We start from the raw sequence: 72,089 nt of genomic DNA on the forward strand, positions 1-72,089 counted from the left end.
GCAGACATGGCACAAGAGACTGTCAGAGACTGTGGACATTGCACAAGAGACTGCATACATGTGGGGGGTGACAGAGAGAGACGGGGGAGTGACAGAGAGAGGGAGTGACAGAAAGAGACAGAAGGGTTGACAGAGAGAGACAGAGGGGGGTGACAGAGAGGGGGTGATGTAAAGAGACAGAGGGGGATGACAGAGAGAGAGGAGTGTGACAGAGAGAGACAGAGGGGGGTTGACAGAGAGAGGGGGTGAAAAAGACAGGGGTGACAGAGAGAGAGGGGGGGTGACAGAGAGGGGTGATGGGGGGTCAGAGAGAGGGACCCCCTATCCCTGTCTGCAGTCCCTCAAGTGCCCCTATGTCCCAGTGGTGTGTGTAATGCTTAGTATGGTACCTTGCATGCCAGTAGGATGTCCATGATGGCCAGAAGCTGGCAAGACCCGTTTCATTCTGGGTGAGGACAGGAGGTGCTCTGTTCCTTTCATCGGATCTATGTGACATGGAGCGGTCCCTGGCTGCTTGCATTTCCTGCCCGTCCTTGTTCTCTTAACCCCCGGTCAGTCTGTCCTCCAGGCCTAAGAGCAGTGAGGAGGTTTAAGGAGTCCAGGAGTTCCAGGCTCTGGGAGGCGCCGGGGACGTTGTGCCTGCTGTTCCTGGCATCTTGCTGCTCTCCTTTCCCGTGGCTTTCGTCTCCTGGGCCGCTCGCTCACACTATGTAGATGTGATGTCATCCTGCCCACCCCTTGAGGCCTTTGCTGTCCCGCTCCTCACACCAGCTGTCACCAGCCCTGCTAAACTGTGTAAGGGTGCGAGCAGGGCCGGCCACCGACGCTAGGATAAAGACCAAGTGGGGAACTCCTGATCCGATTCCGGGGAGGGCACTTGCCCCCCCCTTGCCCCTACCTGTGGATGTCTATGGTTATATCAGTTTTCAAATTAAAAGAAAGCTTTCCTTTTAAACTCGTTTGACCTAAACTTAATTGTAACTTGTGTTTAGTGGTCCCTCACAAACTGTTGTTATCAGCATGTTAAAAATGATATTTGTACAGTTGTTTTTATACATGTGTACAATGGATAGAAAATACTAGGTGTGTCAGACAGCTTTTCACACAATAAAAAAATGTATTCACGAAACATCTCTGTAAAATGTTCTAAGCATATAATCATACTTCTTTGCATAATTTGTAATTATTTGCATGCAAGAGATCTAACTTGAAAAGTCAAGAGAAAATGAAATACCATTCTGTAAACAGCAAGGAGGCTGATTTGCCCAGTGGGAGAATTATTATGAGTTTTTTTTTCTCTGTGATTGCTGGGAAATTTCTTAAAAGCAACCAACTTCACAAACATTACATTTGTGTGGCATTGTTAAAACCGAGGAAAAAAAAGACAAATTATATGTTTACAAGTACAGAAGTATATCAGTCATTCAATGTTCAGTATGAGAAAGCATAAAGAATACAATGGTTTCTTCAGAAATAGTTAAAGGCTAAGCTCACCTTTTTTTTCTTTCTAAAATTCAGCTCTACTATGTACCAAGTACCAATATACCATTATGTACCTCTGTTGCACAAAAAGTTTTCTTTGATTTTGAAGACAATGCCTTAACTCATACATGGCTTTAGTTTGCAGAACACTTCAGAGACTTCCTGGTATACAGACAGGACAGACAAGCCAGTAAGACACAGGAAGGAATTTACCAGCTGACCTCATTAGCACAACTTCACCCATCAACTAAGTTTTCACAGCAACCCCAGCATTCCTCTATGTGTGCATTTGCCTGGCTTCCCCAGCGTCCCTTCAGATGGGCTCAGGGTGCATGCTCAATTCCCTGTGGTTGCATGCAACCCACGGGACAACCCTGATGTAGTGCAAGAGCCTGCCCCATTGGATAAATAGTGTTTCCTCCTATTCCATAGTTTGGTAAAACCAATGGAGATTGTACAATCAGATTTGTATTGTGTATGGCCACCTTTATGCACCTAAAATAAACTATTGGTGCTTTCAAGGCCATTATTGTTAATGGAACAGCAGACACACATTTTGCCACATTAAAAAATGGGTGACAAATGCAGCAAAACACACAGTAAAAAAGTGAACTCACACCACGTCAAAATGTCCCATCAGCTACTTTGCCATGTGTAGGACAGCCCATTGAAATCAACGGGCTGCCCCAGATACGCCGGGACCATTCATGTAATTCCCTGTGTCCCAGCGAATCAAGGCTGAGTCTCCAAGCGGGGCTCTGCCATTTCTGGCTGCAGGGCTCTGTCGCTGTCGGCTGTGGTCCTCTGTTACTGCCCACTGAGGGGTGCTGTCACTGCCGGCTGTGGGGCTCTGTGATTGTCCTCTGCGGGGCTCTGTCACTGCCAGCTTTGGGGCTCTGTCACTGCTGGCTTTGGAGCTCTGTCACTGTCTGCTATGGGGTTCTGTCACTGCTGGCTGCGGGGTTCTGTCACTGCCGGCTGCGGAGCTCTGTCACTACCCACTGCGGGGCTCTGTCATTTCCGGCTTCGGGGCTCTGTCACTACCCACTGCGGGGCTCTGTCATTTCCGGCTGCGGGGCTCTGTCACTGATGGCTGCAGGGCTCTGTTACTTCTGGCTGCAGGGCTCTGTCACTTCTGGCTGCGGGGCTCTGTCACTTCAGGCTGCGGGGCTCTGTCACTTCTGGCTGTGGGGCTCTGTCACTTCTGGCTGTGGGGCTCTGTCACTTCTGGCTGTGGGGCTCTGTCACTTCTGGCTGCGGGGCTCTGTCACTTCTGGCTGCGGGGCTCTGTCACTTCTGGCTGCGGGGCTCTGTCACTTCTGGCTGCGGGGCTCTGTCACTTCTGGCTGTGGGGCTCTGTCACTTCTGGCTGTGGGGCTCTGTCACTTCTGGCTGTGGGGCTCTGTCACTACCCACTGCAGGTCTCTGTCACTTCCAGCTGCGGGGCTATGTCACTTCCGGCTGCGTGGCTCTGTCACTGCCAGCTTTGGGCTCTGTCACTGCCCGCTGCAGGGCTCTGCCACTGCCAGCGTCTGTCAATTCCAGCTGTGGGCTCTGTTACTGCCTGCTGCATGGCTCTGTCACTGCTGGCTTTGGGTCTCTGTCAGTGCCCATTGCCGGGCTCTGTCACTTCTGGCTTTGGGGCTCTGTCACTGCCAGCTGTGGGGCTCTGTCACTGCCGGCTGTGGGGCTCTGTCACTGCCGGCTGCGGGGCTCTGTCACTGCCGGCTGCGGGGCTCTGTCACTGCCCGCTGCGGGGCTCTGTCACTGCCGGCTGCGGGGCTCTGTCATTACCGGCTGTGGGGCTCTATCATTTCTGGCTTGCGGGGCTCTGTCACTGCCCGCTGCGGGGCTCTGTCACTTCCGGCCAGGGCTTTTGTTCAGCGGGAACGCGGGGAACGCAGTTCCGGCACCTCCAGCACTGAATGTATGTGTGGGTGTGCTGGAGGGTCTATTGATGTTGGCTGCGGGGGGATCTATTGTTGCTGATGGGGAAACTATTGTTGCTGGGGGGGTCTTATGTTCCTGGAAGGGATCTACTGTTGAGGGAGAGGTCTATTTTTACTGGTCGCTGGAGGATCTATTGATGCTGGCTGCTGGGAGATCTGTTGTTGCTGCTGGGGGGGGTTCTAATGTTGCTTGGGTGGATATTTTGTTACTGGGTGTGATATTTTGTTGTGGGTGGTTCACTGTTGCTGCAGGGAATCTATTGTTGTTGGGGTGGAGTCCATTGTTGCTGGGGGAGTCTATTGTTGTGTGGGGATCTATTGCTGGGATTCTATTGTTCCTGGCTGCAGGAGATCTATTTTACTGCTTTTTTTTTATCATTAACATGTTCCTGACAAATGATTTAGCACCTGAAAATGATACTTGGTTCTGTTTTCTCCAAAAGGGGCAGTACTGGTAGGTGGGTAGGGGTGGAATCAAGGGACGGTGGTCAGAGGTGGGTAGGGGCTGAGACAAGAGGTGACTCAGGCGGGGGGAGTTCCTGCACCTATTCTCCAAGAAAAAAAGCCCTGCTTCCGGCTGCAGGGCTCTGTCACTTCCGGCAGTGGGCTCTGTCACTGCCCGCTGCAGGGCTCTGCCACTGCCGGCCTCTGTCAATTCGGGCTTTGGGGCTCTGTCACTGCCCACTGCGGGGCTCTCTCACTGCCCGCTGCAGGGCTCTGTCACTGCCAGCTGTGGGGCTCTGTCACTGTCTGCTGCTAGGCTCTGTCTCTGCTGACTGTGGGACTCTGTCACTGCCGGCTGCAGGCTCTGTTACTGCCCGCTGCAAGGCTCTGTCACTGCCTGCTGAGGGGCTCCGCAACTGCCGGCCTCTGTCACTGCCAGCTTCAGGGCTCTGTCACTGCCTGCTGTGGGGTTCTGAAATTGATGGCTGCAGGGCTCTGTCACTTTCGGCTGTTGGCTCTGTCGCTGCCCGCTGCAGGGCTCTGCCACTGCCAGCCTCTGTCAATTCCGGCTTTGGGGCTCTGTCACTGTCCACTGCGGGGCTCTGTCACTGCCCGCTGTGGGGCTCTGTCACTGCCAGCTGCGGGGCTCTGTCACTGCCTGCTGCGGGGCTCTGTCACTGCCGGCTGCGGTCTCTGTCACTGCCTGCTGAGGGATTCTGTCACTGCCTGCTGAGGGATTCTGTCACTGCCTGCTGAGGGATTCTGTCACTGCCAGCTGTGGGGCTCTGTCACTGCCAGCTGTGGGGCTCTGTCACTGCCAGCTGTGGGGCTCTGTCACTGCCAGCTGTGGGGCTCTGTCACAGCCCGCTGCGGGGCTCTGTCACCCAGCTGCGGGGCTCTGTCACATTGGGTTTGAAATCCCCCACCCCACCTAGCACAAGTCATCTCCTCTCCCAAATCACCCACCTCAGTATGTATCTGACCCCTCCAGCACAATTCTGCACCTCCCCCAGTATGTATCTGACCCCCCAGAACAAGTCCACTCCCTTCTCAAAGTGCCCCCAAGCACATATCAGCCCCCCGCACATTCTAGCACAAGTCATCTACCCTCCCAAAGCACCCCCAGCACAACTCTGATTTTCTCTCAAAGCACCCCCAGTATGTATCTGACCCCCCAGCAAAGTCCTCTCCCCTCCTAAAGCACCCCCCAGTATACATCTGTCCCCCACTCTACTCTACATTTTAGCACAAGTCCTCCACCTCTCAAAGCTACCCCCCAGCACATGCCTAGAGCTTGGGTTTTGTTTAACCATGCCCCTTAAGTCAACTAAAAAGTTTGTCCACACCCATTTTTTTGCTGCAGTGCGCTTTGTGTGTTGCAGGCTGCTACCTCCCTCATTTGTCCCTCATTCTCAAGTTTGAAAGTTGGGAGGTATGCTATTATATAGTTTTGGTAAATTTAAAGGGGATTGTTGTCAGAAACCATGAATCAGACCGAGACAGAAGTACAGTTAAATCACACTTGTTTAATAATAAAAGTAATTAGAACAAACGTAGTCAAAACATAGCCAAAGTTTGGTAACCAGAATGGATAGTCAGACAAGTCAGAAAGTCAGGAAGCCAGAGATCAGTGTAGTGGAACAGCAAGCAGGATCTGGAGCCAGAAGGAAAGCAAGTCTTTAACAGGAACGCAGTCTCTGTGATGTTGACCAAGACGAAGGCAGAGATCATCTGGGCTGGACGGCTTAAGTAGGCAGGACTGACGAGCAGGATATCATCAACAGGTGAGTCACTGTGGAGAGATAGGAGCTGGCAGCTGAGCGGCCAGCTCAGAGAAGAAAGGGCTGAGCCTAGCCATGACAGTAGCCCCCCTCAACGACCCCTCCCCCTCGGAGGACCACCAGGCTTGAGGGGAAAACGTCTATGAAAATCACGGAGAAGGACAGGGGCATGTACGTCCGAGAATGAGAGCCAAGAGCGTTCCTCCAGACCGTACCCTTTCCAATGCACCAGGTACTGTATGCACCCACGGAACCTATGGGAGTCAACAATGGACTGTACTTCATACTCCTCGTGGTTCTCAGAGTATTGGTAACTGTAAGCGCAAACACACAAGTCCATATATAACAGGAGATATAAAGGGCTGAGCAACTTAGTCCATAGGGGACAGGCTGGAAGTTCAAGGGTTAAGTGGTAACTGGTAGGCTAGGTGGCTGCTGTCCTCAGAGAGCTGGCTCTGTGATGGATGAGAGGGTGGTAGAGAAGGAAGTGCCACCTGAGTGTAATATTAACAAATGATGTTTAATGACACCAGGTAAAAACACCCTAACAGGATAAAAACATATAAAAGGCTCATCTGTATAGGTATGTGGTCCTCGGTGTTCCCTCTGATCCTGTGGTGGTGATGCTGCAGGGATGCTGGGCTGCAGAAGGTGGATTACCAACCGGGAGCTCCTTCTGTGGCCATCAGGAAGAGACTAGGGGCCGGCGTGGAGCGCACGTGGTCCGTCACAGGTCCTTCGTCCGCTTCCGGGTTCGGTATCCAGGGGAGGGATCGTCCAGGGAGGAGGGCTAGCAGGGTGGTTGAGAGAAGGCTACGCTCTCGGAGCCACTGCTCCTTCAATAGGCCTATTGAAGGAGCAGTGGCTCCGTGCGCACGTGTTAGGGCATGCAGATAAGCAGATCTCAGTTTGCCGCTACGGACGAGGCTTGTCAAACAAGCCGCTGCTGCTTGCTACAATGTAATACAACACAGCCCATGTCCTAGGCTCCTCCCACGCGTTGCGTCAATGACACGTGACTTTCTCAAGGATAAACCTGAGATGCCAGCCTCTCCGTACTTAAGCATTCAGGTTACCATAGTGACGGTGCTATGATCATCGGATCATCACACTGCTTACTGCTTCTGATTGTATGTGTACATTTGTGTTAAAACCAATATTTAAACATTGCATCCTTAAAACAATTTATAATAACAGGATAAAATTAAAATTTATATGATAAAATTAGACATAAGAAGATCACAGAATGAGAGCCTATGTTCATATAATAATGGACTCCCTCAAGTGGTGGAGAATAGTATTGCATACTTCTAAATTTAAAAATGTGGTTGATTTCTTCAGATGCCGAAGCATGATGTTTTCAATCGTAGTGTTGCACCTTACTCGGTGATATGGATTGCATTCAATATTATAATCTCGCTCTATGTCCTTCATTTATGAATTATTCTGTGATATTTCTACATAGTATAAAAGCTTTATCTAAACACATGTTAATCCTACAAATGAAGTACGGTTTGTCAGGTAGAATGTTGCCGAGAGTGTTATCTGTTTTAAGAAGAGGCCAGTATTTATTGATAATTTTTTCCATTTTTTTATGTTGTGCACTGAAGTTCATTATCAGGGGTATATCATTATTAATTATTTTGTTATCTTTAATTTTATCTTGAATAAGTCCCTCTCTTGGAATTTGGTTAACTTCTTTTATTTTTTCCCAAATGAATTCTTTACTATATCCTTTATCTTCGAACTTCTTCCCCATCCATTGTGCTTGTGTTAAAAATTCTTTATTATTAGAACAGTTTCTTCTAAGACGTATAAATTGTCCTTTAGGGATATTGATTAGCCATGGTTGATAGTGGCAGCTGTCAGTGGGTATGTAGCTATTCCTTTCAACTGGTTTGAAGAACGTTTTGGTACTGATGGAATTGTTGGTAAGCTGTATCTCTAGGTCCAGAAAGTGGACTGCTTTATCACTTATCTCGTATTCGAGTTTGATATTTTTCTGATTAATGTTTAGTTGGTTGAAGAACTGGACTAGACTTGGTTCATCCCCTTTCCATATTACTAAAAAGTCATCAATAAATCTTTTGTAAAGTACCATGTTATCTGGGACATCTGAAAAAATTGCTTCTTCCTCCCATTTGGCCATGAAAACATTGGCTACACTTGGGGCATATTTGGCTCCCATTCCAATACCAGTTAATTGTCTGTAATATTTTTCATTATACCAAAAGTAATTGTGTTGGATTCCAAAGGCTAAACTTCTTAAAATGAATCTTTTTTGTTTTGAAATAAGGTTACTAAATTTATCCATAGCCCATTTGGATGCTTCTATCGCATCACTGTGATCAATTACTGTGTACAGGGAAGCTACATCAGCTGTTGCAATAATATATTTCTCTCCTGGTTTTAGAGCCAGAGTTTCCAATATTTGTATCAAGTGTTTCATATCTCTGAGGTATGCTCTGGTTTGAGGTACCAAGGGTTGCAAAAATTTATCAACATATTCTCCCAATCTAGCGTTGTTTGACTGTATGCCATTTATGATGGGTCTCCCTGGCGGCTGTTCTACATTTTTGTGTATTTTAGGCACCGTGTAAATGATGGGTACTCTGCAGGTGTCCGGTACTAAGTATTTTGATTCTTTTTTAGTTAGGACATCAAGGGAGTACCAGCAAAACTCAAATGGAAATGAATCTCGGAATTATCACTCTAACCCTACAGAGAACGAAAATAGAGAGCAGGAACAATGTAGATATGAACCAAGAAGAAGCCCGGTACATACTAGTAACAGGTATGAACCGCTAAGGAATCATAATGATGAAGAACAGACACGTTCTTTTTTAGAACATCGCAGGAACGAGCACCCGCCTCCCAGACAAGATCAACACATCAGAGAAAGAAGTCCAGACAAAAAAGGGGATGCCGAGCTGGACGCAAAATCCAAAAGAAAAAGAGAACATAAGTTGAACTAACACGAGCAGAACTGACTACACTAGACAAAGGTCTGAAATATGCCCCCACGAGAAATCTAAACAAATTCCAAATGTATGTTGATATTCAAAAATACACCAGAAAACTCAACATTAAAAAATATATGTTATCCAAGCCCCCATCATACACACCATGGAGACTGAAACCTCAGGGGGAATTATCCACAGCAGTCTGAGAAATAAATCATTGTTTAACCCACCTGTTTCAAACAATGAACACATTGAAGTGTTTAACAGAATTGTGACGCAAGAACTGGAAAAACTCAAATATAAAAAAACTTATGAATCTCAAACCATCCACATGGGAATAAAACAACTAGAACAAAATAAGGAAATTGTAGTGAGACCAGCTGACAAAGAAGGAGCAATTGTCATTTTATCAAAAGAATATTACAACAGGGAATTATTAGAACAACTAAATGACACTAATACATATATTAAACTTAAAGGGAACCCAACAAGGGAATATAAACGGGAGCTATCAGATTTAATCTTGAAAGGAGTTGGAAAAAATGTCCTAACCAAAAAAGAATCAAAATACTTAGTACCGGACACCTGCAGAGTACCCATCATTTACACTGTGCCTAAAATACACAAAAATGTAGAACAGCCGCCAGGGAGACCCATCATAAATGGCATACAGTCAATCAACGCTAGATTGGGAGAATATGTTGATAAATTTTTGCAACCCTTGGAACCTCAAACCAGAGCATCCCTCAGAGATACGAAACACTTGATACAAATATTGGAAACTCTGGCTCTAAAACCAGGAGAGAAATATATTATTGCAACAGCTGATGTAGCTTCCCTGTACACAGTAATTGATCACAGTGATGCGATAGAGGCATCCAAATGGGCTATGGATAAATTTAGTAACCTTATCTCAAAACAAAAAAGATTCATTTTAAGAAGTTTAGCCTTTGGAATCCAACACAATTACTTTTGGTATAATGAAAAATATTACAGACAATTAACTGGTATTGGAATGGGAGCCAAATATGCCCCAAGTGTAGCCAATGTTTTCATGGCCAAATGGGAGGAAGAAGCAATTTTTTCAGATGTCCCAGATAACATGGTACTTTACAAAAGATTTATTGATGACTGTTTAGTAATATGGAAAGGGGATGAACCAAGTCAATCCAGTTCTTCAACCAACTAAACATTAATCAGAAAATATCAAACTCGAATACGAGATAAGTGATAAAGCAGTCCACTTTCTGGACCTAGACATACAGCTTACCAACAATTCCATCAGTACCCAAACGTTCTTCAAACCAGTTGAAAGCTTACCAACAATTCCATCAGTACCCAAACGTTCTTCAAACCAGTTGAAAGGGATTTCTACATACCCACTGACAGCTGCCACTATCAACCATGGCTAATCAATATCCCTAAAGGACAATTTATACGTCTTGGAAGAAACTGTTCTAATAATAAAGAATTTTTAACAGAAGCACAATGGATGGGGAAGAAGTTCGAAGATAAAGGATATAGTAAAGAATTCATTTGGGAAAAAATAAAAGAAGTTAACCAAATTCCAAGAGAGGCACTCATTCAAGATAAAATTAAAGATAACAAAATAATTAATAATGATATACCCCTGATAATGAACTTCAGTGCACAACATAAAAAAAATGGAAAAAATTATCAATAAATACTGGCCTCTTCTTAAAACAGATAACACTCTCGGCAACATTCTACCTGACAAACCGCGCTTCATTTATAGGTGAGTACCAACACTAAGAGATCTAATAGCAAAAAATGTACCGGAACCACCCAAACGTGTAACAGAATTATCTTTCTTTCAGGGGAAAGGGTTCTTTCCTTGCAAGAGGTGCTATGCTTGCAAAAACACCCAACAAAATGGGCAAAAATGCAATAAATTTACATCAACTAGCACCAAAAAAGAATATGACATTAAGGACTTTATGTCATGTAGGACTGAAGGTGTAGTTTATGTCCTACAATGCTCGTGTTCACTGCAATATATAGGCAGAACGAAAAGGCCTATGTGGAAACAAATAAGGGAACATATTCAAAACATAAAAAAAGCTTTTCCGAAGCATAGTGTGTTCAAACATTTTGCTACGCACCACAATAGAGACCCTACAGAGCTAAAGTTTTGGGCAATTCAGAGATACAAACCCCATTGGAGGGGCTCAAATAAGATCAGAGAACTGAGCAAAACCGAATCAAAATGGATATATGAAATGGGTACTATTGCGCCGAAAGGCCTCAATATTGAATTTGATATTAATTGCTTTATATCAGACTATTAACCACGTCATAATGGGATTTATTCTTAATTGGGTATATAATTTTTAACATTTTAATTTTTTGACATTCTCTATATTTTTATACTTTAATTGGTTTTATGTATACTTGAATTTAATACATATTTTAATAACTATAGTTTTTTAATATATGATAACAAAATTTCCTGATATTATTCATATGGCACTGATACATGTATTAATAATATGACTTATCTGTGTATTAGGATTAACATGTGTTTAGATAAAGCTTTTATACTATGTAGAAATATCACAGAATAATTCATAAATGAAGGACATAGAGCGAGATTATAATATTGAATGCAATCCATATCACCGAGTAAGGTGCAACACTACGATTGAAAACAACAGCCTTCGGCATCTGAAGAAATCAACCACATTTTTAAATTTAGAAGTATGCAATACTATTCTCCACCACTTGAGGGAGTCCATTATTATATGAACATAGGCTCTCATTCTGTTATCTTCTTATGTCTAATTTTATCATATAAATTTTAATTTTAACCTGTTATTATAAATTGTTTTAAGCATGCAATGATTAAATATTGGTTTTAATACAAATGTACACATACAATCAGAAGCAGTAAGCAGTGTGCTGATCCGATGATCATAGCGTCGTCACTATGGTAACCTGAATGCTTAAGTACGGAGAGGCTGGCATCTCAGGTTTATCCTTGAGAAAGTCACGTGTCAGTGATGCAACGCATGGGAGGAGCCTAGGACATGGGCTGTGTTGTATTACATTGTAGCAAGCAGCAGCGGCTTGTCTGACAAGCCTCGTCCGTAGCGGCAAACTGAGATCTGCTTATCTGCATGCCCTAACACAATCGGGCGCATGTGAGTTCATCACTGTGCTGTGTTTTGCTTGTGGACTTTTTTTGTTACATTGCGCAATGATCGTGTTTCTTTGTTTCTCTTCCATAATTTGTGGCAGTTTATTTGGAGTATTTTTCACTATTTCAGCATTTTTTTAGTGTAATTGCACATCCTTTTAGTGTATGTTTGCAGTGTATTTGCACACAATTTTGCATTTTGCTTATAACCAATTGATTTTAGTATACATCATATCACATTTTGGTTTTTAGCATTATTTTATAGATCCACATTGATTGAACGGTATATTAGAGCGCATCAATTTTATCTTTGTACAAGCACGTAGACTAGGCCACCAGAATTGTTGGGAAATGGCCCAAAAGACTTGATTCTTCCCAGGGTGGCCAGCAGCCTTGGGAGAATGGTAAGTCTGGAGTACGGTGGTAAGGAGAGGGACAAAACAGCGGTCACGAGGTTTCTCAGGAGGAGCATCGACCTGAGCAGCAAGAATTTTGTCACCCAAAGGAGAAGTGAGACTGGTGCGGACTGTAGGCAGAATATGATCAGGAGGAATCACAGGAACCGAAACATCTTAGAATTGGAGGAAAATTGTTGCGACAAAGCATCAGCCCTTATATTCTTAGTATCGGGTAAGAATGAGACAATGTAATTGAGACTTGACAAGAAAAGAGCCCATCACGCCCTTCTGGGAGAGAGGCATTTAGCATCAGACAAGAATGTGAGATTCTTATGGTCAGTAAGAATGAAAACTGGCATAGTGATACCTACGAGGAGATATCTCCATTCTTTCATGGCTAAAATGATCGCTAACAGCTCTCTGTCACCAATCTTGTAATTGCACTCTTCAGGTGACAATTTCTTGTCTCCGGAGACCAACTCTATGGGTTACCATCCTTTCTGGTCATATCAGTCAGGGGCTTGACCAGAGACGAGAGGTTACGATTAAACTTCCAATAATAGTTGGCAAAGCCAAGAAAACGCTGCAGAGAATGTAAACCCACGGGTCGGGGCCACTGTAGGACTGCTGAACGTTTCTCTGGGTCCATCGAAAAACCAGCAGTGGAAATTACATAACCCAGGAATTTAGCCTGTTCACGATGGAATTCGCACTTCTCCAATTTACAATAAAGATTGTTCTCTCTTATTTTCTGAAGCACACAACAGACATCTGTGTGGTGGCTTTCCAGGCACTTGGAAAATATGAGGATATCATCGAGATAAACCACCACACATAACTGCAACAAATCTCAGAGGATAACGTTATTAAATTCCTGGAAAACTGCTGGAACGTTATAAAGGCCAAAAGGCATTATGAGGTACTCATAATGGCCTGTTCTGGTATTAAACGCAGTTTTCCACTCGTCGCCCTCCTTAATCCTCACGAGATTATATGCCCCTCTGAAATCAAGCTTCATGAAAACCGTTGCTCCCTTGAGGCAGTCAAATAACTCAGTAATCAATGGAATTGGGTAGGCATTCTTAATTGTTAAACGATTGAGACCCCTATAATTAATACGAGGTCTCAGTTCTCCACTCTTCACAAAGAAGAAACCAGCACCAGCAGGAGATGAGGATGTGCAAAAACCTCGAGAAAGTGCGTCTGCAACATGTTCCTCCATGGCCTTATCCTCCAAGACCAACAAGGGGTAAACCCGGCCAAGAGGGGGTGTGGCACCAGGTTGAAGGTCAATTGTGCAATCATACGACTGGTGTGGAGGCAAACTAAGAGCTTGACCTTTGTCAAAGACATTGCTAAAATCTCGGTATTCCTCCGGCAGGGAGGAGAGTGAAGAGGTGCACAGGACCTCGGCTAACTTCTGGAAGCATGTCTCACTGCATTGTGGCGACCAGGAGAGATCCCCAGCACAGAGCCAATCAAAAGAGGGGTTGTGCCTCTGTAACCAAGGATAACCAATAACCAGGGGAAACTTAGCTGCAGGAAATAACTTGGAATTGAATTATCTCATGGTGAAGAGCCCCTACGGTATGGACAGCGAAACAGTCTTATGAGTCACATGGGCAGGCTGTAGAGGTCTCCCATCAAGAGCCTCAATGGCAAGTGGAGTGTCACGCAGAATCGAGTGATTCAATACAAAGGCAGCATCAATGAACAGGACTGCAGCCCCAGAGTCAATTAGAGCCTGTATCTCGACGGACAACTCAACCCAGGAAAGAGTAACCAAAACCAGGGGCTTATCCTTCTGGATAACTGGGGACAAAACCACGCCACCTAAGGTCTGTCCGAGACAGGACCTCAAGGTTTGGGCATTCCCTGGATGGGTAGGACAAGACTTCAAAACGCGACCTGCCTGGCCACAATAAAGGCACAATCTCTCCCTCCTCCTAAGGGTTCTCTCATCCGCAGAGAGATGCATGAAGCCCAAGTGCATGGGTTCACCTTAACTGACCGACGCGGTACCAGGAGGCATGGGAGGTGAGGGAGGCAAGGGTGGGACTGCAAAGCTCAGAGACAAATGTACAGGTGCTTTCCGCAAGCACTCCTTAAAAGAGAGTCTTTCTCTGAGTCTGGAGTCAATGAGGATGGCAAATGTGATCAACTTCTCCAGCTCAGTGGGTATATCTCAGACTGTTATTTCATCCTTGATGGTATCTGACCATGAGAAAAGGCAGCTACGAGGGACTCATTGTTCCAAGCAACCTCTGCTGCCAGAGTACGGAATTCAATGGCGTAATCGGCAATAGTTCTCGTACTCTGCTTGATGGATATGAGGCACTTGGCAGCAGAAGCGGAACATGCGGTAACATCAAACACCCTTTTAAAAGAAACCACAAACTCAGGGTAACTCAAGACAACAAGTTTTTGCATTTCCCATAGAGGGTTTGCCCAGGTCAAGGCTCTCTCAGAAAGCAAAGATATCCTGAAACCTACTTTGCTTCTGTCCATGGCAAATGCCTGGGGCAGCATCTCAAAATATATCTCAACCTGGTTAGACTGGATCGCTGACAAATCGCTGGGGAAGCAGAGCAGAACCAGATATACCTTATATAGAGGTAATACTCGAGGCCAGTGCCTGCACAGAGACTGAAGCAGCAGCAGGGACGGCCTGCAACACAGGTTGCACCGGAGCAGCCACAGTAGGGGATTCCAGGTGAGCCGTGCGACTCAGAAGCGTTTGTAACACCATGGTAAACTGATCCATGCAGTAATCCTACTCATCCAATCTGGAAAAAGTATTACCAACAAGTGGACTGACTGCATCTTCCTAATTCATGGCCTTCGCCTACTGTCAGAAACCATGAATCAGACCGAGACAGAAGTACAGTTAAATTATACTTGTTTAATAATAAAAGTAAATAGAACAAACGTAGTCAAAACTTAGCCAAAGTTCAGTAACTGGAACGGATAGTCAGACAAGCCAGCAAGTCAAGAAGCCAGAAATCAGCATAGTGGAACAGCAAGCAGGATCTGGAGCCAGAAGGAATGTCAGCCAAGTAAGTCTTTAACAGGAACGCAAGAGATGATTGACCAAGGCGAAGGCAGAGATCATATGGGCTGGACAGCTTAAGTGGGCAGAACTGACGAGCAGGATATCATCAACAGGTGAGTCACTGTGGAATGATAGGAGCTGGCAATTAGCCGACAGCTGAGCGGCCAGCTCAGAGAAGGAAGGGTTGAGCCCAGCCCTGACCATTGTATAGAGATTGTACAATCAGAATGTATAGTGTATGGCCACATGTATGCATCTAAAATGACTTAATTGCGCTTTCAGTGTCATTAATTGTTAACAGCCCACCAAACATAAAAGCAAACACACATTTTGCCACAGTAAAAAAAATTACAAAAATGTCCCACAAGCTACTTTGCCAGGTGTAGTGCAGCCCACTGAAATCAACGGGCTGCCCTATTTGTGTCACTGGAAAAAATGAGACAAAAACATGCACTCCCACTACTCTAGGTATGAATGGGGCCTGAAAGTGAAATTGGTGTGTTTATACAAGAACAATGAGGCTCCATTCACATTTGTGTGTTTACAAATGCATGGCAAACTGCACAGAAAATGCATGCTTTGCCATGCATTTCAGAAATGCTTCAAACGTGCATCGTGCTTGTGTTGTCATTACATGTTAAAGGCACCCCAAGTGTGGCAAACGCACCGAAAACTGCAGTAACGCACCATGCGCCGCTCCGAAAAAAAATTCTGGAGCTTCTCTGGGGTGTTTGTTGCATGTAGGGCAGTTCTTGCAAGTGAATGAGCTGCACTATGCACTATGCTCCAAAAACAAAGGCATGCGGGAATGTGAGTATTCGCTATGTGGAGATGTGAACGAGGCCTGACAACTGAGTGTTTCTGTCCACTCCCTCCTATGTACTTGTAAAGATGGCCATACACTATGCAATCTGATTGTACAATCTCTGTACAATTTTCTTTAGATTTACCAGAACTATGGAATAGGAGGACACACCTGACCAATCTTTGATTTGATTTGTATCAAATCAGACAGGCGCTTGTACTACATGGCTGATGGGAGATCTGAAGGTGATTGCGCAATCATATTGTGTAGAAAGTGGATAGAAGGTGGTATTGTATTCAGGGAGCTGTGGTCCAGAGTGGTGAACACACCCTATCACGCCCTCCTCTGTGATGCAACAAGGAAGTGAAGACTTCTGGGAGATGACCTACAAGAAGTGAATGCTGACACAAGCTACAGGAAGTGATGGAATCTGAAAATCCATTCAAAGATACAAAAAGACTGACAAGATTCTAAACACTTCTATTTATTATAAAAAGTGAAATTCTGCCCACAAAGGTGAACTTAGCTCTTAAGCTGGCCATACAGTATTAGTTTTTTTACATTTTTATTCCATTCCTGGAGAGATTCCTTGATCCACACAATGAGGTGGATGGAGCAAAATCCCTGCCAGGACATTGTATTCTGAAAGCCACACATGCCATTCTCAGAATACACTAACCAGCGGCTGCAGCTGATTGAGAAATATTTTCCAACATGTCCCTTTGAAAGAAATCAAATAATGGACTTCTGTGGAGCAGATGGACGCTAATCTAATTATGGTTGACACCTGCTGAACTGAATTTTGAACAATGTATGGCTAGCTGAAGTTATTTACTTTTTAAGTAAAACTCTCCTAGTGTAGAGCAGGCTACTAGGTAGATTTAGTTTGGCTCCCCCTGTAATCAGTGGAGCAGGGGGTTGATTATTTCGGGCTAGTCAATGTTTCACAGGCTGCTGCTTTGTTACTTTCCTTTGTCTTCTAGAGGAAGTATATTGGGATGAAGAACAGAGCAGGCAGCCTAAATATTTATGGAACTCCAGCCAATCCGTGGGGATGTGTGCCCAGAAGGTGATGAGAGAACCCATAAATAGTCTGGTGTCTAAGCAGTATGAGCAGTGTTGCTGAGTCCAGTCCTGCAGGAAGAGACCCTGTGAGGGGGCTCTGCTCCCCTGTTGCAGGATTCTAGAGGAAGCCTTGACGAAGATACAGAGGTCCCAGCTAGGCTTAGCTGGAGGGCCTATTAGCAGATCCATGTCCAGTCAAGTTGGGTCTGGAGAAGCTCACTAAAGAGAGCCAGAAGGAAGGTGGTGGAAAAAGTCCAGCTGTCCTATTGTGGTGTGAGTCTATATCTTTTTCACTAGTCTGGTGGACATTCACTAGTCGGCTGGACGCAACAGATGATCTTGTGGCTATGTGAGTAGAAGACCCCAGTGCTGAAATAAAGTGATTGTGTGTAGCTTTTAACTCTGGAAGGAGTACAGGTCACCAGCATAGACATCCTGTGGGACATTCAATGTGTACAGTGCAGTCAGCAGCTTTGTGCAATGCAGCCAGCAGTTCATGGAGTGCAGCCAGCAGTCTGTGCAGTGCAGCCAGAAATTGGGGAGTCCTCAAGTTATCCAGCTCTGCAGTTTTCGGGGTATCTCATGCTTCCTTACCCTATCCCAGTTAATTTTTCCAATGAAAAATCAAAAACAATGCCTAGATCGTTTTCTAAACCATTGATGAAATGTTGAAATGCAGCGCACATTCTCATATTCTTTAATGGGATAATAATGAAGCTGCTTTGCTAGTGATACCGATGTAGTTATGCGAAACGTATTTTAAAAGGCATTTGCTTTGTAGTGATATAAATAATATTAATATTATGGTTGTCTGACTTTTTGGGGAAGTTACCATAACACCACTATCCCTGAGTTTTTAAGATCAAAGATACAACTATGTTTTTTTTTTATCTAACTGCCTTGTGTTTTTTTTTTAATGTAATTGCCTACTCCCAAACTGTCATTTAAAGAAAAACACATCGCCAAGTATTCTCTTACACAATGTTTTTATTGTGCAGAAAATAAACCAAAACAAATTAAATTAGAGATGCTATCTGCAATCCAAATAAAAATCACTTAACAAAAAAGTGCATTCCATGCTGAAAAAAAAAAGAGAAGAAAATATAATAAAACAAAACATTAACAAAAAAACACAAAATAATTGAATATAGAAAGTGGGGTAGGGGTGAAAATCCCCAGACCAGCTCGGTTGTTGTGGTTCATGTGGCTATCTTTTTTTATCTTTCAACAGGGAGACACAAAAAAAGGATGCTGAAGCAAAGCCACTGCAAAGGACAAAGGGAAACTACCCTCACTCTGGCCCTAACAGGGGAGGCAACAAGGCCATCTTCCCCTAAAAATGGTAAGTGCCAACTTCAAACACACTCATTTAGCCACAGACAGGGGTGTTTCTAGGTGGGCCAAACACCATGGACTTAGGGCAGCACTTAAGGGTTAAAGAACACTTTCTGGTTTCTGCCTGACTCATCAGTACCCATTAATGCAGCCTTGCCAATGTAGACATGGTTAGAGGAGAGGCCCCTTGGCTCCCAGTCACACAGAGTCACACCTGCTATGATGGTCATCATTTGCTCTCTGGAAAATGTCATCACCTTCCCTTTTTTTATGCATTTTTCACAGAAAATCCTCAAGATTTCAGCATGGTGTAGTCCACTAGTGAGGAGTAGGGATGAGCCGAACAGCGAACAATTTGGGGTGTTCGCGGCAAATTCGAAAGTCGCGGAACACCCTTTAAAAGTCTATGGGAGAAATCAAAAGTGCTAATTTTAAAGGCTTATATGCAAGTTATTGTTATAAAAAGTGTTTGGGGACCTGGGTCCTGCCCCAGGGGACATGGATCAATGCAAAAAAAGTTTTAAAACGGCCGTTTTTTCGGGAGCAGTGATTTTAATAATGCTTAAAGTGAACCAATAAAAGTGTAATATTCCTTTAAATTTTGTACCTGGGGGGTGTCTATAGTATGCCTGTAAAGGGGCGCATGTTTCTCGTGTTTAGAACAGTCTGACAGCAAAATGACATTTCAAAGGAAAAACTAATTCGCGGCTATTAATGAATTGCTGGTCCAACAATACACATAAAAGTTCATTGATAAAAACGGCATGGGAATTCCCCACAGGGGAACCCCGAACCAAAATTTAAAAAAAAAATGGCGTGGGGGGTCCCCCTAAATTCCATTCCAGGCCCTTCAGGTCTGGTATGGATATTAAGGGGAACCCCGGCCAAAATTTTTTTAAAAAAAGGCGTGGGGTCCCCCTCAAAATCTATACCAGACCCTTCAGGTCTGGTATGGATTTTAAGGGGTACCCCGCACCAAAATTAAAAAAAAAATTTAAAAATGGTGTGGGGGTCCCCCTAAATTCCATACCAGGCCCTTCAGGTCTGGTATGAATATTAAGGGGAACCCCGGCCAAAATTTTTTCAAAAATGGCGTGGGGTCTCCCTCAAAATCTATACCAGACCCTTCAGGACTGGTATGCATTTTAAGGGGAACCCCGCGCCAAAATTTTTCAAAAAATGGCGTGGGGTCCCCCCAAAAATCCATACCAGACCCTTATCCGAGCACGCAACCTGGCAGGCCGTAGGAAAAGAGGGGGGACGAGAGAGCTCCCCCCTCCTGAACCATACCAGGCCACATGCCCTCAACATTGGGAGGGTGCTTTGGGGTAGCCCCCCAAAGCACCTTGTCCCCATGTTGATGGGGACAAGGGCCTCATCCCCACAACCCCTGCCCGGTGGTTGTGGGGGTCTGCGGGCGGGGGGCTTATCGGAATCTGGAAGCCCCCTTTAACGAGGGGACCCCCAGATCCCAGCCCCCTCTGTGTGAAATGGTAAGGGGGTACAAAAGTATCCCTACCATTTCACAAAAAAAGTGTCAAAAATGTTAAAAATGACAAGAGACAGTTTTTGAGAATTCCTTTATTTAAATGCTTCTTCTTTCTTCTATCTTCTATCTTCCTTCGGTTTCTTCCTCCATCTTCTTCTTCTTCGTCCGATCCTCTGCTTCTTGCTCCGGTGTTCTCGTCCCGCATCTTCCTCCGCAGCGTCTTCTTCTCTTCTTCGTGCTCAGGCCGCTCCGCATCCATGATAGGAGGCTCCCGCTGTGTGACATTTCTCGTCTTCTGACGGTTCTTAAATAATGGAGGACGGGGCCACCCGGTGACCCCGCCCCCTCTGACGCATGGGGACTTGACGGGGACTTCTCTGTGGCATTCCCCGTGATGTCACATTTTTTTTTTAATTTTGGTTTGGGGTTCCACTGTGGGGAATTCCCATGCGGTTTTTATCATTGAACTTTTATGTGTATTGTCGGACCGGCAATTAATTAATAGCCGCGAGTAGTTTTAAATGATTTTTTTTCCTTTGAAATGTCATTTTGCTGTCAGACCGTTCTAAACACAGGAAACATGCGCCCCTTTACAGGCATACTATAGACACCCCCCAGGTACGAAATTTAAAGGAATATTACACTTTTATTGTTTCACTTTAAGCATTATTATGATCACTGCTCCCATTTTCAAAACTTTTTTTTTGCATTGATCCATGTCCTCTGGGGCAGGACCCAGGTCCCCAAACACTTTTTATGACAATAACTTGGTGACCCTCCACTGTGCTTAGGTGTAAGAAGTGACTACAGCTGCCGACTTAAAAAGGAAACCAATATCAAAGCATTCCAAAACTGATCAATGAAATAGTGGCACTGTGTATAAACTAGAATAGATCCTAAAAGTGATGATATTGATTAATTATAAATAAACCACATGATCAAACTGTCATCCTTATGCCAGACAATCAACCAAGATTGAGATAACTGACTAAGTGACTAAGTGAATGGTGAGAATAAAAATAGAAATATAAAATAAAGAAAAAAATATATATATATATATATAATATAATCATATGAAAAGAATAACACAGTGACTGAACTCTGTGACTATATTAACAACTAAAAGTCCAAACTCCAAATATTGATTGATGAAATCCACGCTTGTGAGCAATTGATTAACAGGAAGGCAGAAGTGCAGCTCGAGAGGTGAATGTGCAGTCATCAACTGCTGTAAATATACGCCTCCACCACACCGGTTGTGACTGTGGATCCCCCTAGTGAAACCGCACTCACCAGATATCTATGCCTTGCATTCTCATGCGCGGCACATAAGCTTTGTGTAGGTCCCCCCGAGGGGTAACAGGAGCTGGAGCACGTTGGACCCGGACAGATGGAATTCCTTAATGGGCTATGCTTCTCATCAGGTAAGGCGATGTTACCATGTAAAAGAAATATTGCCTCCAATAGCGTGATACAGTTTAAAAAAGTTTATTGGATAAAGTCATAAAAGGTCTCCTATCATTTTACTCACATTTGAACTAATATAGAAACGCATGAGCAGGACATTCTATATAACAGATGATGGCAGTGTGCTGATGGTCACGGAGGACCCGGGATGCAGTTTAAGCTCTCACCCCTCCCCTCGACGGATCCTCAGCGCTACGAGGTAGTCACAGCCGACCAGACACAGACACCAGAACGTTAAGCATCATGCGCAGATGCTGGGTTGCCATACAGCCACGCCTCCGACATGTTTCGTCATATCGACTTCTTCATAGGACAATAACTTGCATATAAGACTTTAAAATTATCACTTTTGATTACTCATGTTCGTGTCCCATAGACTTTAATGGTGTTCATGTGTTCAAACAAATTTTTTGCCTGTTCGCATGTTCTGGTGCAAACCGAACAGGGGGGTGTTCGGCTCATCCCTAGTGAGGAGAAAACTTTTCCATCAGACCAAGTGCAAGGTTGGTTAACTAATGTCGCAAAATGTATGCTAGAAAAAGATGTGACTTGGGGAGGATTAATAAATGCTGTATTGTACTTTTTTAGAGGAAACTGAGTGTGGTGAGATCACCCAAGATGTGTCTTTGGAGCCATGGGATCTGTCTCCTGGACCCAGCACAGACATTGTAATTGTTGTCTCCAAATCCCCTGACGTGAGTCACAGTGAGGGCCAAAGCGAACCAGAAAGTGTTTGGGAGCCTTTCTTCGAATATTACTTTGAATGTATTGACATGTCAAGTGTTTAGATGTCCAAACCAAACACCCACGCCACACATTAGCAAAGTATGTAGTGGCTTAACATTAGCATGGAGAAGGAAGAGGTGGAAGGAGCTGTCAGTGTTGCTAGGTCCCCGAGTTTGGGAGACCCAGGCACCAGGGCCAAGATTACAGAGTAGTTGCAGTGTATACATTCCTAGTAGTGTAGGTGTCTGAAGGGCAAGCAGGCTGCAACCAAAAATAGACTGGGTAAATAAGTATTTCATTAAGTTTACAAATAACTTGACCATAACTCACTATGTAGGGCCTCAGCCACTTGACTATCATTCCCTTAATACTTTTTGCTCTTCTTACTAGATCATGATCTTCCACATTGTACTATTGGCAGAATGAGTGCTGATATGTTGCAGTGTTAATCAAGGAGGCTGCTACTGCTTTACAGTGCAGAATCAGAGATTTTGTGGACATGCTAGTAAAATTCTAATTTCCTACTGACTGGTCTGAAGTTTGTTGTTCCATTTGTTGGCTCATGTTTGCCATTACTAATTTCCAGCTTTTTTGTACTTTGAAATGTGAAAGTTTAGGAGCAGCACTCAGTGTTTCTTCACTCCACTCTTCTACGTGTACCACCAGGTCCTGTTTTCTAGATTTTCCTCAGTCTAAAGGACTGTGCGAATTACTAAGGCAGTGAAACTGATAACATCACCTGTGCCAAATTCAAGAAATCCAGAAAACATGACCTGGGTTTGCATCTTGAGGAGGGGAGTTGAGAAACACTGCCCTAACTAATGTGAATGCAAATGCTTATCTGTTTTTTCTAATCTAAAACCCCAAATTTGAATGTGCACACAAAGTGGGGATTACCATTATGATTTCACCATGATCCCATTCCTAAAATGTGTGTAGTTACAAATATCAATTATTCTAAACCCCCAAAACACACATTGTGTAAACATGTGCTATCTCCCATCACGGCGTATCAAAGAATGCGTTTCGGGAGAGCAACCCCCTTCCTCAGAACTAAGGTAGCTTTGATGAAGGGGTTGCACCCCCAAAACACGTCCATTGATACCCCGTGATGGGAGATATTTACACACTGTGTGTTTTGGGGTTTTAGAATAATTGATGTTTGTAACTACACACATTTTAGGAATGGGATCATGGGGGACATTTAATTGGTAAGCCACTACATGTACATGGCTTCAAATTTGGGCTTTTAGGGGGGTGAGATCACCCTATTTGAGGAAGGCAACATCCACACAGTTTTGGGATACTAATGTCTCGGTTGTCCTTCACTTTACGAAACTCTAACTTTGTAAGTTACTGAGTTTTGGATGTGTATGTAATGGTTTTGAACATGCCTGTTTACCCACAAAAAAGGAGAAACCCAGCAAAACATACATGTTATACACCAAGATTTGGTTTGTTTAAGCACCTTAAAAAGTACATGTGAATGTGCTTTGAGTATGTCAGAAACCATTAAATCAGACCGAGACAGAAATACAGTACACTTGTTTAATAATAAAAGTAAAAAGAACAAACGTAGACAAAACATAGCCAAAGTTCAGTAACCGGAACGGATAGTCAGGCAAGCCAGAAGTCAGGGATCAAAGTAGTTGAACAGCAAGCAGGATCCAGAGCCAGAAGGCATGTCAGCAAAGCCAGTCTTCAAACAGGAATGCAGGAGATGTTTCTTGTGATGTTGACCAAGGTGAAGGCAGAGCTCCTCTGGACTGGACGGCTTAAGTAGGCAGGACTGACAAGCAGGATATCTACAACAGCTGAGTAACTGTGGAGAGAGATGGGAGCTGGCAATTAGCTGACAGCTGAGAGGCCAGCTCAGAGAAGGAAGGGCTGAGCCCAGCCCTGACAGAGTAAAATGATTTATACTAAACAATTTGTGGCTTATTATTTCATTGCTTAATACCAGTGAATTTCTAATTTAGTTGTAGTCACAGTTACAATGTGCTCTCACATGTTGTCAACTCCGGCAAAGTTGAGGCCACAAAATTATTGGAGTTGTAAAGGCATAATGTTTTTGCTCTTCATGCATTAGATCCATTAAGAACAAAAACATTGTGTGTGTGTGTAGCAGACCACCAGCACAGCATAATAGTGAGCTGAAGAAGATATTGTCACCCCATGTAGAACTTAAGGTACGTTTTCACTATTGGAGCAAGTGTCCAAAATAAATCCCATTTGGGAACATATTATACATATAAGAAGGACAGACAACAGTAGTTCAACTGAATTATGAGTTTATGAGCTAAAAAAAAAATATTACACAGGATCAGCTAGAAATTGCTGCCAAGACACTGCCCCTCTACACACAAATTATTCCATGTATTTCTCCCGTAAATCTTGGACAATTTGGGAGGGCAAGCCAGCACAGGCATTTTCGATAGCCGTCATCACGCCCGCAGACGGTTAAGATGCAGCCTCTCCAGCTGGGCCTGGCACTGCGAACAGGCAAAAAATTTGGTTGAACATGCGAACACCATTAAAGTCTATGGGACACGAACATGAATAATCAAAAGTGCTAATTTTAAAGGCTTATATGCAAGTTATTGTCATAAAAAGTGTTTGGGGACCTGGGTCCTGCCCCAGGGGACATGGATCAATGTAAAAAAAAGTTTTAAAAACGGCATTTTTTCAGGAGCAGTGATTTTAATAATGCTTAAAGTGAAACAATTAAAGTGTAGTATTCCTTTAAATTTCGTACCTGGGGGGTGTCTATAGTATCCCAGTAAAGGGGAGCATGTTTCCCGTGTTTAGAACAGTCTGACAGCAAAATGACATTTTCAAAGGAAAAAAAGTCATTTAAAACTACTCGGGGCTATTAATGAATTGCCGGTCCGACAATACACATAAAAGTTCATTGATAAAAACGGCATGGGAATTCCCCACAGGGGAATCCCGAACCAAAATTAGAAAAAAAAAATGACGTGGGGGGTCCCCCTAAATTCCATACCAGGCCCTTTAGGTCTGGTATGGATATTAAGGGGAACCCCGGCCAAAATTTTAAAAAAAATGGAGTGGGGTCCCTCTCAAAACCTATACCACAGACCCTTCAGGTCTGGTATGGATTTTAAGGGGAACCCCGTGCCAAAATAAAAAAAATGGCGTGGGGTCCCCCCAAAAATCCATACCAGACCCTTATCTGAGCACGCAACCTGGCAGGCTGCAGGAAAAGAGGGGGGACGAGAGAGCAGCCCCCCTCCTGAACCATACCAGGCCACATGCCCTCAACATTGGGAGGGTGCTTTGGGGTAGATAGGAAGATAGAAGATAAAAGAAAGATGATAGAAGAAAGAAGAAGCATTTAAATAAAGGAATTGTCAAAAACTGTCTCTTGTCATTTTTAACATTTTTGACAGTTTTTTTGTGAAATGGTAGGGGTACTTTTGTACCCCCTTACCATTTCACACAGGGGGGAGGGCCGGGATCTGGGGGTTTCCAGATTCCGATAATCCCCCCACCCGCAGACCCCTACAACCACCCAGCAAGGGTTGTGGGGATGAGACCCTTGTCCCCATCAACATGGTGTTTTGGGGGGCTACCCCAAAGCACCCTCCCAATGTTGAGGGCATGTGGCCTGGTACGGTTCAGGAGGGGGGGCCGCTCTCTCGTCCCCCTCTCTTTTCCTGCGGCCTGCCAGGTTGCGTGCTCGGATAAGGGTCTGGTATTGTCAGGAAATGTTCTATCTGGTAATATCTGTCATTTGGCATGCAGTACTGAGGTCCACCAGCAGGTGTCTCCTGGCAGTTTGGAACTGTCAGGAGAGCTTTTCCCTGCTGATGTTATGTCATCTTTGGGCCGCAGTACTGGCGTCCACCAGCAGATGGATCCTGGCAGTGTGGAGCAGACAGTACCTCCTACAATCAGATGTCACTTGAAGCCAATCACAGGCCTATAAATACCCGGCAAGCAATCACATGCTTGCCTTGGTATCTTTATTCCTTGCGCCCTGACCTGGAACCTGTATCTGGAACCTGCTCCTGAGCCTGTATCCGATCCCATCCTGATCCTGTCCCTCCTGTGTTCCTATTCCCTTGTAGCCATATCCCATCCATTGTGTCATATATAACACCTGTGTGCATATCAGATACTAGGTCCTGCTAGACCCAGCAGGTGAACAGGTTATTAGTGGCCTGTATATGAAAAAATCAAGTGATCTAAATAGTCATTGGTATCAACATATAATATAGTGAAAACATGTGGATTGTGTATACACGATATGAATAATCGCAAACCCTTAAATCAAAAACACAAACATATATGTTGCGAATTGGGGTAGGGGTAAATGGCAAGTCCCTGGGGTATTGAACAGTTCATTCAATTTAACAAAAGAATCCTGGACCATAGATGTAAATATCACAGTAGCATCTATTCCTGTTCTCAATAGACTTTTCCAATGCTTGACCCGACAAAAAAGTGGTATAAAATACCCTTACTGGACGAGGTGGACTCACAGGCCGTTGGCGGTGAGTCGTATGAGCTTGCACCGTTAGGTACGGTAAGGTTACAGTTGTCCTTGATCCATGACAAGAGGGTCCTGGAAGGGTTCCCAACCCCAAACGGTACCACGGATTCCTCCTCCAGTGAACGTTTGGGTCTCATGCAATTGAGACAAGGGGATAAGGAGAAAAGAGGCTCCACATAGTGTAAATTCCGGATTACCAGGAAATTTTATTGCATTATAAAAAGATTCCAATAAAAATTGGGGTAAAAACAAAGTTCATAAAAGTAACAAAGGTACATGTAGCGCAGTGTACAGATGATCGAGATGGCGTCATACACCCGACGCGTTTCGTCTTAAAAAGACTTCAACTGGGGTAAAGTTAGCCTCTTATCTGCTGCGCTATTTATATGGAAATGCTAGAATTTACATCGGGGACACCTGTGCAGCGTGACTTCCGGGATTGACGTCATGTGAGAGTTTCCCTTAGTCAGCTGACTATCAGCTGACTATCCTTCTAACCTATCCTGGAATTGGAAATAGTTATAAAACCAAGCCTCAGCCTGATCTTCATACTCGGCCAATAGTAATTCAGGAATGAGGACATGTGATAACTACGACGGAGCGTCTCAGCGCAATGACGCAGATCGCACGTCACTCATCCATGGTTGCTGGTTGTTTCCATGGTTAGAGCGTCATCACATATTAGCGCGATGACGTCACGGATCAGACGTACCTTCTCATTATCAGAAGAGTGCGTCCCATAGAACACACATCCTATCGCACATGCGCATCAGCGCGAAACCGAAGGTTCCTCCCCCTTCAGTGTGTCAGAACCTGACGATGCGAACAGGCATCTAATAGGAATGCATCTTATACCACTCCGGCCACTCCTCTTGCTCTTTGCGTTCAACGAGGCCACCTGATCGTAACCTAGTTAGCCAACAACACACAGAGAAAACACAATCATTGGGACACAGAAGTGGTATAGGCGTACAAACTGTCCAATCATCGAAGGTGACTTCTCCCCTGAATCAAGAGCTATAGTAGTCATATCGCACAAGTTCCCCTATGTTTACAAATATTACTTCTAACCACATTTGAAATGATCAAAAGGAATTAGGCAAACAAAAAAATATAATTGAACTTAAAAGTAGAGAATAAAAATACATTCTAAAAATAACCATCTAGCTCAGACGTATGTACAGGAGGGGGGACATATAGTGCAACCCAAAGATTAATCTCAGGTATATTCAAAAATAAGTACCAAAAAAAACATAAAAATAAAATTGATAATTCCAAAAATTGTAAGGACAGTAGGGATAGTGTTATCCATTGTAAATATACCTGATCAAAAATACACCTGATAAAAAGCATATCTGATAAAAAATATATATCCGTGGATAACATTTTCATGGGGGTTTAGCATACAGGGGTGAACAGAGGGGCTTGCCTAGGACATTATGACTGATTGATAAACGCATTAATGTCCCATTCAATGTTCAAACCATGGGGTACATAACATTTGATTTGATGTATCCACCACGTTTCGAGTCTAGAGACCCCTCTTATGCTGGATTCCCCTCTCCAATGCGGTATGAATTTGTCTATGACCTGAAAAGTGGTCCCTGCTGGATTACGGTCATGATGTAATGCATAGTGTTTGGAAACACTATGATTTGTTTTACCTTTTTTGATCGCTGTGATATGTTCTTTTACTCTTGTGGTGAAATTGCGTATTGTCCGGCCAATATATTGTCTTTTGCACGGACAAGTGATGAGGTATACAATGTGTTTGGTTTTACATGTAGCGAATTGCTTCATCTTATATTCTTTCCCCGTAACAGTAGAATTAAATGTTTCCATTTTACGTGCTTTACAAACATTCCATTTACAAACAGTACATCTCCGGCAAGGATAAAATCCTTTCATGTTATGAAAGAATGAAATTTTCTCTGGGGGATCGATCACATTTGGTGCGATCTGTCCTTTAATTGATGGGGCACCCCTAAAAATGGTGGCTGCCTGTTCAGGTAGTACAGGGCCTAAAATGGTGTCACTTTTTAGTATTCTCCAGTGTTTTTTAATGATGTCCTTAACTTGTTTATGTTGAGTGGAAAAACTTGTCAGAAAGGACCACTTATGTTTAAAGTCTGCAGCTTTCTTTGGTCTTTCCGATTCTGCTGTCAACAAAGAGGCATGATCTATTAGGGCCACTTGTCGAATCTCTTTAGAAATTAGAGAGCCATCATATCCTTTTTCACAAAACCGTAATTTCAAGATCTCCGCCTGCTGGAAGTAATCGGAGAGATGGGAACAATTTCTCCTTATTCTCATCAACTGGCTTCTTGGGACAGATTTTAGCCATGTCTCATGATGGCAGCTATCGGTCGAAATATAGCCATTGCGGTTCGTAGTCTTAAAGTGAGTTTTTGTGTCAAGATGACCATTATTGGATGTAATCACTAAATCCAAAAAATGGATCGTGGACAGACTGGCTTCATGAGTCAGATGGATCCCTCTTCGGTTATCATTCAAAGTCGCAATGAACGAATCCAAAGAGTCCATACTGCCCCTCCATAGGAGGAGGATGTCGTCTATGTACCTCACCCACAGAACTAATTCTGGGGGATTAAGGGCATAGACGACATCCTCCTCCCATTTGGCCATGAAAATATTCGCCAAGCTGGGGGCAAACTTGGCCCCCATGGCTACTCCTTTTGTTTGCAGATAAAACTGATCATCATACCAAAAATAGTTGGCACCTGTGGCAAATCTCAGTAAGTCCATGATGAAGTTTTTCTGTATTCGGGGAATATTCCTGTCTCTCGAGAGGAACAATTCCACCGCTTCCAGACCCTGAGCTTGGGGTATACATGTATATAAGGACGTAACGTCCGCAGTGACCAATATTAAGTTGTTAGTATCTGTAACCTGTTGCAATTTAATTATGGTGTCTCTTGTATCTTTCAAGAAAGAAGGAACAGCTTGAACTATCGGTTGGAGGAAAAAATCAATATATTTCCCTATCCGAGAGGTTATAGAATTAATGCCACTGATGATCGGGCGTCCTGGTGGGTGTGTCGCATTTTTGTGCACCTTTGGCAAATAATACATTATGGGAATACGCGGTGCCACAGGTACCAAGAAATTTTTTTCTTTTTTATTTAGGATGCCCAGTTGTGAACCAGCATTAACCAGATTGATTAATTTTTTTTGTATTCTGAGGTTGGATTGCTTTGGAGGCAGCGGTATGTCTCAGAATCACTAAGGATTCTGGTCATCTCACTATGGTAGTCACTCTTATCAAGGATGACCACCCCTCCCCCTTTATCTGCGGAACGGATGATGAGATCCTTCCTCTCGCATAGGGATTTTAATCCCATTCGGAACCTTGGATCATTATATACCTTTTTGCATGGGCGATCCTCAAGGTCCCTCAGTACTAGGTCTCTAAATACCTTAATTGGAGGTGCTGTAGAGCAAGATGAGTGGCCGGAGTGGTATAAGATGCGTTCCTATTAGACGCCTGTTCGCATCGTCAGGTTCTGACACACTGAAGGGGGAGGAACCTTCGGTTTCGCGCAGATGCGCATGCGCGATAGGATGTGTGTTCTATGGGACGCACTCTTCTGATAATGAGAAGGTACGTCTGATCCGTGACGTCATCACGCTAATACGTGATGACGCTCTAACCATGGAAACAACCAGCAAACATGGATGAGTGACGTGCGATCTGCGTCATTGCGCTGAGACGCTCCGTCGTAGTTATCACATGTCCTCATTCCTGAATTACTATTGGCCGAGTATGAAGATCAGGCTGAGGCTTGGTTTTATAACTATTTCCAATTCCAGGATAGGTTAGAAGGATAGTCAGCTGATAGTCAGCTGACTAAGGGAAACTCTCACATGACGTCAATCCCGGAAGTCACGCTGCACAGGTGTCCCCGATGTAAATTCTAGCATTTCCATATAAATAGCGCAGCAGATAAGAGGCTAACTTTACCCCAGTTGAAGTCTTTTTAAGACGAAACGCGTCGGATGTATGACGCCATCTCGATCATCTGTACACTGCGCTACATGTACCTTTGTTACTTTTATGAACTTTGTTTTTACCCCAATTTTTATTGGAATCTTTTTATAATGCAATAAAATTTCCTGGTAATCCGGAATTTACACTATGTGGAGCCTCTTTTCTCCTTATCCCCTTGTCTCAATTGCATGAGACCCAAGCGTTCGCTAGAGGAGGAATCCGTGGTACCGTTTGGGGTTGGGAGCCCTTCCAGGACCCTCTTGTCATGGATCAAGGACAACTGTAACCTTACCGTACCTAACGGTGCAAGCTCATACGACTCACCGCCAACGGCCTGTGAGTCCACCTCGTCCGGTAAGGGTATTTTATACCACTTTTTTGTCGGGTCAAGCATTGGAAAAGTCTATTGAGAACAGGAATAGATGCTACTGTGATATTTACATCTATGGTCCAGGATTCTTTTGTTAAATTGAATGAACTGTTCAATACCCCAGGGACTTGCCATTTACCCCTACCCCAATTCGCAACATATATGTTTGTGTTTTTGATTTAAGGGTTTGCGATTATTCATATCGTGTATACACAATCCACATGTTTTCACTATATTATATGTTGATACCAATGACTATTTAGATCACTTGATTTTTTCATATACAGGCCACTAATAACCTGTTCACCTGCTGGGTCTAGCAGGACCTAGTATCTGATATGCACACAGGTGTTATATATGACACATTTCTTTGCACAATATAGCGCTACACTTTTTCTTTTTCTCATCAATTAATACAATTAGTCTAATTGTTGGTGTTGGCTGCTTGGTTTTGTTTTGTTTGGTTGGCGCAGCAGATTTTCCTTATTTTATTCTGTTACAATTCTTGACACTACTGCTGGAGCCTTCCCTTACCACACTGTTCAGATCCTTTAAGAGATGGACATATTTGAATATCGCACTAGTCGCACTTTTAATATAGAAGGTGTTTTCTCGGTTCTGAATACAGATTCTGAGATGGGAGGTCTATTTTTAAGGCTTAAAAACTTAATGGTTTCAGAAATCCATTTGGAATGGAATATTGCATTCTTAGAGCAATACTCTAAAGACCGTATGGTCCCAAGAGGTCTGAGATGGACTATCCATCCACAGCAAGGAGATACAGATACTGAAACATGGTTTCATTTCTTCAATGAGGCTGGGATCTCATTACTAAGTTTCCTTATTGAGAGAAAACGAGCAAGGAGAAGTTTGCTAGATAAGGAGATTAAAGAGATTAGGGACAAATTACTTCCACACAAATCTACTGCAGAATATATCAATCTATCAACAAATTTAAAGAACCATCTAGAAAAAGAGGAACGAGAGCAAAAAATCAAAAAACAAAAAAAGTACAGTAGGGATACTAATGATTATAAAACAGGAAATGTATTTAATTGGCAAAATAAAGAACAAAATGTTGGGCCTATAGAAGGGGATGTGATGGAAGTGACAACTTCATCAAATACAAGAACGTTGGAAGCACCTGTGCCCCCCCCCCACTTAGGAGGGTGGACCAGAATGTCCAACATCCACGTGACCCCCATACACCTAAGCCTCAACACAGGAGTCCACCCCCTCACCTTAGGAGTAGAGGTAAAAGAGGGAGAGGCAGAAGTAGGAGAAATGATGGTCGTTCCTCCTACTATGAACAAGGCCCACGGGATCCCTCAGTACATAGAAGACACACCGGTTATGATGACTATTACCATTATGAACCATATCCCCAAAGGACACCTCTCCAGACCTATAATAGGTTTTCACCACTAAGAGGGGAACAGAATAGGAGCTATAATTTTCAATACTCCTATAGAAATAGAGACAATGATTATCCAGAAAGGTCTCCATTTAACTATAACCAACGGTTACCTAGGCCTACAAGGGCAGAGGGTTTTCACAGGGAAACCGAAAACCCCACATACAACGGAGAACAAAACGGGGCACCAGAGGGGGGAGGCGCGCCCGTAAAAAGAAAGCGGTCATAGAAAATAAGAGGATTTTCAATTTAAGCAAAACAACCTTTACAGAAGCTGAAAAGATAGTTCTAGATAAAGGGTTAAAGTTTGCGCCCCCTAAAAAGCTGAATAAGTTTTCGACATTCATCGATATACAGAAATACGTGCGTAAATTGAACATTCAAAGATACATTTTGTCAAATCCGAGTAGACCCCCCTATTCACAAACCACTACCCATACTGTGCACTCAGGGTTGAGTAATCCATCACTATTCAACCCCCCGGTCCCTACAGCACCTCCAATTAAGGTATTTAGAGACCTAGTACTGAGGGACCTTGAGGATCTCCCATGCAAAAAGGTATATAATGATCCAAGGTTCCGAATGGGATTAAAATCCCTATGCGAGAGGAAGGATCTCATCATCCGTTCCGCAGATAAAGGGGGAGGGGTGGTCATCCTTGATAAGAGTGACTACCATAGTGAGATGACCAGAATCCTTAGTGATTCTGAGACATACCGCTGCCTCCAAAGCAATCCAACCTCAGAATACAAAAAAACATTAATCAATCTGGTTAATGCTGGTTCACAACTGGGCATCCTAAATAAAAAAGAAAAACATTTCTTGGTACCTGTGGCACCGCGTATTCCCATAATGTATTATTTGCCAAAGGTGCACAAAAATGCGACACACCCACCAGGACGCCCGATCATCAGTGGCATTAATTCTATAACCTCTCGGATAGGGAAATATATTGATTTTTTCCTCCAACCGATAGTTCAAGCTGTTCCTTCTTTCTTGAAAGATACAAGAGACACCATAATTAAATTGCAACAGGTTACAGATACTAACAACTTAATATTGGTCACTGCGGACGTTACGTCCTTATATACATGTATACCCCAAGCTCAGGGTCTGGAAGCGGTGGAATTGTTCCTCTCGAGAGACAGGAATATTCCCCGAATACAGAAAAACTTCATCATGGACTTACTGAGATTTGCCACAGGTGCCAACTATTTTTGGTATGATGATCAGTTTTATCTGCAAACAAAAGGAGTAGCCATGGGGGCCAAGTTTGCCCCCAGCTTGGCGAATATTTTCATGGCCAAATGGGAGGAGGATGTCGTCTATGCCCTTAATCCCCCAGAATTAGTTCTGTGGGTGAGGTACATAGACGACATCCTCCTCCTATGGAGGAGCAGTATGGACTCTTTGGATTCGTTCATTGCGACTTTGAATGATAACCGAAGAGGGATCCATCTGACTCATGAAGCCAGTCTGTCCACGATCCATTTTTTGGATTTAGTGATTACATCCAATAATGGTCATCTTGACACAAAAACTCACTTTAAGACTACGGACCGCAATGGCTATATTTCGACCGATAGCTGCCATCATGAGACATGGCTAAAATCTGTCCCAAGAAGCCAGTTGATGAGAATAAGGAGAAATTGCTCCCATCTCTCCGATTACTTCCAGCAGGCGGAGATCTTGAAATTACGGTTTTGTGAAAAAGGATATGCTCTCTAATTTCTAAAGAGATTCGACAAGTGGCCCTAATAGATCGTGCCTCTTTGTTGACAGCAGAATCGGAAAGACCAAAGAAAGCTGCAGACTTTAAACATAAGTGGTCCTTTCTGACAAGTTTTTCCACTCAACATAAACAAGTTAAGGACATCATTAAAAAACACTGGAGAATACTAAAAAGTGACACCATTTTAGGCCCTGTACTACCTGAACAGGCAGCCACCATTTTTAGGGGTGCCCCATCAATTAAAGGACAGATCGCACCAAATGTGATCGATCCCCCAGAGAAAATTTCATTCTTTCATAACATGAAAGGATTTTATCCTTGCCGGAGATGTACTGTTTGTAAATGGAATGTTTGTAAAGCACGTAAAATGGAAACATTTAATTCTACTGTTACGGGGAAAGAATATAAGATGAAGCAATTCGCTACATGTAAAACCAAACACATTGTATACCTCATCACTTGTCCGTGCAAAAGACAATATATTGGCCGGACAATACGCAATTTCACCACAAGAGTAAAAGAACATATCACAGCGATCAAAAAAGGTAAAACAAATCATAGTGTTTCCAAACACTATGCATTACATCATGACCGTAATCCAGCAGGGACCACTTTTCCTTGTCAAAAGAAGTTTATTGAGTATACAATGTTATAAAGATACATAAAGTAAGTTTACAAGGATCTATAAAGTAAGCTCATTGTTTTACAGTAGGGTTTATATAGGTAAATATCATGAAATTTCAAATATTAAACATTGGGTTCACGTAAACCTAAATTAAAGACATATATCATTTCCTTAGTTACTTTTGTAGGTATTTAAATGATTTATACCTACTATACATATTGTTTACAAGTAGAGTGTATATAGGTCAAATAAATTCTGATAATGAGCTTTAATCGTAAGGTGGAGAAAAGGAAAGAGAAAGAAGAAAAAGGGTTGAAAGGTAGAGGTATGGTCCACAAGGTTGTCCCGCTCGTCAGTTTATTATTCTTTTTAGTTCTCTTTGAAGCCTTAGAATGGGTGTCTCTGTAAGTCATTTAATCTGTTACCATGGCAACAGGACAGAGTCATTGAAGTTTGACAGGAACTGTTGTTTTATCCAAGGATGCCAAAGTTTTTCAAATTTTGGAATTTGATTTTGATCGATGGCTACCATCTTAGCATGGGACATTGTATTATTCATTCTGTGAATTGTTTCTGCTAGTACCAATGTAGGAGATTTCCATGCCTTGGCCACTGTTTGTTTTGCAGCCGTTATTAGTTGGATCATAAGTTTGAATTGAGAGAGTGTTAACCATTCCGGTATTAGATTAAGTAAAGTTAAATATGGATCTGGTTGTATTATTTTTTTAAATATTTTAGATGCAATCACGAAGACTTCCTTCCAGAAGGTTTGGATTACTGGGCACATCCACCATATGTGTAAATATGTGCCTATTTCTGGGCATCCTCGAAAACAAAGAGCTGAGGTATTAGGTGAATATTTTGCCACTCTAGCGGGTACAAGGTACCAGCGAGTTAGGACTTTATAATTTGTCTCCAGTGCTAAGATGTTGGGTGAAGATGACTTAGATGTGAGCCATATGTTAGACCAGTCCGTGTCTTCTAAAGTTCGTCCCAGGTCCTCCTCCCACCTCTGAACGTAAGAGGGCCTATTAAGATTTGCTACTCCATATAATTGATTATAAAGTGATGAAATTGTACCTTTAGCAAATGGATCTTTTGTACAGATTGATTCAAAAATGGATAATTGGGATAATGGTGTATCCCCCTTTAGGAATGGTGTATAGAAATTTTTGATTTGGAGATATCTAAATATCTCAGAGTTTGGTAGATCATATTTTTCTCTAAGCTATGGGAATGAAAGGAATGATTTAGATGCTATGAAGTCATTTAGTGTCTGAATGCCTGATGTTGTCCAAGCTTTAAAAGAATTTGGGTAGATCCATGCCGGATAAAAGGCCGGATTTCTGATAAAAGAAAGGAGAGGATTGTGTGGAGATTGTAACTGATATTTGGTTTTTAGTTTATCCCAGAGGTAAGAAGTGTTTAGTTATGGGATTATGAATTTTAAAGCGGTCTTTAGGATCAAGCCATAATAAATTTGATATTAATAGAGGGTCATTTTCTGAAGCCTCTATAAATACCCATAATGGGATTTCCTGTTTTGCATGGTATTTGGACAGACTGGCCAAATGTGCTGCTCTGTAGTAGTTAGTAAAATTAGGGTATCCCAGGCCTCCTTTATTTTTGGGAAGATGTAGTGTGTGTATAGGTATACGTGGTTTAGAAGAGCCCCATATAAACGAAGTTGCTCTTTTTTGTACTATTCTCAAAAAATAGGAAGGAATTGGAATAGGGAGGACTCTGAATAGATAAAGCAATTTGGGTAGAATAGTCATTTTGATTGCATTAATCTTCCCTATCCAGGATAAAGGAAGTTGCGACCATTGTTTTATTAGATTTGAGATCTGTCTTAATACAGGAGGATAATTGGTTGAGAATAAGTCAGAATGAGATGCTGTTAAATGAATTCCAAGATATGGGATTGATTTTTCTGCCCATGTGAATGGGAGTGCAGCCCTAGCCGGGATCAATTCCATGTTTGTGAGTGAAATATTAAGCACTAGGCATTTCTTAGGATTAATCATAAGGCCGGATAGGGCTGCAAATCCATCAAGAGCTGGTATTAAGTTAGGACCAGAGACCTATGGTGATGATAGAAAAAGTAATATATCGTCTGCAAATATACATAATTTGTGTGTAATACCTCCTACTTCAATGCCAGTTATAGTTTGGTTTGTTCTAATGTATTGGGCCATGGGTTCGAGTATAAGGGCAAATAATAAGGGAGATAATGGGCAACCCTGTCGGGTACCTCTTTCGATATTAAAGGCTTCAGATTTGTATCCAGCATATTTTATATAGGCTTTGGGTTTATTATATAATGCTTTGATCCATGTTAAAAAGTGGGGTCCAAAACCCCATTTTTGTAATGAATATTGCATATATTGAAAGGATACTGTGTCAAATGCCCTCTTAATATCGAGAGATAGAAAACATAAAGGGATTTTACGTTTTTTAGCAATATGTGCCAATAACACTGCCCTGCGTATATTATCGCCTGCCTGTCTATTTGGCATGAAGCCTACTTGATCTCTATGTATTAATTTTCCTATAATGCTATTGAGGCGTTTTGCTATTATTTTTGCTAATAATTTAATATCGAGGTTTAACAGAGAGATAGGCCGATAATTCACACAGGAAGTATCATCAGAAAGGGGTTTTGGGATCATACAAACAATTGCCATTAGTGTTTCTTGCCGAAAAGAATGTCCATCTAGAAGTTTGTTAAAAGTTTCAGTGAGAATGGGAGAGAGTATTTCTGAGAATGTTTTATAGTATAAAGCTGAGTAGCCGTCTGGGCCTGGTCTTTTGTTAAGTTTTAGGTCTTTTATGGTGTTAGCAACTTCATCTATAGTTATAGGCTCATCCAAACTGCTTTTTTGATTCTGAGAAAACTCAGGTAAGGTTATTTTTGAGAAGAAGGATTCAGCCTCTGTAGGATTAAATTCATTGTTTGTCTTGTATAAAGTTGCGAGATGTGAGTGAAATTTATGGACTATTTTAACTGGATTACAAGTGTAAACATTTTTTGATAATTTCAAACGTATTGGTTTGAAAGATTTGTTAGTTGAATTTAATGCCCGAGCCAAATATGTACCTGGTTTGTTTGTATTCATGTAGAAATTGTGTTTGGAGCGTTTGAGGGATTTATCAACTGACTCAGTGAGAAATAGATCGTATTCCAATCTAGATTTTTCCAGATGAGATTTTGTACTCTGAGATGGATTATCTTGAAATGATATGTAGGCTGCATTAAAATTGAGTTCTAGTTTTTTTGCTAGATTTTTGCGTTCCCGTTTAAATAGTGCCATTTGTCTTTGTATTGTACCACGCAAGACAGGCTTATGAGCTTCCCACAGTGTTATTGGGGAGATGTCTGTTGTATTATTAATTGATATGTATTCCTTTAAAGCTTGTTCAATGGCCATCTGATGTAGTGGGTGTTTGAGCATTATGTCCGGTAAGTACCACGTTGGGTCATGCGCTTTTGGTATGGCTGAGGCTATAGTAGTGTATACTGCATTATGGTCAGACCACGGAATCGGAATTATATCTGATGCAATAATTTCTGGTATCATTCCTATTGTTAGAAAAATATGATCTATTCTGGTGAAGGTTTGATGAGCGTGCGAGAAATAAGTGAATTTCTTTTTCATTGGGTTACTTTCTCTCCATGAATCTACCAGATTGTATTTGGAAAGAAGTTGAGAAAAAGGTAATCTAGAGGTTATTTTGGATGGTGTAAAAGGTGATTTATCTAGAAATGGGAGGAGGACCTGGTTCGAATCCCCACACATTATTACTGTTCCTATTTTGTGTGTATTAATCACTTGTAATATATGTGAGAGGAATGGTGTAGGTTGTTTGTTAGGAGCGTAGTAGGAAATCACCGTGGTTGCTGTATCCATTATATAACCCATGAGTATCAGGTATCTACCTTCTGGGTCTTTAATTTCTGATGATAAGGTGAATGGTGTGGATCGGTGAAATGCAATTAGAGTTCCCCTTTGCTTGGTACAGGCAGAAGCCGTGTAAATTTGTTGATAAAAAGGAGAAATATATTTTGGAGTAGAATCTTTGGTGAAGTGTGTTTCTTGGAGGCATACTATGTGAGCCTTCTTGTTATGGAAAGTACGGAAGGCTTTGGTCCTTTTTTGAGGGACATTTATTCCCTGAACATTCAGGGAAAGTATATTCAGTGGTGCCATGGCAATAGATCAAAGAGTTTTGACTTACTTTTTGTTATGCAGAGCTGACTGCGCAGATCAACCTGTGTGGACTGAAGAGATGAATAGATAGAAAAGAAACCAGTGAATTCTGGAGTAAAGAGTAAACAAAAAACATATGAGATTAGATGATACATTGTATAAATTATTTTTTGCAAGTAATCACAATTTACCCGTGAAAGAGAATAAATATCTCTCTCAGGGGAATAAGTGCCTTCGTCACACTCCCACATAATATGGTTGGGAGAATGAGGAGGGCTAATGGGGGTACACGGATCTTCCGCTTACAGGAGAGAAGTGCTATGTCAAAAGACATCAAAATGATGTTTCATTAATTGGAGTGCAGAATATAGTTTTTGTTGAAATTATTTATTCCAGGGTGGTTGTATATGGTTAGTCTTGCCCTAGGCTAAATAATTCAGTTAGAAAGGTACTGTTAATAACTTTGGTATTGATGAAGATAGTTTGAATTATTTTGGGATTTTAACCCTTTTAGAGTAAACAATTACATATTTTATTCATATGCAACTGTTTAGATATGTTAACTCATAAAATTGAGGTTGTATTGCTTCAGATTAGAATAAACAAAAACATAATTCTATGAACTAGTTAGGTAATAATATATTTGTTTTAAGAAAAGAAAGAAAAAGCTTCCATTACTTCTGGATTATTGAACATATTTGTCCTAAAAAGTAATAAATCTATTGTTATTACCTGATAATATATAACTGAACAAGAATTTCCTTATTTCACTTATATATTCTAAGGCTATATGAATCAGAAGTAATAAGAAATATAACTGGAATGTAAGATGATCCCACACAGTGTGTGACTATCAGAATGCAGTTACATTCAGTTATAAATACAGGTTTTTTATAGAGAACCATCTCTTAGTATAATAAATGAAGAGATATCAGGAATTAGGATGTCAGTCCACTGAATCTTCTTGGTCCATGGATGATGTGGCATAACGGCCTCTTTTGTGAGAATGATGATTCCCATTTTGTTCTGAAATTTTCTGGGTGCTGCCTGAAGGTGAAGATGACGCCATTCTTCTGCGTGTGGGAGTGTTGCTGCTTGTGGGTTCTGTCAGATTTAATTTTAAAAGGGTTTGTTGTAGTTCATCTGCTGATCTGCTTCTGTAAATTGTACCTTGGTAGTTAAATCTGACTGAAAAGGGGAAGCCCCATTGATACATAATGTTGTGGCGTTGCAGTTCCATTAGTTGGGGTTTCATGGATCGTCTTTTAGTAATAGTAAGTTGGGATAGGTCAGCAAAAATTTGATAATTGTGTCCTTGAAATTGAAGTTCCTTTTTTTCTCTTGCAGCAATTAGTATTTGTTCTTTCGTTCTGTAATAATGAAAGTTTGTGATTATATCACGTGGGGGTCCATCTTTCTTTTTGGCTGTGAGGGCTCTGTGTACTCTGTCCAGTTCTAAACGTTCAATAGGGATATCTGGCTTTAGTTCTTGTAATAGAGCAGTAATAGTAGATTGCAGGTCTGTCACAGTTTCAGGTATTCCCCTTATGCGCAAGTTTGAACGTCTGGCTCTATTTTCGTAATCTTCGAGCTTAGTTTGAAGTATTAAATTCTCTTTTTTTAATTGTTCCAATTCTGTTATATTTTCTTGGGTTGTAATTTCAATTTCATCCATTTTTATTTCTAAGGCTGCGGTGCGGTTTCCCAGCTCTCTTATTTCTTTGGTTAGGCTTTTTGTTATTTGGTCTGAGGTTTGTTTTAAAGCCTTATGAAGCATCTTTTCAAATTGTAATAATATTACTGGGGATACTGAGGAGGCTTGTGGAGAAGTTTGTGAGAGGATTTGTTCTGTATCTGACTCAAATGGAGAGTCTTGCTGTGACATTTTCTGTCTGTGAGAGCGCCCTGATGCTGTATCTTGTGAGGTGACTGGAGCTGCTTCAGCTGCAGTGAGTGCCTGTGAGCTCTTTGTGAGGTGATTTTTATTTCTGCCACGGTTTCCTCCCAGTACCATATTTCCTGCCCAAACTTTCACAGTTTGTTCCCTGGGGCAAAAAGGTTCAAATGGATACCTTTTGAGCCTGCAGGCTCCGCTTTGTCCTTCTCTTCTCTCCTCAGCGGTGTGGAGCTCTAACAATGCATGTCTGCTCCGCTAGGCTCCGCCTCCTGCCCCGCAGGGACCACTTTTCAGGTCATAGACAAATTCATACCGCATTGGAGAGGGGAATCCAGCATAAGAGGGGTCTCTAGACTCGAAACGTGGTGGATACATCAAATCAAATGTTATGTACCCCATGGTTTGAACATTGAATGGGACATTAATGCGTTTATCAATCAGTCATAATGTCCTAGGCAAGCCCCTCTGTTCACCCCTGTATGCTAAACCCCCATGAAAATGTTATCCATGGATATATATTTTTTATCAGATATGCTTTTTATCAGGTGTATTTTTGATCAGGTATATTTACAATGGATAACACTATCCCTACTGTCCTTACAATTTTTGGAATTATCAATTTTATTTTTATGTTTTTTTTGGTACTTATTTTTGAATATACCTGAGATTAATCTTTGGGTTGCACTATATGTCCCCCCTCCTGTACATACGTCTGAGCTAGATGGTTATTTTTAGAATGTATTTTTATTCTCTACTTTTAAGTTCAATTATATTTTTTTGTTTGCCTAATTCCTTTTGATCATTTCAAATGTGGTTAGAAGTAATATTTGTAAACATAGGGGAACTTGTGCGATATGACTACTATAGCTCTTGATTCAGGGGAGAAGTCACCTTCGATGATTGGACAGTTTGTACGCCTATACCACTTCTGTGTCCCAATGATTGTGTTTTCTCTGTGTGTTGTTGGCTAACTAGGTTACGATCAGGTGGCCTCGTTGAACGCAAAGAGCAAGAGGAGTGGCCGGAGTGGTATAAGATGCGTTCCTATTAGACGCCTGTTCGCATCGTCAGGTTCTGACACACTGAAGGGGGAGAAACCTTCGGTTTCGCGCTGATGCGCATGCGCGATAGGATGTGTGTTCTATGGGACGCACTCTTCTGATAATGAGAAGGTACGTCTGATCCGTGACGTCATCGTGCTAATACGTGATGACGCTCTAACCATGGAAACAACCAGCAACCATGGATGAGTGACGTGCGATCTGCGTCATTGCGCATAGTTATCACATGTCCTCATTCCTGAATTACTATTGGCCGAGTATGAAGATCAGGCTGAGGCTTGGTTTTATAACTATTTCCAATTCCAGGATAGGTTAGAAGGATAGTCAGCTGATAGTCAGCTGACTAAGGGAAACTCTCACATGACGTCAATCCCGGAAGTCACGCTGCACAGGTGTCCCCGATGTAAATTCTAGCATTTCCATATAAATAGCGCAGCAGATAAGAGGCTAACTTTACCCCAGTTGAAATCTTTTTAAGACGAAACGCGTCGGGTGTATGACGCCATCTCGATCATCTGTACACTGCGCTACATGTACCTTTGTTACTTTTATGAACTTTGTTTTTACCCGAATTTTTATTGGAATCTTTTTATAATGCAATAAAATTTCCTGGTAATCCGGAATTTACACTATGTGGAGCCTCTTTTCTCCTTATCCCCTTGTCTCAATTGCATGAGACCCAAACGTTCGCTGGAGGAGGAATCCGTGGTACCGTTTGGGGTTGGGAACCCTTCCAGGACCCTCTTGTCATGGATCAAGGACAACTGTAACCTTACCGTACCTAACGGTGCAAGCTCATACGACTCACCGCCAACGGCCTGTGAGTCCACCTCGTCCGGTAAGGGTATTTTATACCACTTTTTTGTCGGGTCAAGCATTGGAAAAGTCTATTGAGAACAGGAATAGATGCTACTGTGATATTTACATCTATGGTCCAGGATTCTTTTGTTAAATTGAATGAACTGTTCAATACCCCAGGGACTTGCCATTTACCCCTACCCCAATTCGCAACATATATGTTTGTGTTTTTGATTTAAGGGTTTGCGATTATTCATATCGTGTATACACAATCCACATGTTTTCACTATATTATATGTTGATACCAATGACTATTTAGATCACTTGATTTTTTCATATACAGGCCACTAATAACCTGTTCACCTGCTGGGTCTAGCAGGACCTAGTATCTGATATGCACACAGGTGTTATATATGACACATTTCTTTGCACAATATAGCGCTACACTTTTTCTTTTTCTCATCAATTAATACAATTAGTCTAATTGTTGGTGTTGGCTGCTTGGTTTTGTTTTGTTTGGTTGGCGCAGCAGATTTTCCTTATTATATCCCATCCATTATCTCCCTCTCCTAACCTGCCCTTGTTCAGTTGCTGATCTCCCCGTGTATGACCCTGGCCTGGCTAACGTGTTTGATTTCGGTACTTCCCTTTGGCTATATATATTATCTGTTGTCTGTGGGTTTCTGTTGGTTGGTTGAGCACTATTTGTATTTGGGGTGTTGTTATTTATATCACTTATCTTAAATAAACATTATTTCACTTTACATGCGGTTGGGTTTCCTCTTTGCAGTCCACACAATCTGGTCACACCTGTTCATGACAGTATACCAAGGACATCTTTGACCAGAAGTGGCTGCACAGGGGAACCATCTTGGTTCTGTTTCACATTGCTGGGATGAATTCAGATATAATTGTTTATTATGCTCTGCTGGCAACAGAGAGTTCTGAATATCTCCGCCAGACATTGGAAGGGTGGTCCAGTGATCAGCTGCTGGAGATTATCCGTTTAGCTCACTCTGTGGTCGATCAGGGCAGTATACTGTTTGAGGATGTTCAGCCTTTGATTGGAATGTGTGCAGAGCTGGCTCTGCCTTGTATCCCAAAGGGCCATGATGACTTTTCTCCCCCCCTTCAGCATTAACCAGGTTGCGTCCTTAGTATGGCTGTTGGAGGATGACTCTGCATCCTTTTTTGAGCATTATTCGGTTTGTCCCAAACAGTTGCTGAAAGATTGTATAGATGAAGTGCAGTCCCTGGTCAGACAGAGGATATGTGAGCCCACTTTTGTGCTACCTGTACTTCAGGCATGGTCAGACCTGTTATGCCCAGCTTCTGTCAGCTCTCCACAACCCAGACCTGCTACTAAACACCTGCCTACTCAGATGTCCTTTCTCCCATCACCCCTGGCAACCTCAGCTACAGTCCAATATACCCTGCTCCCCACCAAGTATCAATACCCTGTTTCTACTTCCTGCACCTATCCTGCCTTTAACCCACCTGCCTCTTCTCTAATACCTGCAACTTCCCCACAAGAACTTCCTCTGGCCGCTGTTCCCCCTTCCTTGCCATATCCCAGCCCTTCGTTTCAGTATGCCTCACCTCCTGTCTACAGTCATACAGCCACCTACAGATCCCCAGCAGTTAAGCCAAAGAAGAAGCGGAAGTTCTTCCCCACTCACACGATCCTGCCAATAACCCAACTTGCTTCCACACCAACCAACCTGTTCCAGCCTGCGTTCATGCCAGTTGAACTTGATGACCCACCTAAACCTGCCAACCTGGTGCCTGCCATCCAGTCTGATATGCCTGCCTCCCAGTCTGATGTCCTGATGTCTACCTTCCAGCCGGATGTCTCAGTGCCTGCCTTCCAGCTTGATGTCTCTGCCTTCCAGTCTGATGTGCCCGCCTTCCAGTCTGATGTGCCCGCTTCTCAGTCTGATGTCTTGATGCCTGCCTTCCAGCTGGATGTCTCGGTGCCTCCCTCCCAGCTTGATGTCTTAGCCTCCCAGTCTGATGTGCCCGCTGTCCAGTCTGTCCTGATGCCTGCCTTCCAGCCCGAAGTCTCGGTGCCTGCTTTCCAGTCTGATGTGCCTGCTATCCAGTCTGATGTGTCTGCCTCCCAGTCTGATGTCCTGATGCCTACCTTCCAGCCTGATGTCTCGGTGCCTGCCTTCCAGCTTGATGTCTCTGCCTTCCTGTCTGATGTGCCTGCTATCCAGTCTGATGTATCCGCTTTCCAGTCTAATGTGCCTGCTTTCCAGTCTGATGTCCTGATGCCTGCCTTCCAGCCTGAAGTCTCGCCTGATGTCTCGATGCCTGCCTTCCAGCCTGATGTGCCTGCCTTCCAGCCTGATGTCTCGAAGCTTGCCTTCCAGCCCGATGTCTCAATGCCTGCCTCCCAGTCTGATGTGCCAGCTTCCCAGTCTGATGTGCCAGCTTCCCAGTCTGTTGTCTCAATGCTTGCCTTCCAGCCTGATGTCTCGAAGCTTGCCTTCCAGCCTGATGTGCCTGCCACCCATCCTGATGTGCCAGCCACCCTTCCTGATGTGCCAGCTCCCCAGCCTGATGTGCCAGCTCCCCAGCCTGATGTGCCAGCTTCCCAGTCTGTTGTCTCAGTGCCTGCCTTCCAGCCTGATGTCTCGAAGCTTGCCTTCCAGCCTGATGTCTCGATGCCTGCCTCCCATCCTGATGTGCCAGCCTCCAATCCTGATGTGTCAGCTTCCCATCCTGATGTGCCAGCCTCCCAGCCTGATGTGCCAGCTTCCCAGTCTGATGTGCCAGCTTCCCAGTCTGTTGTCCCAAAGCTTGCCTTCCAGCCTGATGTCTTGATGCCAGCCTCCTAGCCTGATGTGCCAGCCTCCTAGCCTGATGTACCAGCCTCCCAGCCTGATGTGCCAGCTTCCCAGTCTGATGTGCCCGCTTTCCAGCCTATTGACTCAGTGCATGCCTTCCAGCCTGATGTCGCAGTGCCAGCTTCCCAGCCTGATGTACCAGCTTTCCAGCCTGATGTACCAGCTTCCCAGTCTGATGTGCCTGCTGCCCAGCTCAAAGTGCCCGTGCCTGCTGCCCAGCCTGAAGTGCCTGCTGCCCAGCCTGAAGTGCCTGCTGCCCAGCTTGGTGTTTTCCTGTCTGCTGCCCAGCTTGGTGTGTTCCTGTCTGCTGCCCAGCTTGGTGTGTTCCTGTCTGCTGCCCAGCTTGGTGTGTTCCTGTCTGCTGCCCAGCTTGGTGTGTTCCTGTCCGCTGCCCAGCTCAATGACCCGGATGTGTCAGCTATCTGCCGGGATGTTGTGAAATAAAATACTGCACTTAACAAAAAACCTGCTTGAGCTGCGACTAAAAAGTGGTAAACCGCATAATCTGTAAAATAAGAAAAGTCGCGCTTAAAAGTGAAAAAGGCCAGAATCGAATGTCTCTAGCCTAGAGGGATATATGCACATAAGTGATAATCACTGTGCCTAAAAATTAAAATAGTGGAACACAAGAATTGCTCCTATGTCTACACAAAATGTGAATACATGGACAGTGTTGAAACGTGATAAAGTGACAAATAAATGCCTCAAAACACTGCTGCCTCTTACCAAAAGATGTTGGTCTCTAAATAATAGGAGACCTTACTGGGCGGATGGCTGCAACCCCAGCCTGGGATCTGTGTAACAGGCACTAGATGTCATCCAGTCTGCAAATAACCTCCTCAGCCGGCCGCACCAGGATGGTTGGGATAGGTCACCAAAAAAGAAATAAACAGCTCCACATAGCGTAAAACCTTACATTTATTAAATAGCAAGATCAGAGATGCACTTACAGACGTCAGTGGTAAATGAGCGTATACAGGAAAAAGCCGGCCGGCTCCAAAACAACCCGTTCCTTCCAGGTATTCAAATCGCGGTGTCGTCGGGGCGTGGCTCCTCCTCCCTACGTCGTTTCGTCACAACAGGACGTGGTCACGGGATACGAGCCACGTCCCGACCCACCGCTTATATACACACAGAAATATCGTCATTGCTAAAGAGGAAATAAGCGCGCCATCTTGTCTGAGGGAAACAAAAAGGGCAAACACAGAAGACTATGTCCGTGAAGGGCGTTCTAAGCATGACGACACTACTCATAAGTTACTATCCAAGCATTTAAACCAAAACCCAATGTTAGTAAAGCAAAGGGCTGTTAATTCAAAAAAAATATTTTCAACATAGAAAACGCTGCAACTAGTGTCTTGTTAGATGCAGTCCTATGAAAGGATGGTTATAGCTGGTAAAAAATTTAAGTGTGTACTACAGCAAAAGCACCATTAATGTGCACTCCGTGGCTATGGTCATTAAAAAAGGCAGAAAAAAACTAATTCAAAGAGGTCCAGATATTTAAACCCGGAACTAATTTTGAATAATAAAAAATGAAAACCTTAAAAAATTATGAATAACTTTTATTAGCTGAAAACATTTCGGTCCTAAATAATTAAAAAATGTTAATGAGGATATATAATAAATTATATGAATAAAATATAAAAATAAATATGAAAAATAAATATAAAAAATCCGGACTGGCTGTCATGGGTCACCCAAAAAATGGTAAACCCATACTCCCAGCCTCCACATACCTGGAGTGTGTCCATGAAATTACCCTCTCCATAGTAATTAATGTTCTGAAAAATTGGTAGTCAAAAAAAGGATTAATAATAAAATTCATAAAATTATTATATTATCTCCCTGAGGCAAAAAGGCTCACCTAGTACAGAGATTCATATGTGTACCCAAGAACGCCAATACATCCAAACAGCTAATACAGTCAAAGACCATAATGGCCTCACAAACAACCAATAGGATTCCCTGGAGGTATAAAGAAAAATAGGAAGAAAATAAGCCTTGTTCACCGTCATTCCCTAAGAGTTGTCTATAAAAGAATTGACATCAACATCAATGTTGAGGCCAAAAGGGGTGTAGTTCTTTAATTTATGAACCCAGGCCATCTCTAATCTGGAGATACTTCGAACCAGAACGCTACCCCTCCAGTGGGGCTTAAATTTGTCAATCCCCAAAAATATGGTACCTGTGGGGTCTCTACCATGAGCAGTCAGGTAATGTTTTGATACAGAGTGCTTAGTAAATCCTCTCCTAATATTATTAATGGCTTTTTCCTGTATACGCTCATATACCACTGACGTCTGTAAGTGCATCTCTGATCTTGCTATTTAATAAATGTAAGGTTTTACGCTATGTGGAGCTGTTTATTTCTTTTTTGGTGACCTATCCCAACCATCCTGGTGCGGCCGGCTGAGGAGGTTTTTTGCAGACTGGATGACATCTAGTGCCTGTTACACAGATCCCGGGCTGGGGTTGCAGCCATCCGCCCAGTAAGGTCTCCTATTATTTAGAGACCAACATCTTTTGGTAAGAGGCAGCAGTTTTTGAAGGTGGAGGTTCATCAACGCACCCTACTCACTGCAGCAAGATTACTAATATTCACCTGTCACTTGGGGATATACTTTTTCTTATTCAGCCTTTTGGACTATTACTAATTTTGCTTTATGTACTGGTATTAGGGACATTATTTGCACTTTGAAGATTTGTTTTTTCAATTCACATATATTTTTTATGGGTTTTTTTGAGATATTCGTGTTTCACAGTGACGCTAGTTTGTCACATTTTCGTTAGAGTGTTTTGAGGCATTTATTTGTCACTTTATCACGTTTCAACACTGTCCATGTATTCACATTTTGTGTAGACATAGGAGCAATTCTTGTGTTCCAATATTTTAATTTTTAGGCACAGTGATTATCACTTATGTGCATATATCCCTCTAGGCTAGAGACATTCAATTCTGGCCTTTTTCACTTTTAAGCGCAAATTTTCTTATTTTACAGATCTGCCGGGATGTGCCTGACGACCAGCCTGAAATACTTTCTTCCACTATTCTGCTTGATACCATAGACTATGGACAATTACAACCAGTTGGAGCGGCCGGAGGCCGCTCCTTTGAGGGGGGTACTGTCAGGAAATGTTCCATCCGCTGGTAATATCTGTCATTTGGCATGCAGTACTGAGGTCCACCAGCAGGTGTCTCCTGGCAGTTTGGAACTGTCAGGAGAGCTTTTCCCTGCTGATGTTACGTCATCTTTGGGCCGCAGTACTGGCGTCCACCAGCAGATGGATCCTGGCAGTGTGGAGCAGACAGTACCTCCTACAATCAGGTGTCACTTGAGGCCAATCACAGGCCTATAAATACCCGGCAAACAATCACATGCTTGCCTTGGTATCTTTATTCCTTGCGCCCTGACCTGGAACCTGTATCTGGAACCTGTATCTGGAACCTGCTCCTGAGCCTGTATCCGATCCAATCCTGATCCTGTCCCTCCTGTGTTCCTATTCCCTTGTAGCCATATCCCATCCATTATCTCCCTCTCCTAACCTGCCCTTGTTCAGTTGCTGATCTCCCTGTGTATGACCCTGGCCTGGCTAACGTGTTTGATTTCGGTACTTCCCTTTGGCTATATATGTTATCTGTTGTCTGTGGGTTTCTGTTGGTTGGTTGAGCACTATTTGTATTTGGGGTGTTGTTATTTATATCACTTATCTTAAATAAACATTATTCTATTTCACTTTACATGAAGTTGGGTTTCCTCTTTGCAGTCCACACAATCTGGTCACACCTGTTCATGACAGGTATGGATTTTTGGGGGGACCCCACACCATTTTTTTTTATTTTGGCGCGGGGTTCCCCTTAAAATCCATACCAGACCTGAAGGGTCTGGTATAGATTTTGAGGGGGACCCCACGCCATTTTTTTTTTTTTTTTAATTTTGGTTCAGGGTTCCCCTGTGGGGAATTCCCATGCCATTTTTATCAATGAACTTTTATGTGTATTGTCGGACCGGCAATTCATTATAGCCGTGAGTAGTTTTAAATGACTTTTTTTCCTTTGAAATGTCATTTTGCTGTCAGACTGTTCTAAACACAGGAAACATGCGCCCCTTTACAGGTATACTATAGACACCCCCAGGTACAAAATTTAAAGGAATATTACACTTTTATTGTTTCACTTTAAGCATTATTAAAATCACTGCTCCATTTTTAAAACTTTTTTTTGCATTGATCCATGTCCCCTGGGGCAGGATCCAGGTCCCCAAACACTTTTTATGACAATAACTTGCATATAAGCCTTTAAAATTAGCACTTTTGATTTCTCCCATAGACTTTTAAAGGGTGTTCTGCGGTTTTCGAATTTGCCGCGAACACCCCAAATTGTTTGCTGTTCGGCAAACTGGCGAACAGCCGATGTTCGAGTCAAACATGAGTTTGACTCGAACTCGAAGCTCATCACTATCCATGTCCCTTGGCAGGGAGGCTAAGTAGCTGGTAGCATTCCTCCTTAAAAATTGTAAAGGATGCAGCAGCACAGGACCACATGATTTATTTCGTAGAGTGCCAGGTTGATGGGAGTCAAAAACAGCCGGAAATGATTGGATACTATGCCAAAGGCATTTTTAACCACCTTTCTGGCACGAGAGAGTCTATAATTAAAGATTCTTTGCCTGGGGGTGAGGTTCCTCATAGGAAATGGCTTCATCAGATGTTCCCCCAGAGCAAACCCTCCACATTCTCATGAGCAGGTGGCAAGTTTAAGGTGCCATTCTGGAGCTGCCCGTAGAACTCTGTCTGCATGATCACTCCTCCATCAGGGTTGCGGCTGTTCTTCCCAACGTCCAAATACATAAACTCATAGTTGGCCGACACAACAGCTAGCATCACTATGCTGCAAAAGCCCTTATAATTAAAGTGATAGGAGCCAGAGTTGGCTGGTGGTACAATCCGGATGTGCTTCCCATCAGCATCATGATTTAACCAATCAATATAATAGGAGAGAAGACTAAGAAGTTTCAATTTGTAGATAATCAGACCACATGGTTTGGGTAATTTCTAAGGAAATTTGACCACAAAAGAGAGATAGTGTGGGTTTTTAAAAGTCAGCAGATAGTGTTTGAAACAGTTGACTTAGCATTTTTGGGGGGGAGGGAGGGTTCAAAATAATTTTGGTCATAATAATAAGGCCTCTTGCACTCTGCCCAATTTGGAGCACACAGATAACAGTTGCAGACATTTTAGGGGTTGTTTAGGGTAAAATGTAGCTGACAAAACACATTGTTAAGTTACCAGCCTAGGTGTGTATGGGCCCAGGATAGCAGGCTGGGGGGGTTATTGTAGGAAAATATGCATCTAGACCAAAAAAGGAGCCGAGCTGGAAAACCTTACAGCATGCATGAGGACAAAGAGGACATTCACAGCATATTACAATATTGATAATTTTGTAATCATAACATTAAATAAAAACATTAGCAAACAGAAATACATAGAATGTGATCCTGAAGAAAAAAACCTACCCTAATATAGTCTTTCTGCAGCACTTGAATGATGGCTGAGCAGGTCTCTGGAATAATGACTCCCAGAGCCTGTGGGGAGATCCCAGTAGTAGATTTAAGATCCTGGAGGCTTCTCTCCGTCGCCAAGTACCGCAAGTTGGCTATGAGCCTTTGCTCAGGAGTGATGGAAAGCCTCATACGTGTGTCCTGCTTCTTAATATAGGGGGTCACCAATGCCAAGAGGTGGTGAAAGCAGGGATCCGTCATCCAAAGATAATTCTGAAAATCATCCGGATTCTGCTATTGGTGCTCCCACAGCAAAGGCATATGGCATAATTGCTCATAATTGAGCATCCAATTTTTGGTCCAAGAACTCCTCTTCCTCCTTTTCCTGGAAAGGACTTGGGTCAAAGCAATGACTCCTAGCCCAATAACCCCACGTTCTCTCCTCTTATTTCGCAACATGGCTGGTTAACGAACGAACACTCAGGGATGATCTGAAAGTCGCGAATCAACATTCACCAAACTTCTACTAACACAAAATTAGCAGAAGGAGCCCAAAGGGTGGCGCTTGAGAAAAGAACTTCCTCTTTATACTTTCGTAGTACTTCACTACGTTCGTGTTTGTCAAACGACAATTTGCGTACCATTAGTATGCTAGACAAAATCCTGCACACACCCTTTTGACAAAAATCAGACGCTCGGTCGTCCAACAATCAGACCGTGTGTAGTCCGAGGCTTTAGTCCGTAGAATTCAGTATTGAGTTGGCCCACCCTTTGCAGCTATAACAGCTTTGACTCTTCTGAGAAAAAGGTTTAGGAATGTGTCTATGGGAATGTTTGACCATTCTTCCAAAAGCGCATTTGTGAGGTCAGGTACTGATGTGGACGAGAAGGCCTGGCTCGCAGTCTCCACTCTAATTCATCCCAAAGCTGTTCTATCGGGTTGAGGTTTAGGACTCTGTGCGGCCCAGTCAAGTTCCTCCACCCCAAACTCGCTTATCTATGTCTTTATGGACCTTGTTTTTGCACTCCTAAAGTTTGTGGACAGCCTTCCCAGAAGATTTGAAGCTGTTATAACTGCAAAGGGGGGGACAACTCAACATTGAACCCTACTGACTAAGACTGGTATGCCATTAACCCCCCTAGCGGTATTCCCGAGTCTGGCTCAGGGTGGATTTTCAATACCAAAAGCGGTACCCTTGAGCCAGAACCTTGTAGATGTTACTTACCTTGTCCCCTGGATCCTGCGATGTCTCCCCGCTGTGATCGGTGAGCCGCCATGTCTCGCTCGATTCACAGTGCCGAGCTCTGTTCCCTGAGAGCGTTGTGACGCATGGGGACGGAGTTCGGCGCCAAATTCAAAAAGTAAAACACACAGTACAGATACAGTATACTGTAATCTTACAGATTACAGTACTGTATCAAATAATTACACACCCCCTTTGTCCCTAGTGGTCTGCCCAGTGTCCTGCATGCAGTTTTATATTATAAAAACTGTTCTTTCTGCCTGGAAACTGGAGATTGTCCATAGCAACCAAAACTGTCCCTTTTACATCCAAAGTGGTTTTAGACCAGCTAGAAAACAGTGATAATAAATTAGAATCACTCGCAGAATTGAGTGATAGTGATTTGTGGGGAAATCCGTCATCAAACTCTAAAAGTAACGAAAGCGACAATTCTGCAACTTAGTAAATTTCAGTGTTTTTGATTTGATTACATTATTGAATCATTTTTATTATTATTATATTATTATTTGTTATAATTATTTATAGTTATTTATTATATTATCATTTTTTATTTAGTTTTTCAAACTTTAACATACCCGGGATGTCTACTAGACTCTTGTTTGGACAGATTTAAGTGAATTATTCCTAAGAATTACAGGCCTATAATATAAAAAGCCAAATTTTCATGCAAAATGGTACCGCTTTCAGCATCAAAAATCTGAAATAATCATACCGCCAGGGAGGTTAAAGTTCATGTGCGTGTAAAGGCAGGCCTCCCAATACTTTTGGCAATATAGTGTATATACAGTACACCTTCAGCTACAAAACTGGAACAATAAATACATGTCCCGGACTTAGACAATCAACATCTACCTGTACCGTGACACATTCCATTGGTATGTTCCTAAAAGCTACTAGCAACTAGCAATTCCAGATAAATGTGACTAACTACTACAAGCTATATCATGGCCTGGATAAATGAGAACCTTTCGATTTTCAATAATAATAAATATGTAATTAATAATGACAACAGGAAGTGGAAAGAGAACAGAACATTCAAGCAAGTTCCAGGGAACTCAATTTTTTTACAGAGAGTGTAGCATTAATTGGATTCCAGCAAAATATGAAACATCTCCTCCAGGACTCCCATGCAAAATTTATTAAGGTATGGGGCCCATGGTGGTCCTACCCTCTTCCGACCTTCCACCCGACCATCCTAGGCCTCCCAACTTGATCTTTTCTGCCCCCTGGCCTGGGAGAATTCTCTCCTTTTGCTCTGTGATCTTCTCTGATTTCCTGCTTCTTCCTCTGTTTTCTAATCCCCCCCCCCCTTTTTTTCCTTTATAATTTTTTTTTGTTATATACTTTTTATTTATTTTTTATATTTGTTTTACTTTTTGTCATTGGTTCGTAAGTCAGGTTTCAGATTTCTCTGACCCGAGTTTACAAACTGTCCACACTCGAATCTTTGAACAATCCTGCTCAAACACCTTGTGTCGACCCCTGACTTTGGCTAGAGGTTCGTTACGGTTTGGTAGTTTTTCTTGCTGAAAAGTTGTGTGTATATATTCTAGGTGGCACTTGGCTGTGCTCATTGTTAACATCCCCTGCATGAGATTATTATTATTCTCTTATATTTTTTCATTTCTTTCAATAAAAGTATTGTACCAGAAATGATGAAACATCTAGCAGAGTATATACAAAATATTAGAGTAATTAGAAGCCCTATAGTTCCTCTGCTCATATTTAACAAGGCTATAGACATTCCACACATCCAGCAGATATGTACAATCTAAATATGCAACTATGTGTCTTTGATGTATGTGCATGCATCCTTGTATCCCATATCCTAGGCCAGCGATGGCAAACCTATTGCACACATGCCACAGCTGTGGCACGCTTGGCATGCAGAGCCCTCTCTGTGTGCACGTGAGCTAAGTCGCCGGATGACTACCCGGGTCACAAGATCTCTATCCAGACCACCTGTGATTGGTGCACTGTGACAGATGTGGGTACATTGAAAAGCCTGGAGTGTGCAGTCCGGTGATAACAGGTAGAGAAAGATCCTCCACCATGTCCTCTGACGGGGAGCTTCACTACAGCTGATCCCACTCATGGCACTCAGCTGACGGCCATCACCAGCTCTATATAATGGGCGGGGAGGAAGAGGCAGTTCTGTGCTTGATGGAGAGTATGTGCTGGTAACGGCTCTACGCTGTATGAAGATTTACAATGCAAGTGACTTTGGTTCTATAACAGTGATGGCGAACCTTGGCACCCCAGATGTTTTGGAACTACATTTCCCATGATGCTCAACCACACTGAAGAGTGCATAAACATCATGGGAAATGTAGTTCCAAACATCTGGGGTGCCAAGGTTCCATACTGTTCTGGAGTGCCCAGCCATCACTGTTCTATAATCTGATACTGGACGGATCTGTGTAGTCTGAGCAGTGCTGGGTGTCACTGCTGCCCCTGGAGGATGGGGATTACTGGGGACTCAGAGCGAGGTGCACAGGTGAGAGATGGTGCTGGACCTGCCAGGTAGGGCGGGGACTCCTAGAGGGGCCATTACTATAGCAGACTGTGTGTGATCTCCCAGGGATTGGACGTATAGTGGGGTGAGCGGAATTCTATCCCCCCATCCTCTGGCCTCTGACATGTCGCTTTGTACACCTGTTGCAGTTTGGGCACTCTGGCTCAAAAAGGTTCACCATCATTGTCCTAGGCCACTCCTTCTATCTTTTTCTCCCATTTAGCAGGTCAGTCTTCCCTTAATATACTCTTTTTTTTTCTCATTCACTAAGACCTAGGGATCTGACAAACATTTTGATCCTATTGTTAACAACTAATGCTCACATTTTCCTTTTAAATATCTGAAAATGCGTCAAGAAAATGATGGTGGTTTTTGTAATCTGTATGCAGGGGGTTGTTCAGGTGACCTTCTACTAGAGTATAGACAGTGTAAGGCCAGCTGTTTACAACCCTCATTGCTTATAACATCAAACAATGAACTATGACCCATTTAACCAATTAACATAAGCAATTAACAAAGAAGTGCCTGTTACATCTATTGTATTAGTCCCAAGGATCTTCCTTTTAATCCAGCTGTTACCAAATTGCTGCTGGTTTGGACATGTACATTCACATATTTCAAATCATAGTTATACCAAAATTTACAAATCTTTGCAGGAAAAACATTCTCCTTAGAGAAGCCATGTACTGTGTAAATATGGGGGTTTTCCTTTTTGACCTCTTTCTTTCCCATAAAAGCTAATTGCTGTGCTGTCTTGACCTTGGCACATTCTGACTAATTGACTAGGGATAAGCATGCAGAAAGCAAATTTAGAGTAAATTCCGATTTTCTGATCTGCATACTGCACAAAACCCAGCAAAACATCAGCCAAGCAATTTACATTGCAGATGTATTGGTTGGCAGTAGCAGGCACACTCGTACTAATTCCCATACCACCGTTTTCCAGTTCAGCTGGAAAAGATAGTATTAAGGAATTTGTATATCTTAGATTCAAAGTTGAACATTGATAGAGAGCCAATTAAACAACAACATGATGGTGTTTTTTTTTTGTTTTTGTTTTTTTGCACGTAACACGTGGTTAGTAAGAATTTAATATAATGATATGGTAGGGTTGTTCCTGATCAAGCAGTTAGGTCTTTGGTGGTTCAATAAAGCATGTATAAGGGTATTGGTTATATATGCTTGATGAAATATTTCATGTTACACATCATTACTTTCCCCCAATCAATTGAACCAGAACAACCTTTTTTAGTGATGGTTGCACGATTATATCGCTTATATTGCTGATCATGTTCTGCTTTTTTTTTCTTTTTTAAATATGATGGTAATTCCTAACTCCCTTTTTTTTATTTTTTTTTTAGGAATATGGGACAAGTGATGGTGGCACTATTATATTACTGATCATGTTTTTTTTTTTTTTTTTTATATTTCAACTCTTTTTTTTTTTTTAAGATTTATGAAGACAGGAAGCACCAACATTAATCTGTAGATAAAGGCATTAAAGTGGAATCCAGATCCCCATCAAACAAGTATCCTTCAGGAGCTATTGCATATAGGCTACTTCTTTTTATATTTTTTGCGCAGCAGAGCCTTTCAGAAGATAAAATGTTCTAGTGCCATTTTACATGATGCAATGCAAAGCAAGAGAATCGGTCAATAGTTGATCGAACAACAATTTTTATGCACTATTTTCAGGATAAAGCTCAGAACACATGCTGTTATCTGCCCTGTAGTGATGCTGTTTGACAACTCTAATCCTTGGACTATAGGAGCTACCTGTCTGTTTTTTTCTTGAACCACAAAAGAAGCTTCTCATGTAAGACTAAGATCTGTTCCCTCAGGCACGATAAAGAAAGCTTGGGCAGTAATATGAGAAAATGTTAACTGAATGGAAACCAACAACATTTTTTAATATTAATAAAACAAAAATAGTTTTAGAGCATCATTGTGATACAGTTATAGACTTTTTAGGTGTATGCACACAAATTTGTACTAAGAATTACAACTGATGATAATCTGCTTTCACTGCATTTGTCTAACTTGCTAAACCTTCTGATTATTCACAATTAGCTTTGCTGGAGGATGTAATAGTCATGGCTATTTGCAAAACTGTCAGATTAAGACTGTACACCCACAGAAGTGTTTAATGCATGTGACTCAGCAAATGATAATCAACATCACTTCCCAATGTGCATTTGTGAAAGCTAACTTTCCCCAATGCTAATGAAGTGGCATGAATGCCTAAACGAGAATACAAATTGTATGAGTGTCCCTTTTATCAAATGAGCAACAGATGCTAGATCCCACTTTAAAATGTAAGCTGCAGTTAAAGCTGAAGTGTTATATGCTTATATTTTGCTCCCCTAGACCCCTCTTACCCACCCTCATAAACATGCTAATGAACTGAAATGTCTTATCTTAGACCCAGTGTCATCATGCGGTCTTGTTGCTTATCCATGCAATGTAGGCACATCACAGCTGGTGGGAGAGGCTCCCTGCCTTAACACTTCTCACAAGAGCCCTCAGTCCTGATGCAAGCTCTGGGCTGACTTTTGGGAGATGTTATGCAAACATCAAAATATCTTGATGAGCGGATATCAGTCTGGAAGAGACCGAGGGGTTGATTTAATAAAACTGGAGAGTGCAAAATCTGGTGCAGCTCTGCATAGAAACCAATCAGCTTCCAGGTTTTATTGTCAAAGCTTTATTGAACAAGCTGAAGTTAGAAGCTGACTGGCTACCTTGCAAAGCTACACCAGATTTTGCACTCTCCAGTTTTAGCAAATCAACCCCGTTGTTCACAGTCGCGCTGTATTTGTATGCAGATTGCTCTAGATAATGCCCACATGTAATGCAGAGCCTCCATGATTTGTAGAACTGGAATCTAATGAATGAATTGGGCTTGGCAGGCACATTAATTCTTTGGAGGAAACAGCTAGATGATGCTGCATGTCTTCAAGCCATACAATGAGGTAGGCCTTATCTGACTTGCTGCAGAGAAGCTCACAGTGATCAGTGAAATCAGAGAAGGCAATTTCAAGAGAGGGCCCTGTTTAACTGTGCTGTTTAGGCTGGAGTTTAGTTTTGAATCTATTCAACATGCAATAACAATGTATAAAATATATCCTTAATAAGGATGAAATGTATGTAGCACTGGTAGATTTTTAATCTACCGCTGATAGGTAAATCTTGTGGGTTACTTGTTAGGTGAAGTTAGATTTGCCTCTGTTCCAGCTTGGCTGAGTTGCGTGTAGTTCCACACTGTGCCGGTGGATGTCGTTGTCACCATGGGCTGGTGTTGGAAAGGCAACGTGTTGAAGCGTATGAGTGCTCCTCTGTCTCGGATACAACTCGGTGGAGGTGGTCTTCCGAGTTGCATTCTGGGAGAGGGTATTTATAGGACAGATGCCATGTTTAGGAGTTCGTTTTCAGCCACCTGCTGGCCCTCCTGGCCGACAGGTATGCGTTAAGAGTACCACCTCGTGGTCCTCCGTTCCGGAGGCCCATGTCACTGTGGCATGTGGGTGGGCCCAGAAACCTGTCTGGGGCCTACCACAGCAGCAGAGGAATGATCCTGAGCTGTCTATCCTGAGTGAAGAAGCTGGAGAACCGAGGAGATCCCAGAGGAGGACCCATCATGGAAGGATCATGCAGAGTGCTGGTCTGGAGAGGGGCCTGGTGACTCGGTTGGAGGACATATCCTGAAGTAATCTTACTGCATAGTACTGCCAGGTTGGCTTAAAGGTTCAAGTACTGTGTCTGACATTCATCGCAAACCAATACATCCTGTGGCAGAGGATCGTACGGGTTTTATTCCAAACAAGTCTGTGGCAGAGACTTTTGTTCGTGCTGCGTACTGGCTGCTAGGCAAGTCAGAGAGGCCTATCCAGGCGGGCAAAGATTGAATCCCACAAGGGGAGTGCATTCAATTACAAGTGTTCAATTCCAAAGAATGTTCTAAAGAATACTAAGGAAAGGTATTTGAGCTTCCCTGCAACTTTCCTTCTGCCTCTTTCCTGCTACTTCCTTTATTACTTGTTCATTAAAGCATTGGAAAATATACTCAAGTGTTTGGTGCCTACATCGTCCAGAGGTAAACTCAACGGGACCCTAGACCCAGTGTCGGTGAAACAGAGGTATCGAGAGTGAAGGTAACAGCCCGCTTTAAACCAGCAGCTCCACCGAGAGTTAGTGCTACATGTGGGGGCTCGTCCGGGATTTGTTGGCCATCAGTTCTCGCAACCTGGAGAAGTGTTTCACCGGGAGTTTATGGTGTGAGCTGGACTTTGTCAATTTCTCAGGAGAAGAAGAGGTTAAAAATTGCAGGACTTTATTTCTGACTGCGTAGGCAGCGGGCGCCTGTGAAAGCCTGGGAGCTACGTGAACAGAGGAACAAGTGGGAGGAGTCTAGCCTACTTGATACCGCATGGGACGTGTATGTGTGTTGGCACCAGAGAAGAAGTGAGGCCTCGTGATCGTGCTGAGAAGATCAGAGTGTGGCCATGTCTTTTTCGGTGATGCAACCAACGGGGCCTAAGATGTTCACTACCAGCACTGCTGCGGGTGCTATGCTGACCGGAACCTTGCTTACAGATACCGGCATTCATCTGAAACCACAGGGGAGGTTTGTTCTTAAGACAGTTGGAGATATTGAAAGACTGTGCATGCTTTGCCACAAGTGTGAAGGACTGGTCATACATCTCCGTCCATTTGTTCGCTGCTCACAATGTGGAAAATATTTGTTTGTAGTAGAGCAACCTACCATGTCGCCCCATGCTTATTGTATGGACTGGGCTACAGGTACAGTAGAAGCTGCTACTACTGCTGAAAAAGAATGGCAGGCTGTGATTTTGCCTGTTGTCATCGAAAGTGTTCCTGAGAGAGATACTGCGGTAACCGACTCGTCATCGAACATTACCTTGATTTCCGCATCCACTACGCCTATCCCTGTTGTACCTGTCCAGAGGAAGGTGGGATATGTAAAGGCTTCCCGTGGCTGTGGTCGAGGCCTACTCCGAGACTGCCCGAACCGGAGAATTCCACGTCAGGAATGGGTGAGAGTTCACAGGGGAATGTATCTAGGACTTTGTGTAAATATTTGCCGGCAGAAGAGTTGAGAGATTCAGAGATAGATTCCATGTCAGATCGCTCCGGTGATGATGATTTATTTGAGACAATGTCACAAGAACTGTTATGGGCTCAGGGTGAAGACGTTGCATCTGCCTTGACTTTTTCAGAATGGACAGCCCTGAATTCTGGGAGAACATCACCTTGTGTGGAGCCACACAGTACTATCAAGGAGACATTGCCTAAAGTTACTACTTTGTTGCCGACACCCGTTGGGTCTATGGTGAGCAAGTCATTGAACTCTTGTGTGCCCCCTGGTTTGGGAAAAATAGGTTGTTGCCCAAACTTGCATGTTTACAGAGAATGCTTAACAAGCGTGTGGCCAGGGAATATGGTTTGGAGTTCCCATATGTTACCCAGGACATTATGCAAGAGATTGAAGCCAACCGGGAGCTGTGGTACAGTGAAGCTGTTTGGAACTATTTGTCTGTGCCTAAGCCTTTCCGGAAAACTGGATGTTCTGTCGCTATGGATAAACAAGGAAAATCACTGACATTGCCAGATCCTCGGTTCTACTGGTGATTATGGATAAAGAACTGTGGGGTATGTAGATAGATAGTGTCAGTGTTCAGAGATCTTCGAGGTCAAGATTTGGTGTTCAGCTCTGTGTTTCCAAATCCAAGGCTCAGTTTTTTCGCTAGCTGGACTTCTTTCGTTTAAAGATATGACATACCTAAATATATATAGGGATGGACTCCTCAAGTTATTCTAGTTGGTTCCTTAGTGGGAATATAGGAAAGATTATAGGAAGAGAGTTTCATTTTTTAAGAATGAGACTTTGCTCCCAAAACTGTATATATCTTGTGTGTGTGTTTAACTTTGTTTTTTTCAGGAGCAAGTGGACCTGCTATCAAGCTGTTAGGCTTTTCAGCTAGATAGATAGTGGGGTTGCAACAGTATTAATGTGGTTTTGTTTACAGATGTGAACATATTGTTTAAAAGAAAAATGCTGAAATTGTAATATCTCTCTACTGTCTTCTTCTCTTCTTTACTTTAATCTAAGTTTTAAGTTCAAATACCTGCTCTCAGGCTTGGGAGTTATTATTATTTTTTTTTACAGACGTTGAGGACAACGTCTATTGTAGTGGGAGGAGTATGTAGCGCTGGTAGATTTTTAATCTACCGCTGATAGGTAAATCTTGTGGGTTACTTGTTAGGTGAAGTTAGATTTGCCTCTGTTCCAGCTTAGCTGAGTTGCATGTAGTTCCACACTGTGCCGGTGGGTGTCGTTGTCACCATGGGCTGGTGTTGGAAAGGCAACGTGTTGAAGCGTATGATTGCTCCTCTGTCTCGGAGACAACTCGGTGAAGGTGGTCCTCCGAGTTGCATTCTGGGAGAGGGTATTTATGGGACAGACGCCATTTTTAGGGGTTCGTTTTCAGCCACCAGCTGGCCCTCCTGGCTGACAGGTATGCGTTAAGAGTACCACCTCCGTTCCGGAGGCCCAGGTCGCTGTGGAATGTGGGTGGGCCCAGAAGCCTGTCTGGGGCCTACCACAGCAGCAGAGGAATGGTCCTGAGCTGTCTATCCTGAGTGAAGAAGCTGGACAACCGAGGAGATCCCAGGGGAGGACCCGTCATTGAAGGATCATGCAGAGTGCTGGTCTGGAGAGGGGCCTGGTGACTCGGTTGGAGGACGTATCCTGAAGTAATCTTACTGCATTGTACTGCCAGGTTGGCTTAAAGGTTCAAGTACTGTGTCTGACATTCATTGCAAACCAATACATCCTGTGGCAGAGGATCGTACGGGTTTTATTCCAAACAAGTCTGTGGCAGAGACTTTTGTTCGTGCTGCGTACTGGCTGCTAGGCAAGTCAGAGAGGCCTATCCAGGCAGGCAAAGATTGAATCCCACAAGGGGAGTGCATTCAATTACAAGTGTTCAATTCCAAAGAATGTTCTAAAGAATACTAAGGAAAGGTATTTGAGCTTCCCTGCAACTTTCCTTCTGCCTCTTTCCTGCTACTTCCTTTATTACTTGTTCATTAAAGCATTGGAAAATATACTCAAGTGTTTGGTGCCTACATCATCCAGAGGTAAACTCAACGGTACCCTAGACCCGGTGCCGGTGAAACAGAGGTATCGAGAGTGAAGGTAACAGCCCGCTTTAAACCAGCAGCTCCACCGAGAGTTAGTGCTACATGTAAAAAATGGATCTTCAGCCAGAAACCTTCTTATAGGCTTTTCCTTTGCTTTTTTTATCAGTCCTTCCTTTCCCAGTGATGGGGGTCAGCAAGATAGGAAATTATGGGAAATCAACAGGAACACTGGGACTGGACATATGGTGCAGCTCTGCATAGAAACCAATCAGCTTCCAGGTTTTTTTTTTGTCAAATCGTTACTGAAGTTAGAAGCTGATTTGCTTTTTTACTCTCCAGTTTTAGTAAATCAACCCCATAGAGTGAATCTCCCTAATAGGGCACAAACAGGAATAAACACCTAACAGGTGGTCTAATCCTTCTCCACTCTGTCCAAAACAAAAACAGAAATTGCCTTTGGTTATAATTTAACCTATTTCCCTCACTTTTAAATGCTTCAATATGAAATGTAACAACACCCGAATTTCATACAATCAGATGCTCTACCCAAACCTGTGATAAGTCAAACTCAGCAGAACAATAGACCTTTTTTAACTTTCATGCTTTCAAACCAGATTTCCCCTGTGTTTTTCTCCTCTTTCTGTCACTGTCTTTATGTCTTATATCTCAAGTGGTGCAATAAAAAATAAAAACAAACATCAACATAGAGTGAAACATTTTCATTTTCAAAATGTATTAAATTCCATAAAACATCACACACATGAAAAAAATAAAAAAAACTCTCATCTTCTTTGGATCTAGCCACATGAGTATATAAAACTCAGCGCTGAGGCTCAGAGTGGTCTCTCGCCCGCCGGTCCCAATGGTAACTCTGACTCAAGCACAGCTCTCCTCACCTCAATGAACATGCAAACTTTGATAAATATGGCTGTGGCCACTCCTTCCTTATGTATCTCATCATATGTGGACTGTCACCTAATGTCCTGTACACACGATAGGATTTTCTGATGGAAAATGTGTGATAGGACCTTGTTGTCAGAAATTCCAACTGTGTGTAGGCTCCATCACACATTTCCCATAGGAATTTCTGACACACAAAGTTTGAGAGCTTGCTATAAAATTTTCCGACAACAAAATCCGTTGTTGGAAATTCCGATCGTGTGTACACAAACTGACGCACAAAGTGCCACGCATGCTCAGAATAAATTAAGAGATGAAAGTCAAGACAAGTTTGAGCCAACATCCCTCGGAAAAAATCCATGGATTTTGTTGTCGGAATGTCCGATCAATGTCCGACCATGTGTACAGGGCATTACACTTTTCTATAAAAGAGCCTAGCCTACAGTGTCCTACATGGAATGTAGTTGTTCTTCACCAATCTTTCTTCTTATATTCCTTTTCCCTCTAGGCAAAACCACACACCTACTTGAATCTCTTAATTTTATAGCATATTACAGAAAAAAAGGGATAGATTTGCTAGAAGCGATAATGAAGACTAGAAAGAAGATGATTGCAGAACAGAGGCAGATATGGCTGTCCACTCTGTTATACTCTTCAGCATTTCTCAATACTGGGACCTACATTTTACAGCCCATTCAAAAAAATGGTGTACAGCCTGCATTTCCTTGTAAAGTCCCCCTCGCTTAAAGCAGCAGAGAGATCAATGTTTGTAGGACAGCCGTTAATGTAACTTTCACAGGTAATGCAACTGGGCTCTACGCTGTATATTTTTTTACAATCTTTCATTCAGTAGAAAAGCACTGCTTTGGCTTTGGAGTCTTGATGTGCTTTTTAAAGCAGACCCATAGGCTAGACTCTCAGCAACTTTAACTGTGCCATGTTATTTATAGGGTGGTTATAGACAAAGTATATATATTTATTAAAATAATTACATATAATAAAACCCTAATGTATGAAAAGAAAACACATAACTATGATTTGGAATTGGGCACCTTTCTTGGTTCGGTTCTAAAAATGAACATTCTCCCCAGACTTTTCTATCTGTTACAGACGGTACCGATCAAATCACCTCTCTCATTTTTTTCTGCATACAAACAGCTGTGCCTAAAATTTATCTGGGCCTCCAAACATCCACATGTGAGATGGGAGAAATTAGTGACACCTACAATGAAGGGAGGTATTGGCCTCCCTGACATACACTTGCACAATAGGACTAAGGCTTGGATTGGCTTTGAGGAGGCGTTCTCCCCACTGCCAATCCACCACCAAGCCCTTTAGGGGCCCCAAGGGAGAGTAAGACCCACCCCCTAATTGGCCCTATGGTACAGATCTTTTGGACAGTTTGTAAGAGACTAAACATTGCCTCCTCACCCGGATCCTTGGCCCCACTTGACCAAAATACAGACTTCCCCCAGGTATCACACACCTCGACACTAACAGCGCGCACACAAACCTTTCATTTAGAGCAGAATCCTTCTTTGACAAGGGGAAGCTGGTATCCTTCCAAAGCCTTTCCTCCCAATTCCCTGACGCGGACAACCCTTTCTTCAATTTCCTCCAGATAAGCCACTTCCTTTTTAGCTCCACTCCGCAATCCCAGTGGTGCAGAGATCAAACACCTTTTGAAGCCATATGCACCAGAACTGAACCCCAAAGACATGTAATTTCAGACATGTACTCCATATTGTTTGCTAATGTCTCTCCCAAAGATGATGTGACCAGCCAAAAATGGGAAAGGGGACTGGCTACAGATCTAACACAGGAGGAGTGGGATCATATTATTACCCATATACACAAATGGTCCTTGAATGTCTCTGCGCAGGAAAATGGATTTAAAATATACTCCAGGTGGTACAGGACCCCTGACAGATTACATAAGTTCCACCCCAACATCCCCCCATTCTGCTAGAGATGCAACACTGCTCACGGATCACTACTCCACATTTGGTGAGAGTGCCCCCAAATCCAACCCTATTGGAAAGAGGTACATCGTCTTGCCTCCCAAATAATAACCTACACCCCAGACTTTACTCCAGCTCAATACCTACTCCACCATACCTCCATTCCCCAATCAGTCTACAAAAAGTCCCTTACCCTACACCTCATAAACGCAGCAAAACTATGTAAACCCATTCATTGGGCTAGTTCCCCCCTAGCATTTCCGAATGGCTCCACAGAGTGGGAAAAATAGCTGAGATGGAAGACCTAATTCATCAAGCAGAGGATTCCCCAGCTAAGTTCCATAAAACATGGGCCTGTTGGCTTCATTTGAAGGAATCAACAGAATACCGCAATATCTTAACCGGTTCTCCATAGCTTGACCTGGGGGTTAGGGCATGACACCTAAAAAATATATCAGACAAATACCCATAGATAAACACCCCTTCCCCATCCTCACACCTCATTTCCCTTACCTGCTTTCCCCCATAATCCTACAGTGGGCTCACAGATGGACTCTAGAATTTGACGGCTTGGAACTCATGCAAACTCCAACCATCGACTAGACTAGGAATTTAGCCATTATACTAAGATTCCAAAGTAGAACTTGGACCTATCCATAGAACCTAAGACATTAGGTAGCATGCATCCCATAACCGGGACACCGGCAAGACAGTAAACATAAACTAGACCGGTATCACCCCCCATCCACGCACAGTTAGTTCCCGACAGGGGTGTGTGGGTGACGTGGTGACATACCTAGTCTCCTGATCGAATATACAGTATAATCCCACAATGATTTCAACAGGAGAATCATACGTGTCCATCTAGTACCAGGACCTACTATAGTTTTACATGTTCTAGTTCTAGATTAACAATTTTATTTTTGCTGCTCTCTATATGTACCTCAATGATAATATTGTATTTTAAGTGTGTAATGACATTATGCTCAATGTCTAATCTTGTGTACCATGCAGAAACTTTAATAAAAACATTGAAACAAAAAAAAACAAAAAAAACAAAAGCTATGGTTTGGTATTTGGGGCTTAGTGCTGATGACCTTTAGGCATTTACAGCAACATTCAGCAATGGCATGAAGCTAAAGCAGATCTAGGTATTTCCCTTATTATACCATACAAGACATATGTATTACCATGTAGAATTCCAGGATTATTATTATTATTATTATTATACGGGTTTTATATAGTGCCAACAGTTTGTGCAGCACTTAACAAAATAAAGGCAGACATTACAGTTACATTACAATTTGGTACAAGAGGAATGAGAGGGCCCTGCTCATTAGAGCTTACAAACTAAAAAGGAAGGGTCAATTGATAGACGGCCACTTGGGGGAGCGTGTGCGCCCCCTGCTTGCCCACGGAGCCGATGCGAGTGTCAGGCGGTCTCGATCACTGCCGGGCTCCCGCGATTGCTCGGGGCACACAGAGAACCAGGAGCTGTGTGTATAAGCACACAATTCCGGTTCTCTGAGGGGAGAACTGACAGATCCTCTGTTCATACAGAGTATGAACAGGCAACCTGTTAGTTTCCCTGAACAGACCATATCCCCCTTCAGTTAGAGCACTTCCTAGGACACACATTAACCCCTTCACTGCCCCCTAGTGTTAACCCCTTCACTGCCAGTGACATTTTTACAGTAATCAATGCATTTTTGATCGCACTGATCGCTGTATTAATGCCAATGGTCCCAAAAATGTGTCAAAATAATCCGACGTGTCTGCCATGATGTCGCAATCATGATAAAAATCTGATCACCGCCGCCATTACTAGTAAAAAAAAAAAATATTAATAAAAATGCCATAAAACTATCTTCTATTTTTTTAGACGCTATAACTTTTGTGCAAAAAAATCAATATACACTTATTGTGATTTTTTTTACCAAAAATATGTAGAAGAATATGTATCAGCCTAAACTAAGGAAAAGAAATGTTTTTTTTTATATACATTTTTGGGGGATATTTATTATAGCAAAAAGTAAAAGATATTGCATTTTTTTTTCAAAATTGTCACTATTTTTTTGTTTATAGCACAAAAAATAAAAACCGCAGAGGTGATCAAATACCACCAAAAGATAGCTCTATTTGTGGGGAAAAAAGGATGTCGATTTTGTTTGGGAGCCACGTCATACAACCGCGCAATTGTCAGTTAAATTGACGCAGTGCCGAATCGCAAAAAGTGCTCTGGTCTTTGGCCAGCCAAATGGTCCGGGGCTAAAGCGGTTAAAGAGAAGGGTTTTCAGAGATCGTCTAAAGATGGATAGATTAGGGGACAGTCAGACAGATTGGGGTAGGGAGTTCCAAAGGATGGGAGAAGCTCTGGAGAAATCCTGGAGGCAAGCATGGGAGGAGGTGAAAAGGGAGCTAGAGAGCAGAAGGTCTTGGGAGAACCGAAGAGAGCGGCTTGGTTGGTATTTTGGGACTAGGTAAGTGATGTAGCTGGGGGCAGAGTTATGGATGGCTTTGTAAATTATTGTTAATCCTTTCAATTTTATTTGTTGGGTGAGTGGAAGCCAGTGGAGGGACTGGCAGAGAGGGGTGGCGGGCACTGAATGGTTGGTAAGGTGGATGAGTCTTGCAGCTGCATTCTTTATGGACTGAAGGGGGGATAGTCTATGTAAAGGTAATCCAATGAGGAGGGAGTTGCAATAGTTGAGGCGAGAGATAACCAGGGAGTGAATTAGAAGCTTGGTGGTGTCATTATTTAAAAAGAAGCGTATTCAGGAAATGTTGCGGAGGCTAAGGAGGCATGATTCGAACAGGGATTTTATGTGGGCATGAAAGGACAGTTCAGAGTCTAAGGTTACCCCTAGCACCCTGGCATGTGGGGGACAGACTGATAGATGTGCCATTGATCTTGACAGAGAAGTCAGGGGAAGGGGCACGTGGGGGGAGGAAATATTAAGAGCTCCGTTTTAGATAGATTCAGTTTGAGGAAGTGGTTTGACATCCAGGCTGATATGTCTGTTAGTAAATCAGTGATGCGTGAGGAGATTGATGAGGTGAGCTGAGGAGCAGAGAGATAGATTTGGGTGTCATCAGCATATAAATGGTAGTGGAAGCCATGGGAGGCTATCAGCTGACCCAGGGAGGACGTGTAGATTGAGAATAGTAGAGGTCCAAGGACAGAACATTGAGAGACCCCAACGGTAAGAGGAGTTGGAGAGGAGGAAGTGGAGTTGTAAGTGACACTGAAGGTGCGATGAGATAGGTAAGATTCGAACCAACGGAGAGTGCAGCCATGGAGACCAAGCAAACTGAGTTTTTTTTTGAGGAGGAGGTGGTCAACTGTATCAAAGGCAGCGGAAAGGTCCAAGAGTAAGAGTATGGAATAATGACTGTTGGTTTTGGCTGTTAGTAAGTCGTTTGTGAGTTTAAGGAGGGCAGTTTCTGTGGAGTGCTGTGGGCGAAATCCAGACTAAAGGGGATCAAGAAGGTTATTCTCAATGAGGTGGTCACTCAGTCGGTTGTAAACTAAATGTTCAAGGAGTTTGGAGGCAAAAGGGAGTAAAGAGATGGCTCTTAGGTTGTTAAGATTGGTGGGTTCTAGTGAGGCCTTTTTTGGTATGAGAGTGACTAGCGCATGTTTTAGAGGGTTGGGGAAGATGCCAGTAGAGAGTGAGAGGTTGAATATATGAGTTAAAGAGTGTAGGATAGAGTCAGATGGTGACCTTAGTATTTGAGAAGGAACAGGGTCCAGGGGGCAGGAGGTTAGGTGGGTGTTAGAAAAAAGTTTAGTGACTTCCTGTATAGTAGCTGGTAGAGTTGCACCGATACTAGTATCGGTATCGGTGCCGATACAGAGTATTTGCACAAGTATCAGTACTCCGGCAAATGTACCAATACCTAAAACTGGTACTTTCAGGTTCGGTTCTTTGAGCTGTCAGTGGGGATGAACAAATGTTCCTCTGTTTAACCCCTTATTAACCCTAATAAGCCTTAATTAACTCCCTTTTCTCCTACATTTAATTATTATTTTCCTTCTTTTATATCTATAAACGATAACCAATTAAAACTTTTTTTTTTGTTTGCTTTATTAGTGAATATTTTCACACATATATATTAACATACATTTACACATTTCACATTAAAGTGCAAAATTAAAAAACAAAATCAATTTATTTCATTTGTAAATGACTTTTCAATGCTTTGTACCATTGCTGACAGCTGAAGTGTAAGCAAAACGGTTGCCGTAGATATCGGTAATTGGCATCAGCGAGTACTAAAAAAAAGTATCGGTAATCGTACTCGTTGTAAGAAAAATGGTATCGTTGTATCCCTAGTAGCTGGGTTAAAAGAGGGACGTATTGATTGTGCAGGAAGACAAGGAGTGTAAGGTGAGGGAGATATCTGTAGAGCGGAGATCTCAAGACGAATGGTCTCAATCTTATTTTTGAATTGATTAGCAATCTTCTGGGCAGTAAGTAAGTTAGTGGGTGGAGGTAATGGAGGAGGAAGTAGAGTGGTAAAGGTAGAAAAGAGTTGACAGGGACTGCGTAAGAGGGTGTTAATGAGAGTGATAAAGTAGGTCTGTTTGGCAGTGTGGAGGCAGGAATGGTATTTTTGGAGGGCAGATTTATATTGGCTGAAATCTTGCTGTGACTTAGTCTTACACCACAGATGCTCAAGAGCGTGGCTATGTTTTTTGAGGCTTCTGGGATTGTCTGTCTGCCAGGGTTGTAGCGGTCGGGGCCTGATTCTGTGTGTAGTGAGGGGGCGAAGGTATCCAGGGTGGATGACAGTAAACTGTTGTAGACAGAAGTGGCCAAGTTGGGTCAGAACAAGGATGAGATTTTGTCGTAGAGACAATCTGTAGCAGAAAAAAGAAGAGAAGGGTTAAGATGGCGAAGGTTTCTACGGGTAATAGTTTGGTAATTGGAAGGCAAGGAGGAGGCAGACAAGGAGAAAGTGAAACTAATAAGGTGGTGATCAGAGAGAGGAAAAGGAATATTGGAGAGATTGTACGGAGTGCATAGGTTGGAGAATATGAGGTCAAGGCAGTTGCCAACAGAGTGAGTAGAAGCGTGTGTCCATTGTTTTAGGTCAAAAGAGGAGGTTAGGCTCAGCAGCTTAGAAGCAGCAGGAGTGTTAAGATTAACAGGGATGTTGAAGTCATGAAGAATGATTGTTGGAATTTCAGAAGAGAGAAAGTAGGGTAGCCAGGCAGAGAAGCTGTCAAGGAAGTTTGATACTGGTCCAGGGGGCCGATAGATGACAGCAATTCTCAATGAAACTGGAGAAAATAGACAAATACAGTGCGCTTCAAATGAGGAGAGGGACAGCGAGAGGGGTGGATGAAGAACCTGAAAGGTGCTTTGAGGGGATAGGAGGATTCCAACACCACCTTCTTTCTGTCCACTAGGCCTGGAACAGTCCATAGGAGGCCACCATAGGATAGAGTAGCAGGAGAAGGAAGGTCAGATTCTTGAATACAGGTCTCAGTAATTGCAAGTGGTTTCAGGGAGTTTGTGATAAATAAGTCAAGGATGGTGATGAGTTTGTTACAAACAGAGCGGGCATTCCAAAGGGCACAGGAGATGGGGAGGTTGGTTCTAGGCTAAAGAGGAATAGAAATGAGATTGTGTGGATTGCGGCTACTATCAGAGGATGGAGGGTGCTGGGTATGTTGGCCGAAGGTAGATGATGGCGGTCCAGGATTTGGGAAAATATCTCCAGAAGTTAGAGTGGTGAGAGAGGTGATATGGGAGTGTGACTTATGTGGGGGAACATGTGTCCTGCAGGTTTTATTGGTATATGGATTCAGAATTAGCAAGAGCTGATACGTGCAGTAATAAAGTGAAGACAGGAGTGAGAGTGATATATATTAGACATGTGCACCGTCAATAAATTAGTTTAGTTCCATTCCGTTTCATATTAGGATTAATTCATATTTCGTAATTCGTGTCCGAAATTCAATTTGGATTTGTACGAAATCTGAATTTTTATTAGGTTCGTTAAATTTTCGTAACAATTACGAACGTTCATTATGATGAATTTAAAAAGCAAAAAATACCAAATTCAAAAGACGTGGAACACCCTTTAAAAGTCTTTGGGAGAAATCAAAAGTGCTAATTTTAAAAGTTAATATTCAAGCTATTGTCATAAAAAGTGTTTGGGGACCCGGGTCCTGCCCCAGGGGACTTGTATCGATGCAAAAAAAAGTTTTAAAAAGGGCGTCTTTTTGGGAGCAGTGATTTTAATAATGCTTAAAGTGAAACAATAAAAGTGAAATATTCCTTTAAATTTCGTACCTGGGGGGTGTCTATAGTATACCTGTAAAGTGGCGCATGTTTCCTGTGTTTAGAACAGTCCCACAGCAAAATGACATTTCTAAAGGAAAAAAAAGTAATTTAAAAGTACTAGCGCTAGCGGCTATTAATGAATTGTTGAGTCTCTGCAATACACATAAAAGTCATTGAAAAAAACGGCCTGGGGTTCCCCCACAGTGCATTACCAGGCCCTTTGGGTCTGGTATGAATATTAAGTGGAACCCTGTGGCAAATTTTTTTTTTAAAAATGGTGTGGGGGTCCCCCTCAAAATACATACTAGACCCTTCAGGTCTGGCATGGATTTTAAGGGGAACCCCGCGCCAAAATTAAAAAAAAAATGCCATGGAGGTCTCCCTAAAAATCCATACCAGACCCTTATCTGAGCACGCAACCTGGCAGGCCGCAGGAAAAGAGGGGGAATGAGAGAGTGGTACCAGGCCACATGCCCTCAACATGGAGAGGATGTCCCCATATTGATGGGGACAAGGGCCTCATCCCCACAACCCTTGCCTGATGGTTGTGGGGGTATGGGGGGGCTTATCGTAATCTGGAAGCCCCCTTTAACAAGGGGACCCCCAGATTCCTCCCCCTGTGTGAAATGGTATTACCCCTACCATTTCACAGAAAAAGTGTCAAAAATGTTAAAAAAGACAAGAGACGGTTTTTGACAATTCCTTTATTAATGTCTTCTTCTTTCTCCTTTCTCCTTTTTCTTCCATCTTCTTCTGGTCTTCATTCAGTTTTCTTCCTCCATCTTGTTCTTCCCCCCCGCTTCTTCCTCTTCTTCTTCCTCTGATCCTCTGCTTCTTCCTTCGGTCTTCTCGTCCGGCATCTTCCTCCGTGGCTTCTTCTTCCCCACTTGGTTCTCTGGAGAGTCCGGAT

General features: G+C 42.8%; 1 long non-coding RNA gene and 1 pseudogene across 1 annotated transcript; one reads left to right on the forward strand and one right to left on the reverse strand.

Annotated features, from left to right (window-relative positions):
* The first annotated feature begins 2,878 nt into the window (after positions 1–2,878).
* Positions 2,879–56,803, forward strand: LOC141132328 (uncharacterized). The gene is made up of 3 exons (XR_012242885.1): positions 2,879–3,409; positions 18,328–18,438; positions 56,220–56,803. It is a non-coding gene; the product is annotated as an uncharacterized lncRNA (long non-coding RNA).
* Positions 24,427–51,558, reverse strand: LOC141131148 (uncharacterized; annotated as a pseudogene).
* Positions 56,804–72,089: the final 15,286 nt, after the last annotated feature.

Source organism: Aquarana catesbeiana, linkage group LG03 (genome assembly GCF_042186555.1).
Source record: "Aquarana catesbeiana isolate 2022-GZ linkage group LG03, ASM4218655v1, whole genome shotgun sequence".
In the NCBI taxonomy this organism is placed as follows: Eukaryota; Metazoa; Chordata; class Amphibia; order Anura; family Ranidae; genus Aquarana; species Aquarana catesbeiana.